The sequence below is a fragment of the Cyprinus carpio genome, chromosome B18 (genome assembly GCF_018340385.1).
Source record: "Cyprinus carpio isolate SPL01 chromosome B18, ASM1834038v1, whole genome shotgun sequence".
Taxonomy (NCBI): domain Eukaryota; kingdom Metazoa; phylum Chordata; class Actinopteri; order Cypriniformes; family Cyprinidae; genus Cyprinus; species Cyprinus carpio.
In genome coordinates this window covers 5507554-5579642 of record NC_056614.1, presented here as the reverse complement: position 1 = coordinate 5579642, position 72089 = coordinate 5507554, and the positions used below count along the sequence as shown (strand labels likewise).

Here is a 72089-nt window from a genome sequence, read left to right as displayed (position 1 = left end):
TTTTTAATATATTTTTAATTTAATTTATTTATGTGAGGGCAAGGCTGAATTTCTGAATCCTTCAGAAATTATTCTAATATGTTGACTGGTGCTCAGTTATTAATAATTATTCTCATTATTACCAGTGTTGAAAAGAATGTAACAATATAAATATATTTGATCAATTTTATTATTATTATTATTATTATTATTATTATTATTATTATTATTATTATTATTATTATTATTATTATTTACTTATGCCCAACTTTTGAATGGTAATGTATTTTGTTTCCCATAAAAATTATTTCCATGAAAAAGCACATCTGTTGAATGAACTTAAGACACTGAAGACTGAAGTAATGATGTTGAAAATTCATCCTTGCCATCACAGTATAGATACCATAGATACCATAGATGGAAGAAAGAAAAGTTTTTTTTTTTTTTTTTTTGAAGTTTTCCTTGAAATTAAGTTCCTTTAATTTTCATAGCACGCAACAGCACATTTCAAGCAACTCAACAAGCACTCATTAAAAGCGTGAACCTCTGATCTCATGTCTCACTCATGGACGCAAGCTCCAGCTTTCAGCTGTGTGAATTTCCTCTCGCTATATGGTTCAAGTGACAATCACAGTCTCAGTGCTGTCTAAGAGATGGTTCCCTTTCAGTCGGTCACTCTCGACGCCACGTCGGTGACCGACGAAAATGGGATATCGCTTCGATAGACCAATCTACTTCGAGTGTAAACTAAACGAGCCAATGCACATTGGCATGCAATTATTGCATCCAGCTGCTGCTGATCACAGCGTGAGTATAATAAGGCAGCAGGTGCAATGCATACCAGTTTTTCGCTTCGGAGCCGAGCGTTAGGATCGTTTCTGCTCAACTGTGTCTGCTGTGAACTACGAGTTCAGCACGCTCTCGTAAGCTTCGTGTGTTGGCGAGACGGCGCTTCAGCGGTGGTCGTTCCAGCGTCGAGTGGATTGCACACTTTAGGCTGCACTACCCCCTGTCGTGTTGCAAGCGGCCAATTACCCTGTGCGCCTCAGCACTAAAAGAGCATTTCCTAAAGAGCAAATTTCTCTAAAAGAGCTTCATGGGTGCGTCTTTGTAAAGACGACGGATCGTCCTTATAAGGATGCCGTTTCACCCGTGCGTTTCTGGGTGCGGTCGTTACCTGGCAACGGGTGATGGTCACGATTGCTGCCTCACGTGTCTGGGCAAACACGCTGAGTTAGCTTTCGTGGATGAGTCATCTTCTCTCTGCGGGAAGATGACCATCTCGGAGCTGTGAACCAGGCTCTGCTTCCTTCAAAAAAGGGGGGCGGAGTCCCGTTGCCGCTGCCGCGATTTGGGGCTCGTTCTGGCGGCCGACAGACGAAAACCATTTCCAGCAGTAGCACGGGCGGTTTGAGGATTATAGTGGTGGCAAACCCCGCAGGGAACCAACCCTCTGGGGACCATCACTCCTCTTGCATCTCTGATCCAGAGGAGTAACCCACGGAACGTGCTGGGCCCTCTTCAAAGAGCGTACCATTGGTATCCAGTGGGCCTCCCCCTGACCAAATGTCAATCTCAGCATCGGAGGGAGAGCTGTCAGATGAAGATTCAGCTGTGCTGCTGCCCTCTGGGACGGTGGCGGAGCATGAATTGGATCCAGAGATGACAGCTATGCTTTCCCGGGCTGCCGAGAGGGTAGGGCTCGAGTGGAAATCTCCACCGCGTCCCGAGCCCTCGAGGCAGGATGATTGGTTTCTCAAGGTGGCGCGCGCTGGTTTTCAGCGCCCCACCCTGGTGCCTTTTTTCCCGGAAGTGCATGACGAGCTCACCAGGTCGTGGATGACACCTTTTACTGCCAGAAACTGGCCAGTGGGCTCCTCCTCCCTCACCACCTTTGATGGCGGTGCAGCGAAGGGGTATTCAGTGATTTCCCCCAGTTGAGCGGGCGGTAGCGATGCAATTGTGTCCTAAATCTGCCTCCTGCAGGCGGGGAGACCCGGTGCTTCCTTCCCGGGCCTATAGGCATTCGTCTGGTCTAACCGGCGGTGCCTATATGGCTTGCGGGGAAGCTGCTTCTGCCTTACACGCTGTGGCGTTACTGCAGGTGCACCAGGCCAAGGCACTGAAGGACCTGCACGAGGGTGGTTATGATCCAGAAGTTCTGAAAACTCAGAACCCCCACTGGCCTTGCGCTCCGAGCGACGAAGGTCACCGTGCATTCTCTGGGTCGTGCGACGTCCACGCTTGTGGTCCAGGAGCGCCATCTCTGGCTGAGTCTGGTTGAAATGAGGGACGCCGACAAAGATCAGTTCATTAATGCCTGTGTCCCAGACCGGCCTCTTCAGTGACGTGGTCGAGAACCTGGCCCAGCAGTTCTTGGCTGCACGGGAGCAGACTGAGGCGGTCAAACCTTCTGCCCGGCGGGCAGCTGCTGCCTCCACCCGTCCGCCGGTTGCAACGCCCCAGCCTGCTCGTCACCGAGGGCGGCCCCCTGCGTCCACCCACTCCCGCGCCGCATCCGCAGCAGCCTCCAGCAAGTGGCGATGTAGAGCTGGGCATAGGCAGGCCGCCCCACCCATCCTGGCCCCCGTCAAACCTGGCGGTGAGCGGAAGAACAAGAGGCCCTGGGATGGGTGGCCCAGAGAGAGGTAGCCGCTTTCTGGGGGATGGTGAAAGCACCTCTCCCTCCCCTGGAGGAAGGCCAGGGGAGAATCTGGAAATCTCGACGAGAGAGCGGTTTTCTCTGTCTCTGGGTCCCAGGAGGGCACGGAGAGTTGCGGACGGCCAAACACCGGACCTCACTCATCCTCCTCCTTCGCCAGATGGCAGCAGCGAGGGAACTCTCGGCACGGACGCACTGGCACACAGCTGGCCGCGGGGCCTACGCAAGTATGCGTTTCCCCCAGTGAGCCTTCTTGCACAGACACTGTGCAAAGTCCGGGAGGACGAGGAGCAAGTCTAGCTAGTGGCGCCGTATTGGCCCACGCGGACCTGGTTCCCCGAACTAGCGCTCCTCGCGACAGCCCCTCCTTGGCCGATTCCTCTGAGGAAGGATCTACTGACTCAGAGACGGGGCACCATTTGGCTCCCGCGTCCAGACCTTTGGAAACTCCATGTCTGGTCCCTGGACGGGACGCGGAGGTTCTAGGTGACCTGCCCCAGGAGGTAGTGAACACCATCACTTCGGCAAGAGCACCGTCTACGAGACACGCTTACGCCTTGAAGTGGAACCTGTTCGTCGAGTGGTGTTCTTCTCACCGAGAAGACCCCCGAAGATGCCCGATTGCGGTTGTGCTTTCCTTTCTGTCTCCCTCCACCCTCAAAGTCCAGGTTGCCGCTATTGCTGCGTACCATGACCCCGTGAATGGGAAGTCTTTAGGTAAGCATGACCTCGTCATCAGGTTCCTTAGAGGGGCCAGGAGGTTAAATCCTTCCCGGCCCCCCTCCATACCCTCTTGGGACCTGACTCTGGTGCTGAAATCACTACAGCAGGGCCCATTCGAGCCTTTGCATTCAGTCGAGTCAAAGTTTCTTTCATTGAAAACTCTGCTCCTGCTTGCACTGGCCTCCATAAAGAGGGTAGGGGACCTGCACGCATTTTCGGTCGACGATTCGTGCCTAGAGTTTGGGCCGGCGGACTCCCAGGTAATCCTGAGGCCCCGGCCCAGCTACGTGCCCAAGGTTCCCACTACACCCTTCAAAGACCAAGTGGTGAACCTGCAAGCGCTGCCCCTGGAGGAGGCAGACCCAGCCCTAGCTTTGCTCTGTCCCGTCCGAGCCTTGAGATGCTACATAGACTGGACACAAATCTTCAGGACCTTAGACCAGCTCTTTGTCTGTTACGAAGGCTGGCAGAAGGGGAAGACCATCTCTAAGCAGAGGATGGCCCACTGGATTGTGGATGCCATTGCCCTGGCTTATCAGGCACAGGGTGTGCCCTGCCCGTTCAGGTTGCGAGCTCACTCAACTAGAAGTGTTGCATCCTCCTGGGCGCTGGCTCGTGGTGCCTCGCTGACAGATATTTGTAGAGCTGTGGGCTGGGTGACCCCTAACACGTTTGCTAGGTTCTATAGCCTTCGTGTAGAGCCGGTATCCTCCTGTGTTCTCACCTCAAACGGGTAGTGGCACCGAGAGGCCCCCGGTTAGTGTCGGCTTGCTAAAACTGCTCCAGAGTGTCCGTACTGTAGACCCTGTTGAGATCCTCCATCACCCTAGGCAGCTGGACGCGGCGGAACGTCCGGCGCCAGGCCTTCATGATGAATCCGTGAGAACCATGGAAGGCTGGGTTCCATATTGAGACCTAAGCGGTACTCGTATGCGTATAGTCCACGGTATAGCCTTAGAGCCCGTGTTTCCTCCGCAGCGTCCCTGTTCCAAGTGGAACGGGTACGTTTTCCCAATGTTATCCAGTCTCACCCAGTGAGGTAGTGCTTTGACAATGGTGAGTGGAACTACTTGTTCCGAGCCCCGGCCTACACCTAATAGGGGCACAGGTGGCTCGCACAGGGCACTGGAAGGGGCAGCACCCATGGCGCTTTGGTAGGGATCCCATTTTCGTCGGTCACCAACGTGGCGTCGAGAGTGACCGACTGAAAGGGAACGTCTCGGTTACGTATGGTAACCCTCGTTCCCTGAAGGAGGGAACGGAGACGCCACGTCCCGTCGCCATGGTTGCTGTACCACCACTGAGCCGCCGGGTCTCCGGCTCGGCTCCTCAGCGAAAACCTGGTATGCATTGCACCTGCTGCCTTATTATACTCACGCTGTGATCAGCGGCAGCTGGATGCAATAATTGCATGCCAATATGCATTGGCTCGTTTAGTTTACACTCGAAGTAGATTGGTCTGTCGAATCGATATCCCATTTTCGTCGGTCACCGACGTGGCATCTCCGTTCCCTCCTTCAGGGAACGAGGGTTACCATACGTAACTGAGACGATAGTGATTATAAATGTTTGCTGATTAGCATGGTCAGAGAACCTTTTTTTTGATATCTCTTCACAGAATAAAAACACCCTGGATCCTTCAGTGAGCTGTCATGGCCAGTTCAGTATTATAAGAGTACCAACTGAAAGCAACATCTCTGTTTGTGTGCTGTCCCTCAGTCTCCCCAGAGGCTGCTGGTCATTTTGAGTTCAGAGTTTTAAACATACACAAGCACTGTAAAATAATAGTGTTCTGAAAATTCTTTTATTAGAGGTGGAATGAGATTTTTCTCACTTTGAGGTAACATTTTTGCTCACTCTCTTCTGCCTAAGGAAGAGTGAAGATTGCTGCTAATAAGTCATTATGTTAATAGCTTGGATTTGATTCAGTACAAATTATCTTGCCTTGGTGTCAAAATTGTTGGTTCTTACCTCCATCCCATCAAGGCCATGTCATCTTGTCATTACTATTCAATAGTTAACAATACGACTTTTATAGAAGACAAAAGATGCTGTAAATATAAACTCTGTCAATTATTAAATTTTATTAATGGAGAAGTATTAAAGTTTTTTAGTGTGTGTGTGTGTGTGTGTGTGTGTGTGTGTGTGTGTGTGTGTGCGCATGACTGGGTGGATATTTTATGCTTTTTGAATTTTGCCAAGCGTGATAAATATAATATATAAATAGGATTGTTTTCCCATTCAACATAGACCAATACAAAGTTTTTCATGGCAAAGTTTTGTTGTTATTAACATTTACATTTAGTCATTTTGCAGACGCTTTTATCCAACGTGACTTACAATTGGGGGATACATAAAGCGATTCTTCTCAAAGAGGCAAACAGACAAAGGAAGTACAAGCTAGAAAAAGAAGGAATAAATATAGAGAAAGATATATAAGTCAAGTAGCTTCAAAAGATGATTTTTCATCTGTCGCTTGAAAATTGTCAGGGATTCAGCATTCCGGATAGGGGTGGGAATATCATTCCACCAGCCAGGAATGGGGAACGAGAATGTTCTGGAAAGTAATTTTGAGCCTCTCTGTGATGGTACCAAAAGACGTCGCTCACTAGCAGATCTCAGACTTCTGGAAAGGATGTAGATTCATAATAGTGAGTGGAAGTAGGCGGGTGCTGAGCCTGTGGCTGTTCTATATGCAAGCATCAACATCTTGGAACTTGATGCGAGCCGCAACCGGTAGCCAGTGCAAGGAGATAAAGAGAGGTGTAACATGGTCTCTTTTGGGCTCGTTGAAGACCAGTCGTGCCGCTGCATTCTGAATCATTTGTAGAGGTTTCATTGTGGTTGATGGAAGTCCAGCCAGATGAGCATTGCAGTAGTCCAGCCTAGAAATTATAAGGGCCTGGACAAGAAGTTGTGCAGCATGCTCCGTTAGGAAGGGCCTGATCTTTCTGATGTTGTACAATGCAGACCTGCAAGATTGAGCAGTCTTTGCAATGTGGTCTTTAAATGTCAGCTGGTCATCAAAGGTTACACCAAGATTTCTGATTGAAGTTGATGGGGTAATTGTAGAAGAACTTAGCTGGATGGAGAACTCATACTGAAGAGTTGGAGTGGCAGGGAAGACAAGAAGCTCAGTCTTTGCCAGGTTGAGCTGTAGGCGATATTCTTTCATCCATGACAAGATGTCCACCAGGCAGTCTGAGATCCATGCAGCTACCGTTGGATCATCTGGTTGAAATGAAAGATAGAGCTGTGTGTCATCAGCATAGAAATGGTAGGAGAAGTCATGTGCCTGTTTAATGGGACACAGTGATGTTGTGTATATGGAGAAGAGGAGGGGTCCAGTAACTGATCCCTGAGGAACCCCAGTGACAAGTTGATGTGCTTTGGATACCTCCCCTCCCCAAGCAACCCTGAAAGACCTACCAGTGAGATAGGATTCAAACCAGCGAAGGGGAATCTCTGTGATACCCAGTGATGAGAGGGCAGACAGGAGGATCTGATGATTGACAGTGTTAAAAGCAGAAGACAGATCCAGCAGAATAAGAACTGATGATTTGGAATCAGCTTTTGCAATCCGCAGGGTTTCTGTGACTGACAGTAGCGTAGTATCAGTTATTTGGCCACTCCTGAAACCTGACTGGTTAACGTCCAGTTTATTGTTCTGTGAAAGAAATGATATCTGGTTGAAAACAACTCTTTCGAGGGTTTTCGCTATGAATGGAAGGAGAGAGTGTTTAATGTAGGTTTTTTGAGCAGTGGGGTTACCCGAGCCTGCTTGAATGTAGTGGGGAAGGTGCCTGTGAGGAGAGATGTGTTGACGATGTGTGTGAGTGCTGATAAGGGTGTAGGAGAGATTGCTTGGAGGAGGTGTGAGGGTATTGGCTCCAGAGGGCATGTTGTAGGATGGCTGGAGAGGAGAAGTTTTGATACATCTGCCTCAGTAAGGGGACAGAAGGAGAAGATGGGAGTTTTAGCAGTGGGTGTGGTTGGTTTGAAGTCCTGTGCGTGTGGGGCTGAGAATTGACTGCTGACTGTTCTGGTTTTGTCTGTGAAGAATGTGGCAAAATCATCAGCTTTTATAAAAGTGGCAGGAGGTGGTGGAGGGGGACAGAGGAGATGATTTAATGTTTTGAAGAGATTATGTGTGTCTGGAGCGCTGTTGATCTTGTTGTGGAAGTATGAAGATTTGGCAGTATGCACTTCAGCAGAGAAAAATGAAAGCAAAGACTGATACATACTCAGGTCTGACGGATCTTTTGATTTGCACTATTTTCTCTCTGCTGCCCTGAGTTTGATCCATTTCTCACAAAGAACATTGGATTACCAGGGGTTAGAAAGGTCAGCCCATGTTGGCCTGGAGGAGAGAGGACAACTATTGTTTAGACAAGAGGTTAATGTAGATCATAACGTGTCAGTTGCTGCATTCACATCCAGAGATGAGAAATGGGTACGTAAGGGAAAAGAGGAGGATACTACAGAGGAAAGATGGGAGGGGGAAAGGGAGCGTAGGTTTCATCTTAAAGTAACTGGTATAGGGGTTGGTGGCACACAGGTAGAAAAGTGTAGTTTGAATGTAATGAAGAAATGTCAGAGATATGTAGGGGTTTTACCAGCATGTTGTCTGCAATACTTATATTTCACTGCTGGTCATGTGCTTTCCATATAACCATGTATGTGACGAATAAAAATCTTGAATTATGTGTGTAAATTAAGTCAAGTTGGTTGCCTGATTTATGCATGCTTGTAGTGGTAAGTTGTTTGAGATCAAATGAAGCAAGGAGTGAATGGAAGTCTGTAGAATAAGGCTTGTCCAGATGAATGTTGTCTAAAAGTGGACTGTCATCCTCCAGGAATGAGGACAGCAGCCCATTGAACTTCTCTAGGAAGGTGGATACAATTTGCGGTAAATTACCACAACCTGGAGTTTAATAGGAGCTGCTACAGTGATCACATGAGATTCAAATAAGTTATAATTGCATAGTGGAGAGTGGGTTGATAATTTCCAATTGTTAGAAATGAGCAGACCAGTGCCCCCATCCCAACCAACTTGACGGGGAATGTGAGTGAAAGAGAAATTGTTAGAGAGAGCAGCTGGGGTTGCTGAGTCTTCTGGACGAATCCAGGTCTCAGTCAAGCCCAAGATGCTGAGTGTGGAGTTTAAAGAAAAAGCAGAATTGAAGTCTGCTTTGTTGACAGCTGACTGACATTTCCAGACATCCACAGAGAAAGAAAGAGGTGTAGTAGAGGATGTTGAGATAGGATGCAGGTTAGCAGCATTGCGTTGCCATCTGCGTGTGACATTAGAGCATTGTTGAGAGAAAACCGGAATATTTTGGAAACACATGATAGACGTGGAAAGGAGAGGACAGAAAAGGAGAGTGTGTACAGGGAAGATAAAAATTATACTTAAGTGTGATGCCGGTTTCGTTGCTCGGTGAAGTTGCGCAGGTAAAATCACCAGTCTTTACACTCGTTGGTCTTCACACAAGGAGGGCTGACTGTTTCCGCTGATGCTTCCATGTCAGTGCACAGACATCAGATAAATACACAGTCTAAAACACTAAAGTGAAAACAGCTGTGATTGACTCCTAATTAGCACAGCCAATAGCCTATAGCAGGGCAAATCCTCAAATCGAAACTACAGTTTGCACTTAAACGCAGGAAGGGAGCAATGCAAATTACACAGGCTCCTTCTTATCTGAGGGCTATTATTATAATTACCAGTTAGTGCAATCAAAAATACAAATGCCAACGAAAATACAAAGTAGAAATAGGAGGAAAAACGAAATATTCCTTCCTAGCAGCAAGTAATAATTCAAACAGCAGATCTATAAACAAGTATTGCGCAAAACACTCATGCGCTGCCATCAGTCTCTTCTGATGATTAATTACTTGTCCAGATTAGTCAACATATTAAGCATATTATTATTATTATTATTATTATTATTATTATTATTATTATTATTATAAATATATTAAATATAATTTCTAGGTTAGTTGTTTAATATCAATACCAATGATTAAAATAATAATAATAATAAATTTTAATGTATTTGCTGCATTTTTCTTGCACTTCATGACATGTTGTGGACATAAATAATGCCCCTTTTGTGGAGTGACTTGTTAATAAATGTACATTAGTGAAACTACAGACTAAATGAACACAATTGATACCTATTAGTGATGAGTGACAGGCAGATAAAAATAAATAAATAAATAAATAAATAAATAAATAAATAAATAAATAAATAAAGTAGCTGCGAGTTTGAGTTCCAGTAGTTTGTAAGAGTGCAATTAACACAATGCAGCTGTAAAAGCAGACTGGTGATTAGATAAATGTTCCTATTCATTGTAATGACTTTAATGTGCCTGACAATCTTATGTAGTCACATTTAGCCACTTGTTAGCAACCAACTTTTTAAAAACAAGTAAAAGCATAAAAAAAAATGGATGCTACTGATGGATTTTACAAATAATAATTTCTAAAAACCCATTCTTCATCCTATTCCCATCTCAAATCAGAGAAATGGTTAGGTTTAGGGGTAGGGGTCAAGTTAGGTGCTAAAAAGTGCAATGTAAATATAATTATTATGGCTCTTCAAAAAAAAACACATACCTCAACTTATTTATCATAATGACAAATGTGGCCCCTAATATATAAATTTATGATGATAAATTCCTATGCTCTTTGCATCAATGGCACTCCTAATTCGTCACTATATAGCAGCACCTGCACCTACTGTAGTAGCATGCAAGGCTTCAGTTTTCAGTGTTTTTAATATAAGAAAGAGTGATGTTGTGATTCCTCTTATGAAACCAGACATCAACTTTGAACACAGCCTAGAAATAATTGGTGGGTGCTGTAATTGACATGTTAACTGGGAAAAATGATTGGCTGCCTGGCTTGCTCAACTGATGTTAAATAAGGAAGCTGCTACTTCAAAGGTTGATAATACTACCTGGATATACCCCATTTGTCACAATTATATTTACTTTAGGTGAAATAATACACTTTAGTATTCAGGCTTATTTTATATGTTCAAATAATTCATTTATGCAAATGACCTCGGGCAGCAATAGATCATCCAGGTGAACTGGAGGACAGTGTGTTGAATGTGAACTCAGGAAAAGTGGAATTTATTACTGGGTCACTTACAAAGCTTCATCACTGCCAATGAAAAGGGTTTGAATGCCCTCTAAAAACTAAATCTACTTGTCTCCATGTCATCTTACAGCAACATGATGACAATGCCAAAACAAGAACTTTTCTCAGTCAGAATAAATTAATTATTGCTTTTGGGTTATAAAGTTAAAATGTATTACAATGATATAACAATGTAATAACATTATAATAAAGTAATACAAACTTGCACCCATAATAGGAGAGTCAGTCTCTCTACTTTCCAAGTTAATTGCAATTCATGAGATGACAAGAGGTGCAACGGTCAGGAAACTACAGTGATGTAGTGCCATAGAAGGTGCCATAGAATGGAAAACTGTATTTACTTTGCATAGTTGAATAATAACAGTTCTATACATGGAAATGACATACAGTAAGCTTCAAACACCATTGTTTCCTCCTTCTTATGTAAATCTTGTGCATGCAAAAGACCACTGAAAAAATAGGCGAATCAGAACATAACACTGACTGTGATGGTACAGTATAATAGTTATGCCCCCAACATTTGCATATACCCGCCCATGTTCTATGCCAGCCGCCAGCCGAACCTGCAAAGCCGAATCTTCAGAAGTTCTGCAAGTATTTTGAAGAAACAAGCGAGGATAATATCGAAAATGGCAGATCATGGAAATAAATGTTATGTTCCAGACTGTGCAGGTGATGCGATGTGCAGGGATGGGTTGGTGTCTGTATTCAGAAAGGCATGGAAAACAAAGAACACGTGTTCTAATAAAATAACGTGAGCCACTAAAGGGATATGGTTAGCTACTTGCTAGCAGTAGCCTGTTACATTACAGTACATAAGATTTCACTTACCAAATAAACAGAGTAAGAAGAGATGACTGAGGATGACGGCGAATGATTTACAGATCCTGAGCACCACTGACAAGCATATGATCTTGTAAAATGTGTGTTAAGTACTGCCGCTGTAGTTTACACAAAACATGTGCGATTGCAAATCTCGAAATTGAAAGTAAAAAGTGATCGTGCATTCAAATATATTAATAGAGGCTCCATGATGGCCGCATTTCATATGCAGTGTAATTACCCAACAATATAACTGCGAGAGACAGTATTGAAATATATATTTTCCCTGTGTTTCCTTCATGCGGTTTGAGCTGAAATGAGCCGCACTGTGAAACAGCCAATCAGAGCAGAGCTCAACATTATTATTCATGACCCTTCCAAATAAGGAAAAAACAGGCCACTTCATCCTATGGTTGTAAATGGACACCTTCTATGTAGATATCAGAGAACAATTAAAAAAAATTATCAGTGCATTCTGTGGCACCTTTAAACAAGTTTGGCAACTTTTGTTAGAAGTGAAAATTGCATTAGGATTAGAGCTCTCACATTATCTGTAATTATAGAGATAAAATAAACTTTTCCATCACTCATCACAAGTCCTCACATTGTCCCTGTTTATAAAGAGATAACATAATTTGAGACCTTTTTGAGACCATAATTTGAGAAATATTTCACGTATCCTGATTTATACATTTGTATTAATATTATTGAGCTAACAGGTATCGACAGCTCTCTGCCAACTATTGTCTATTGCTCTACAACAAATGATTGTCTGACTAAACTATAACTTTACACATAGTGAGATGTATAAGCATTTAAAATTCTCTCTATATTTTATATTCTTGTGTGTTTTATATGTGGGCACCATCCTCTTATTAGCAAGTCTAGCTACTCATAACTAACAGGATCACAAAAATTAAGCAAACGATTATTCATATTGGAGAAACATTTAAAAATAACACTTTGGCAAAATGTCCAGTTTCACACATTTAGAATAAAATGTAAAACTTTAAAACCGCTTAAGAGTTTTTTCCATATTGATCCTGTTAAGACATTCTGAAAGCCACTTATGGATTCCGGTTTCTTTCAGAAAAGGCCTCTATTTTATCCTTCCAAATTTGCTCACTTCAAAAGACAACAAAAAAACAAAACAAGATGTGCTTTTATACATGGATGCCTTTGAAAAAGTCTATCAGACAGTCCTAAAATCTCCATATTAAACTTGCATACTGACTAGCCCAGCCTGTCGTTTACCTGCCCAGGGTGGAAAATAGGATTTTCATGCTGGGACACACATTACATTGAAGCCACAAAGTAGAATGAATAGCTTGGTCCCAGAGCTTATTTAACAGTTGATGTCATGCACCTAGATCATTTGTCCAGGCGGGGGAACTCATTCGGAAAATGTAAAGTTCTTTTCAGTGATGAAGGGTCTCTAATCGTCTAGCGGTGTGCAAGAGAGATAGATTATGTCTCTCAGCCAGTCAATGCAATGCAAGAGTGCACTGCAGTGTTTCTTGCTAGCATCTGTGACAGAACTAAATGAACGGTATGTCACAAGAGTCTGAATCCCAGTGTATGCAAAAAGATTTGGATACAAAGGCTAAATATATAGGAATTCCTCTATTGCACCCCAATAAAAGGAAATGTAAGGTAAATGTTGGCTTTAGGGCACTGAGCTCATTTGTTATAAGAGTTCAGTTTGTTTGGCTGGTGTAAAAGTGGTTTTCCAAACCCAAATGCGCACCAGTGAATTAGACCAGAGTCTGTTTCAAAAAGTGGTCTACGTGGTTTGCAGTTGGTATGAATGCATTCCATCCTAAATCATGGAAGGGAATCGCTATTGTTGACACATAATTTAAATAATTACACCATACAAACCACACATAATAAATTAAAAGTCTCTGCAGCTGTTCCATTACCTCAAAAAAAATTGCCTTTGCATATCTGGCAGTACACAAGCAATATGGAAATGCACGTTAAATTTGTCATGTAAAGTTTTGCTGGTAAATAATAATAATAAAGATTTAATTAAAAATATTTACTGGTTACATTTTATTTACTAGTACTTACAGCATACTTTAGAATATTGTATTGAGAATACTGATAAATAGATTTTAATCAATGACAATAATTTTAATTAATTGTCATCGATTCTCAAAACCCAATGCTATTTTCAGTTTATGCTGTTTTCAGTCGATGTGTGAACAGAATTTCTCTAAACAATATTTATAGCATGTCTTCCATCCAATAACTGCAATAAGCTTTGTGCTTTGTTACTTTTGATATCATGATACTTTTAATGTGACAGATCGCAGAACACAATAAGTGTTTGAACCATAACAAGACATCAGTAAAATAACTTGCATGTCACGTTACATTTACCTCAGGATAGCCATATAATGTCCATAGCATGTTATTAAGCTAGAAAGAAAGAAAGAAACTAACATTTTGCTATATGCACAAAATGTTCATTATCTTTTTTTTTTTTACTTAACTCCATACTCTACTGTTGTATGTTTAGGCAATCATTAAAACAAATTTTCTTAAGAAAGACTGCAGTTGTTTTCACTCAGTTCACATTTTGGTTTGAGTTTAGTTATGTTATTTAGCCTACATAATTATATTATGAGTTATATTTAAATAAAAAACTATGGCCAGAGGGCAAAAATTGTTTATTTCTCACCCTGGTAAAGTTTGAAAAGAGTTTGGTGGGGGAAGGGGAAGGTGGTGGGATCAAACACAGGTCTGAACCAAGCAATCAAACCAAGACAAACAGTCTCAGAGATCTCTGATGTTTATGCCCTGCCAACTTTGTGTGCCGATAAACAGAGTGGGGTTATTCAAAGGATCATTCAAGGGTAAACGCAGGAAAATACATGCATAGATGCGTTGCACTTCAAATGCCCCTCATTTCACATGAACAACAGACAGTAGAAAACTGTGGTTAAAATACAGGTTGAAGCAGACACATGTGCATTCTTGTTTAAATCCAGTCCTCAGTGGTTATTAGTGCAGTTGTACACAAGCACCAAATGAGGGTGCCCAAACACAAGGATAAGTCACTGGAAACACTGTAGTTCTAAAGCAAAAGTTTAATGTACTTGAAAGCCATATCCAAAATGTACCTAAACTATGTGTGTTAATGTGTAACACACCACAGATAGCCAGATCTCTGAATAAATGTATAAGAATGTTTGATCTTGGGATTTCTCATGCTATCATTTTGGCATCATTTTGATGATTTCAGTCTGCTCTTGGCATTTTTGTATGTATCAGACAATCAGCGAACTTACTGTAAGCGATCTGAGGCTAAGACTATAAGTAAGCCATACTAATCTCAATAAACACATCACCTGTAGCAACACTGAATGGACCTCCTGTGACGGGAAATCAAGCAGCAACACAACAACACACAAATATATCCAACTCAAAGCCAAATACAACTTTTTTCCACCATTCCCGTTGATCACATGATTCACCCCCCCATATGTATTGTCAGAGCATCATTAACCAGATCTAGCTGTTTGACTCACCAGAATCTACGCACCTTCCCTGCATCATCAACGCTGAGAGCTAGATGATCGTGGCATTTTAATTGTTGGGACAGCTCAAAGCAAACCACTTACACCAACAACAAAACCCTATAATTACATCAACTCACACATTAGCGAGTATTAAATAGTATGTTTTTAAATGCATCAATGGCTTTACAGTGATTAGTGAAAGCAGACATTTGAAAGGAAAGTCTTTTTAAAATTATTATATGGCGAACATGATAAAGTGTAGTCTATCACACCTGTGTTGTCATCTAAGCACCACTGCTTCCCACGGGAATCTGAGTTTTCTCTGGAGGCTTTTTTTTTTTTTAATGTTTCTTCTTGGCACAAATCTGGAAAATCACTCTCGTCTTCTATTACACAAACATGCAATGGTGAGCAATTATCTAATATCTGATACATTTTTATAATTTTAGCATTTTTATCTGAACTGCCTTACAGTACAGTCATTTCAGAGACAGTCCAGATGGAGCAACCCGGAATGTTCAGATCATAAGTCACACAGTCTTGCATAGCTGTCATTTTGACAATCTGCATAAAGTCTGGTCAACTTCTCAGTTTACTCTGGCCAAGAACCTCCCACTTAGACAGGCAGAGAACATGATAATGGTAAAGTCAGCAACCATAGTTTTTTAAGATGTTCAAGTTTAGATCAAATTAGGGCTTTTCACACTTGAAATAGTTAACCTTGGGTCATTCTAACCTCGGGTGAAAGTAATCTTGGTACATAATTCACACTGGTCATACTTTACATGGGTTAAACAATTATCCTTGGTATTCATAAGCTGACATTTCACAGTGTACATTCCTAAACCCTTGGTTAATGTTTTTAGTTTACGATGTAAGTGTCATTGATTGGACAAACAAAGCATGTAACCTGTTAACATGAAGGCTCTATTATTGATCATCCATTTTTATTTTCTTCCCTGAATGGACTTTGTGGACTATAAAGGAATGAAACAGTCTCTTCTTTAGTTACCAATTTATTTTCTGTCACCGTTTGACATTTTTCCCTTCAATAGCTGAAACTCCTGTTTATACAATACACAGTGTTTCTGTGAGGACTTCTATTGTCAAAGATAATTGACAATTAGTATACAGTTTGTATTGGCAATATGCTTTTGCTCTGGGGAAAAGAACCCTTGCCCATCCATGTATTCTTGTATGAATAAGATAGCATGGAGCAGTGATAACCCCCTTAAGGATGACAGAACCAACATAAATGTAGCAAAAAAATAAAATAAAAAATACAATTCTTAATGACAATTCAGTGTAATAACATAATTCAAGATAAGGGAGTTTGATTCAACTAGGAATATCAGAAGGTCAAGTGCTGGCTGTGGATGGAATGAAGAAATGGGGATGGAGGCGGGTAATTAGCTCCTGAGAAAAGTGATAAAGCTGCTGAATAATACTGAATGGACCTTATATAAAGATGCTGTTATAGGCATCATATTCCTTTAGGTAGATTGCAAGCTTGACTGTCGTGACCTGTCGAAACTAACGCTGAGGAACGTGATTGGGTGTCTGTTGCTAAGAATCTAGCTTTAACACTGCATTGTTTCACACTGTACAAGTTTGGCACCCAAATGCAGGGTTTCCCAACCGAGGGTACTAACCCGCTTTTAAATTACAAGCGTGAAATGCCTGAAATTCCTCTACCTGGGGTTAAAAGTGGGGTTTAGAATGACGATAACCCATTGACAATAACCTCTTAATTTTGAGGTGAACTATTTATTTAAACACTGTGTGGAAATTGTGTCAACAACTGTCCATTCAAAAAGTAAGTAATGATTATTAAATATACAGAAACTAAGCTATTTATGTGTCTGTATACTTGGCACTAAATGGCCCAAACAAAACTCTGAAGATTTGAAGAAGTTTTGAAGCCACATGAATCTAGTCATTCTTCCTTAAGCTATAAGCTACCTTTTAAACATTTTTTTTTTTTTTCTTTTAATGCACCCTGACTTTGGCACTCTAATTGGAACTTGGAAGTGCTTTCCAGCTCTGTGTGCAAAATGCATCAGGTAATCAGTGAACAGACTGTGGGTGGTCTGTGGGCATGCCCAACAAATTCTACTGCATATACCTGGAGAAAGTTAACCATCAACATTCCAATTAATCTTAATGGCAGTCGCTCAACTGGTGTTAAGATGTTGTGGATACATATACATATACTGTGCATCTACCAGGGATTAACTGAGTCATGCTAACCAGTGAAACCATGCTAAGACTTATAACTTGAGGTCTTAGCAAGGTCTACAGTAACTTGAGATGAAAACATATATAAACATTATAAACCTAAATTGAAAATCAAATTCATAGCAGCTCCACTGCTATTATCAAGATACATCACTCACAAGTATTTATCCCTCTGTGTTTGCATACAGGAGCAGTAACCCATCATCGGTTTAGACTGCACCACCATATAAAAAATAGTCTGCTCTACATTGCCCTAATTTGCATGATGATAAGAACATGTATTACGCTGACTCTGAGCTTCAGCGTTATCAGTGACATGGCCTGGATTACCTGCATGTAGCAAATTCCTGGATGGGCTGCGATTAGAGCACCAGATGCAGATAAGTCTCAACTGAATTTAGGGTTATCAGTCATCAAACGTCATTTACTACACAATCAGAGCACTAATGAATTTTGGTACTACTTAGGAAGAAGTTTGACTTCAAACTACATGAATCAGCGAGAATCTTAACTAACTTTTCTGTGTCTAACAGTCCCTTTGCTTTATCTCAAAGAGGGAATTTACTTGATATGAGGTCTCTAACAGTGCTATTTGCACATGCTGCCAGTGGCATTTTTGTTTCAAGTTCACTAAAAGATTCATGTAAATCAGGTGATGGTGCAAATAAGAGCTAAATATAGTGCTAAAGGCTATTTGCATGCCGAAATTCACCATCTTACAGGCCAGATATGAGTGGTAGGTTGTGGAAGATGTAAGAGACTACCTAAATATGGCTAACTTTATTAAAACTACTGTATGCATAATCACTCTGCTACTTCAGTCAAGACACTGGAATTGGATATTTAAAATTCAGACAGAACGATTTATAATAATTAATTTCTGCCATGGCTCTCAAATCAAATGTAGACAGGTTTTACATTGTATGGGCAAGCTGTGTAAAGACTATTTAAACATTCTTGTTTTGTTCTTTACAGACAAAATAACCACATACAGTAGTTTTGGGAACAACATTGACAGAATGAAAGATTTTGACATTTAATAGTCTTTTCATTTGCATGGCACCGAAACCTTGAGAGCCTGATTAATCTCGATTACGGATAGTTAGTGAATAAGTGAATAAGGTTTTGCTTCTGTCCCTCTCTTTCCCTTCATATTTTTTTTTTATTTTTTATTTTTTTTTTGTTTGTTACATGGCATGCACACCCACATGCACAAATGTGAATATGGCTGTTTGTAATGGCTGCAATTGTAAACCAAATGTGGAAAGCAGTGACCTCACCTCAGCAGCAATTAATCACACAAGCAACACTGCGTCTGCCATCATTAAACTCCTGCCGTTGAGGAGTTCATTAATTACATGGGCTCTAAAGGAGAGAAACGGGGCAGTGATTTTGAAAAGCATTTCCTTCCACTACATTGCAATTTTAAATGTATCTCTTCCTGCTTTCAACTGATCATCAGCTACTTTTTTTTTTTTTAACATTCTTCTGCCTTTGATTGTCCTTAGCAGTCTACATGTTTAGAAAAAAAGAAAAAGAAAAAACAAAAAACAAACAAACAAACAACAAAAAAAATCAAATATGATGAAGCTTCTCTCTATTGCGATAAACAAAGAGCTCTTCTAAACACAGCACACACAAAAGCAGTGCTCGAGGCCATAATGACTGGCTATTATTCAGAGTGAATGTTGTAACGGAATATATTTAGTGTAGTCTGAAGAAAAAAAAAAGAAAAAAAACATGCATCTTGTATTCATGTATTCATACGCTGCCATTATGCATGGATTCTAATCTGTGAGTCGCCTTGCCACTGATTGGCGTTGGCCTCATCAATTGCTATAATAATTTTTCTTCTCATATGATGTGAGAACTATAAAACTAGTCTTGCCAAACTCTCAACCATTTTTAGCCAGTACCACACAGTATAAATGATTCAATCAAATCTCACCAGAGGGCACCTCAGGATATCACAGTTGATGCTTTCTAGGTTAATTTACTGAATTTTTATGAGGATTGATTTTCCCAATCCTCATCACATCATTCTTGATTTGTTGGCCATAAGGAACTGTAATGCTCAATAAAATCCTAGACTGGTTTTGAGAGACAGCTATGGACTCAAGGCCCTGCTCAAGGCACCCTTGATTATATATATATATATATATATATATATATATATATATATATATATATATATATATATATATATATATATATATATATATATATATATATATATACACACAGCAGTGACTAAATCTGGACAGAATACACTTTTGGTCCATACAATGACTGTGGACCACAACTTTCACCAAATGGGCAAAAGTGATTGAAACATTCTATAAAATACCTTCAAGAGACAAAAGAAGAGTCATACAGGCTTGGAATACTGTTACAAATGGATAGTAAACTAACATTTTAATCCTTTTAAAGTTAAACTTGAGTAAAGCATCCTCTTAAACTGGATTTGCATGCCTATTTATCCCCTGCTGGTACATCCTACTGTATATTTACATCATTATGGGGCATGAGGCATCTTTCTCCATTGATGGCCTTTAAAAAGTTGCCATTGGCTGACTTTTAATGGCTAACATTATATTATAGTAGATGATTTACCAGTGATAGTATTCTTTAAAAGCATCTTGTTTGCTTGAATATGTCATGAGCTTCAAAACACAGTGTCCATTTGTACAAGAAGAAAGTTCAAGATAAGCCTATATTATATAAATACCACTGAAGTAGGGTCTAATGTATGTATTTTATCAGTTTTATTTTGACAAACCTGACATATTGTAACATCAGGATTGCATCAAAAGAGTTGTTATTGTTGTAAAAACAGATATCTTAGTATTAGTGTAATTGAAGGTTTCAAAACAAATATGAAACACACATTATTGTTGTCGCTGAGTCTGGTCAATTGCGAAATAGCTGTGTTTTAATCAGAGCTTATGCAGCCACTCTGCTGTGGCAATGGTTAGAGATTTGGACTTGTAACCCAAAGGTCGCAGGTTCGAGTCTCGGTGCTGGCAGGAGTTATAGGTGGGGGGGAATGAATGAACAGCACTCTCTTCCACCTTCAATTCACCCTTGAGTACCCTTGAGCAAGGCACTGAACCCCCAGTTGCTCCCCGGGCGCTGGATATATAGCTGCCCACTGCTCCAGGGGTGTGTTCACTGCTCACTGCTGTGTGTGTGCACTTGGATGGGTTAAATGCAGAGCACCAATTCCGAGTATAAGTCACCACACCTCAGAGAAAACATCCCCCACAACTGTTTCACTCTCATTCCAAGTGATGTAAAGCTACATTTCTTGAAATCTGTTCCAACAAAGAAACAAACTTATCTACATCTTGCATGGCCTTAGTATGAGTACATTTTCAGCAAGGTTTTAATTTTGGGTGCACTATTTTTAGCAGGTTTAGGTGATTGGCCAATAAAAAAAGATGTATCTGGAATTGAGAGTCCATCGAAGATGACAGATTTCAAGTCTTCAAGTACTTCTAGGAGGTCTGAATTTTCAACTCTAATTTCACCACCCTAATTACAGATAACTCATGGTAATTCAAAATTATTTTACATTTTGGTATATTGGTAGCTAATTCATAAAAAACCATATTATGATTTTCATACAAAGTGTTTTATGCTCCAATGATGGTTATGTTTAGTGTTAGGGGTGGACCTTCATGTTTATTTATTTCACCCAAAAGGACAACTTTACAGTTTCGAGTAACTGTTTTTGACTTGAATTTACATAACAGCTTTCAATATCCAACTCTGAAAACGTGAAAATCAAAATTATTGTCTATGGTAACCGAAAGCAATGAACAAAAGCTGTCCTTAGGCAAGTTGCAAATACAAACACTCCTTTAACAAGTTTTGATGTAGTAGTAGTGTTAAGGTAAAACAAGGCTCCAGTGGGTCCAATCTAGTTATCTGTCAGTGCTGTAAGACATAATGCAAAATGTCACAGAAACAAAGCATAATGATATTACAGACGTCTCTTTTTTTCACCACAGACCCCCTCCTCTTTCTCATCATGTCCGTCTTTGCGTGTGAGGTGTGCTTCCACCTTGATTTAACCAGACAGGCAGGAGCGACGTTAGGATGAAATAATCACCAGCGGCTTTACCAGGCATCCGTGAGTGACAGGGTTCATCTGCAAGTGGGATCAACGTGCATGTGACAGCTGCCGACAACCTGGAACTAATTTATTCAGCTCTTAAAGGAAATTCCATCCCTGTCTGTCGAACACACACTAACACACATCACACAGTTAGCAAATCATGCAGCCAAGTATTCAGGCAAACTGACATGAAAAATGAACTGCAGCCCCCCTCTCCCCACGTTGTGTCAACCTTGCCTTGTCAGTTTGCTACAATTATTTTATTGTAATGAAATTCTTTGTCTGACTTTGCTAATGGAGTGTGTGGTTAGTCAGCACTTGGGGCCTCATCTCTGGAGAACTGCAACCGGGGCCTGATTGAGAAAACAAGTAAGCAAATGCATAAATGGGTGTCACTTTAATAAATGTATTGGACTATGAAATCAATTACAATTGATCCTTCATTTATGAAACTTGGCAGCATCATTTATTATGTCTCTAAGGGATTGAGGCCTGATTAAATAGGCAGTCTATGAGAATGAATTCCCTGTCAGCTAACACTTTGCTTTTAAAAGTTCTTAAACAGCATGTCAGGTGCCATTTATGTGTTTGGGTTATGTCTTGTCACTTGTCCAGCGGATGTCTCACAGACAGATAAACAGCTGGCACTCGTCCAAACTACAGGAAATGGTATTGTCCCATCACGTTGTTGTTTGGAATTACAACTTGTGTTGTTTATGACTGAAATATGAAGTAATTGCAGAAATTGTTCTTTTTCCCCCCCCCCCGTAAATATTATTAATACACTGAACTAGATAAGCACCTTTTTACTTGCTTAAGCATAAATCTAATAAAGCTGTATCCATGGGCTAAGTCTTATTATCTGATGAAATTTTGCTTCTCAGTACAAAAATACTGACCCTGATGATAAGAAAATTATTATTTAAGTTACATTTTTGTGCTTTCTCCCTTTATGCGTACTTAGAGGACCAACCTTGGGTTTTTATTAATGGATTTCAATACATTTTCATGTGATGCCAGTTATCAAATATGTATAATTCTGATTGGCAACCCGTTAGGGCATGATATCACTGACACAGATCAACAATTTAATAATGAATCTAGGCCATTCATTGCTACATATTAATATTATTACAATGCGTTTCGCTTTCAACATTTGGATAGATAATTGTTTTCCATGCCAAATAGTAACAACAACAACAAAGTTATAATAATTATGAATGATCATTCACTGATTGAATTATGCATGACAAAAGAAAAACATGCTCATCAGCTAATGACTAGCTTCCTTCTTTAACACAAACCCTACACCAGGAACAATGCAACAAGTTTCCAGCAAGTAATTTGTGCGCCCACACTAAACTAGAAAATGTAGCACAATATCACACAATCATAGGGAATCAGAACTATTTTAATTGTAATACACACCCATGTGGAGCAAGATTTATGACCAATGAGCTTTAAATGTGTGCAGGGATCAATGTCATGTTGCTCATTTAAAATCTAATGGTAATACCATGGTACAGTATTGAATGATTACCATATTCATGTACTGCACAATGGTATTTACTTGGTGCTCCAAGGTACTTCAAAGAATAGCATAGTATTACCATGGTACTTTTTTGTAAGTGAAACCAGAGCAGCTTAACTGCAGGACTGTGAGAACACATATACAGTACGTACAGTATTTAACATAATACATTTTTACAAATCTAGCTCCTGCAAATGTTTGCTATTCATAAGCATAAAGGCTGTCAAGCTTGCAGATGCAATTTATAAAGTCCAGTTTTAGATTTTAAAGCGTTAATCCACTGCAAAATGAGAATTTTGTCATTAATCACTTACCCACATGTTGTTCCAAATCCGTAAAAGCTTTGTTCGTCTTCGGAACACAATTTAAGATATTTTGGATGAAAACCAGTAGGCTTGAGACTGTCCCATAGACTGCCAAATAAATAACAGTGTCAAGGTCCAGAAAAGGTATGAAAAGCATCGTCAGAATAGTGCCATCAGTGATTCAACCGTAACGTTATGAAGCAACGAGAATACTTTTTGTACACGAAGAAAACAAAAATAATGACTTTAGTCAACAATTCCTCTCCTCTGTGTCTCTCCAAATAAGCGTAGCCCCATTTTGGCAATTCTGAGCAGTACACAGGCGACAAACTCTCTTCTGTGTCAGCCACGCTGTGCCGATGCACTGATGTCTTTCAAACCAAAGCGTAAATACACTTAAAAAACGTATCCTTATAGCGCAGCTGATACAGAAGAGTGTACGCCGCCTGCGTACTGCTCAGATTTGCCAAAATGGCATACGCTGGCACTATACTTTCCTGGACCTTGACACTGTTATTTATTTGGCAGTCTATGGGACAGTCTCAAGCCTCCCTGTTTTCATCCAAAATATCTTAAATAGTGTTCCGAAGACGAAAAAAGCTTTTACGGGTTTGGAACAACATGGGGGTAAGTGAATAATGACAAAATTTTCATTTTGGGATGGAGTATCCTTTTAAATTTAGACATATTACATTTTGTTTTAGGCACCACAACCTGTCAAAATAATAATCATTATTGCAATATTGTACTGATTCAGCTTTGTGGCAAAGTAGCACTGCAGTACAAAACTACAGAGATTTATTAAAAATGGAAAAAATGGGGTTTTCAAAGCTGTACTTGCAAAGCCTCAGGTCAAGAGATTAACTGCAGGGTTTCTAGGGTGCAATGACTATGGACAGAAGACTCAATGCTGGGAATTAAACACATTACCCTTAAAGCAGTGAACTATTTCACCATCCATTACACATGCAGATGGATAAACATTGTTAAATTAATGTTGCATTTGAAATATTCAACATTTAAGGAATTCCACATGAGAATGTTGTTCCAAATATCTGAATCATATTACCTGCAGCCTCATAGCTGGAGGAGTGCGATACTGCTTTTATATACCAGTTCAGTAGACAAGAAGCTGAGTAAATTACAATTGTTTCTGTCATCAATACAATTTAATTATTATTACTATATATATATATATATATATATATATATATATATATATATATATATAGATATATATATATATATATATATATAGTAATAATAATTAAATAACACCTGAACACCTTCATCTCCAAATATGTACTGCAAATATGTAAAACAATAGTGGCGAAGAGCAAACATGATTCATGCTGTAAGTTTAGATGAGATCATTTCAAGTTTCTCCAAAATAAAACTTTTTACCTGCTTAGTCTGGCTCAGTAAAAATGTGCCATGACCTTTCGCAGGCAATAAATTTCTCATTATCAAACATAAATTCTGTAAGAGTGGAGCTGCAAGAGAATAGAAATAATGGGAATTGAGAATGTATTTCCTTTGTCTGTCAGTTTTATGCGCAAGGAGTGGGATTATGAAATCTCAGAAATTGGTCCATTACTGAGGAGGTATTGCAGAGAATCCTAAATCATTCAGTATGGTGACTTTGGAGAGCTCCTTTGACTGAGTGAATTTTCCTCTGCCTGGCAGTCAAATATAGTGACCTATGAAACATGACTGCATTCTGGCACTGTAAGTATTTGGAGACAGAGTGGTGTTTAGCAGTTTATCTCACCATATTGCATCACTATCTTAAGATTGTGTTAGCTTTTACCCTTGTGGTAATAGTTTGAGGACTTCTATTCTTTGTTGAAAATAGATACTGTCTTCAGTAAAGTTAATACACAGAGACAACTATATGTCATACATTTAAGCTGATTATCTGTAGAAAAAAAAAAAAAAAAAAAAAAAAAAAAAAAAAAACCTGCATGCATTGTTGCTTTATGATGCTTTCTATACATAGCTCTTCTTTGAGTATCCCAGCATAGCAACCAATAACTTTTTGTTTATTGACCAATGGCAGGCAGTGGGAGAATCTTTATGAAAACATAAAAATAAATATTTGCAGTTGCATTTGGTGACACCAATTTGACACTAAATTGCACATTTACAGATGTAAAGATTTATATAAAAATGTAATTTATACTTGTAAAATATATAATGTGTTTATATTTTAAACTGGAACAAAACAAAAAGTGTTTAGCTTAAAAAATAGCTCCTACCACACTGACAGCACAATGGACCAAAATCCTACTTCTCATGATTATTAAACATTAGACTTGGATGAAGATTAATTTGAACATTAAAAAAAAAAAAAAAAAAAAAAAAATTATGACAAACCCCAGATGTTTCAAAAGGAATGCACAAAAAAGATGCCATCTGGACTGGAGAAACATCATGGAAGTAAACACATAAGGTATGTGTTGTGTTCTTAGCTTTATACTATTCAGCTGTGCAGTGCATTTTCAGAGAAGCCACCCACATAGTTTTTGATTGGTTGTGATTTGTGGTGAACAGAATATGTGTGACACGTCACATTTAGTTTAGTGATAATTTCAGTACATATTTTCCCTGTATGTTCATTTGGTGACCCTTATAAATCACAACTCCTGTTTCTCACTCATAAAGTATTTCTGATCCCTCTATTCTATAGTAGTCCTCAAAAGAGAGTCTTTCAATTACAGCATCTAAAGCAGTAGTTTTCTCTCTCCTGTTGGAGGGCTGTGTGAACACACCATGCAATGCACTGATGGAAATCAATAGGAAGGTAATTCCACATTTGCACAACTGATTATTTGAGCTTTAAACTCATTTTGACATTTTATAGGTATTTTCTTTCTTCTAGGGTAGACACAACGATTTTCAATAAAGTCAAATGTTCAGCACACTGAAAGACATATTTTCTTTTAGAGAAAGAGATGAACTATTAAATTATATTGTAGTCTAAGAGCCAGTGGGTGTTTTTTAGTAATAAAATATTGTTTGCCTAGGTACAATGTCAATTTTATGTGACACAACTACTCATTCAGTGAACCTGCACAATTTTTACTTGATTGAGAAAAGTCATTTTGAGTACAGGAAGCAACAATTTTCAAACGGGATCCCTTTAATATCGCAACTGTTTCTCAAAGACAGGTGAAAAGTTGAAATATGGCACTGATTAGGGAGGGTCGGAAAATGTTGTGGCATTTTGGGGGTCCTTGATTCATCATTTTCAGTAAATCCGAGTCAAATCATGCTGGTCAAAAGTTATTAAAAGCACAACTATGTAACTCCATGTACTTGCAAGAAACCCCCCACCCCCAGAAAAAAAAAATATAGCTATACATACAATGGATTCAAGTTATACATTTTATCAGTTCATGTATTCCCTGGGAATTGAACCCATGACATTGGCGTTGCTAGCACTGTGCTCTTCTGTTTGATACAGCTACCAAAAAAACAAAATAACAAAACACTAGGTCTCATTTATTAATACTTTCATAGATTATTTCATATTTGTACACACAGGAGAACTTCTCATGAAAACACATGCATATGCACACAAATTCGTTCTTAACCTCGTTCTAAAGTTAATGAATTTGGAATATTCTAAGTCAGCGATCGCATGACCAAGGTTAGTTATTTCCATAAAATTTGCCCAAAACTATCTCAATATTAGAGATTTACACCTTTGTTGATCTTTCTTACAATTTTATCACTCAGCAAATAAATATGACACTTTCTAAAAATATTAATACATGTGGCCAGATCCTTGAGCAATGCAAAGTGTGTCATCCTTAAAGCCAGCTCACCTAGAGTAAGTGATTGTTTTTTGTTTGTTTGTTTGTTTTTTGGGATGTGTGGTTTTGTGTCACTCCTACATTTTTTATAAAATACATTTTAGTATGAAAGTTATTTGTGAATCATGATTTGTTTGTGAAAATACCCATACAGGGATTTCACACAGTTTTCACAGTGGATGTTTTTGAATAGACCATGGTCATATTTTTATTGCTAGTTGTAACATCAAACTTTCAGCTTCATGCCATAAAATGTTTTTCTTTTCTTTTTTTTTTTTTTCTTTTTTTTTCTTTTTTTTTTTCTTTTTTTTTAGTTGTTGAAACATGAAGAAAATTAACACTCGATTGCAACTGTATATGGTTTATCTGTGTTCTTCAAGCCATCTCAGGTGTTTTAGGAAGGATATGTATTAATAAGGTAATGCTTATCAACATAGCCTTTATTTCTGTATAGAATACTAGAAAATAAGATCATGCCTGTCTCGTTCTGTGATAAGAATCAGTGAACAGAATGAAGTTATTTAAAACACTCGTTTGGAGTAAAAATATGTTGTTATTCTCATAGATTGTCATACTTTGATGCTGTACTCAAAGGAAGTGCAAAAGAGGCCAGCTGGTAAGGGCTGTGCAGTAAACCTCATTCTTCTGACCCCAAGAGGCACATTGGCAGTTGACACTGCAGGCTGCAGTCTTTAGCGCCCTTGTTAGTGTGTGCACCTCCCATGCCGTCTGTCACTGGTTTGAGCCACTTTCGCTGCAGGGTGATAGGAAACAAGTTGCAATGACAAGAAGGAAGAGAGGCTCTATCTTTATATTATTTTGGCCTATTGAAAAGAAATTTGCTCCTCACTTGCAGTAAAAGTGCTTGAGTGGTTTGACAACAATGCCACCTGTGTCTTTTAAAACTCATAAGCTGTGTCTCAAATGATGCACTATACACTATGTACAGAAGAAGCAGTCGAGCAACAGAAAATGACAAAAGTTTGTAAGTGTTTTGCCTTTTTTTTCTCATTAGATTTCAGCACGGTTGTCGTTGCTAGGAAACTTTGCTTCTCTTATTGTGTTTTACCATGGTAAATATGCGCTCAAGTCGCGTTTGTTCTCGTGTTTGCCTATAGCGGGACTCTCCAGTTTTGCTTTGCTAAATAGTAAGGTGTGACCAGCTGACTTCAATAAGAAGTACTCAGCCAAATATTGAATTGGTTAGTGTCAACCCGGCAGCGGTCAGGGCAGCCCTTGTGTGAAGCTTCCTCGTGTGAAGACCGACAAGTGTAAAGACGGTAGCTGCTCGCATTGCAGCCTGTCTGAGAGACATTTCTAGCTGGACCATCACCTTCAGATCAACCTTACTATGACTGAACTGCTGGTGGTTCCATCTAACCCATCGTTTCATCACAACTACTCTACACAGCTGGGTTCGTCAACCATAACTCCTTCAAGGACCTAGGAGTTGTGATCGATCATCAGTTAAGCTTCACAGACTATATTGCTACAACAACCCGGTCCTGCAGATTTTTGCCTTATACAACATTAGGACGATTAGACTCTTCCTGTCAGAGCAAGCCACACAACTTCTTATCTAAGCTCTTGTTCTCTCCAGACTGGACTATTGTAATGCACTCTTGGCGGGCCTTCCTGCATGTTCTATCAAGCCTCTGCAACTGATCCAGAATTCAGCAGCGAGAGTTGTCTTAATTGAGCCAAAAAAAGCTCACGTTACTCCTCTCCTCATCAGGTTACACTGGCTACCAGTAACCGCTCACATCAAGTTCAAGGTACTGATGCTTGCCTACAAGACGACCACTGGCCAATATACCTAAACTCACTAGTTCAAATTATGTGCCCTCCAGAAGCTTGCCTTCTGCAAGTGAACGGCGCCTTGTGGTGCCATTCCAAAGAGGTTCAAAATCACTCTCACTGACCTCTTCCTGGACTGTGCCCAGCTGGTGGAATGACCTCCTAATCTCAAATTCGAACAGTTGAGTCTTTACTCATTTTCAAAAAAACATCTTAAGACACTTCTTTTTCGCCAGCACTTGACCAACTAATACTAGCACTTTTCTATTCTATTCTATTCTATTCTATTCTATTCTATTCTATTCTTTAAAAAATAGCTATGTGTACTGCGCTAGACTAACTGAGACTTGTCATGGCACTTTTATACTATTGTTGTTCTCTCGTTGGTCTGATTGCTTCTATTGTTCTCATTTGTAAGTCGCTTTGGATAAAAGTGTCTGCTAAATGATTAAATGTAAATGTACTTACATTTATGCATTTAGCAGACGCTTTTATCCAAAGCGACTTACAGTGAATTCAGGCTAACATATTTTCCCTAACATGTGTTCCCTGGGAACTCATACACTATGTACTGTACGGTGAGCGTGATTTTACCAAGTATAACATTTTCCTGGATCATCATCCTTGTTGATCCTGGAACAACATTCCAATCAACCAATCAGAATAGAGATATAACTTTTTAGGAAATATCTTTTTTAGGCTTACAATCAGGGTTAGGTGCTACTCTTGTTAATTAGCTATCATTTCCCACTGATTTTAGGAATAAATTATTGCCTGGGGTACTGTAGGTTTAGGGGTAGGAATTAGGTTAATTCTATATTTTTGGACACAATTTTTGATCCAGGATCATCAAAAGATGTTGATCCAGGAACATGTCTTACTTGGCAAAATCACGTGACCCACTATGTACTTATGCACTATGTACTCAACCATGTAGTGTATGAATTATATAAGGTTATTTTGTCATTTATAATCAGAGTCTGATGAACACTACTCACACTATTTATCCTACAAAACGTCATAGAATAGTGCATAAGTACGCGATTTTGGACGCACCTATACAGTATGTAATTGTACTATTTTATTAGTAATTCTATTAAACCACTCTTTGTAAACTGCCATTGGTGTTCTTGGCCCCTTAAATGTTGCTTGCAGCCACATTTTGTTCTACCCTTTTTATTTCTTCTAAGAAATTTTAGGAGAAACATTGTGACGGAGAAATTCATTAATTTGCTTGAGCTAAAAGTGAATAAGACATACAGTTTCACTCCAGGTGATTCTTTTAGATCAAACTTTCTTTGTTATCGCGTCATAATAATTAAATCATTATTTTTGATCTGAAAGTTATTCATCTTGTAAGCTGACATCATATGTCACACTGCGTAGGTTTTCTGCGTGAGTGAGGGTGCTGAACATCTGGAAAGATAATGACATGTCTCTCACAATGAATCACCATCTAGGGACCGTACACTGTAGACATGTTTCTCTACAAGCTATGATTAGTTCTTCTCACCAGCCTGAAGAGAATTTGACCCACCACATTGCTTGTACAATACCAACAGACTATATCATTAGATACTTCATGTGCTGTGAGTCATCTGCAGACTGATTAAATTGATTAAAATCATGTTATACTGATATATTTTTCAAATTAGTCGCATTTATCAATATTTGAGTAAAGCCATTGCAGTTGATTAAATCATTGAATAGATAAAAAGTGACTCTAGAGGTCAATGTATTGTTTTATGTCAGTAATTACATATATTTTCATTGTGTTATTATTATTTTTTTTTTTATAATTAAATCACACTAAATTAGCTTGTTTAATTGGCAGGCTTGTCTGAAACATTTAAAAGTTGCTGGTATCGCTGGTAGTGACCTTGTACCTCTGTGACTGAACGTGTACATTTTAAATAAATTGAAAGGATTTTTTCTCCTTCATGTGCATCTTTTGAAAAGATCAGAAATATCCATGCTAAACAGCTTGGAATTACTTAGTCTACTAGGAACTTTTTTCATTGTAGGGTTACAGAATTTCTTTTTAAAAATGAAGGTAAGTTTAAGGGGCAGGGTTAGCGGCACATTATCTGGATTTAAATATCTTTTCAATCTCCTGACTGTGAAGCGAAAATCAGGCAAGGGCAGTTTAGCAAAGGTCATTCTCATCAGCCCAGAGTTGTTTTAATGAAACTAAAGCCATGGTGTCATAATATATATGTATAAATCTAATTTTAACACTGAGCTGATATTAAATTTTTAATCATAATTATTGTCTATAAATATGCTGAGCTTCTATCAATATAGCACTTTAAAATAAATTCATGGTTAAATTCCACAGCAAAGTTGCATGTACAAGGGATGTACTTAAAGCCCAACTTATTCACAAATCATGAATAATGACTTTAAAAATAAAAACACATTCTACTGGAAGAAAGGAAAATTAAGATTTGATTATTTAAATACTGAGCAAGAACATATGAACAAAATTAAATCACATTAACAAAATTAAAGCACAGTGGTGAAGCTATGAAGCCAGCATGACAGAAGAGTTAATGTTAAGAATAAAAATGAGCACAGCGTGATTCCAAGTCCAAATCACGTGGCCACACTGCAGTGTCAGAAATCTAAACTTCTGGATGGCCAACTAACTCTTAGTATATCTCTAAATTAATCAGAATTATTAATTTATTTATGAGAATGCTTGTTCAGCATTTAAATAGTCTGGTTTGCAGTAAGCTTGTCCTTTCAGAATTCTTCTGACACACTCCTGAGTTTTTGTCTTCATCTCAACAGCTTTGGAGAAATTTTGCATTATATCACTTGCTTGCACTGAAGTGAATGGGTGCCGTCAGAATGAAAGTTTAAACAGCTGATAAAAACATTCCAGTAATCAACAATACATCCACACAACTCCAGTCCATCAATTAACATCTTGTTAAGAGAAATGCTGTGTGTTTGTATTAAACAAATCTATCATTAAGATGTTACATTTCTCTAAATCTATTTTGATGAAGACACAAACTCAGCTACATTTTGGATGGTCTGAGGGGTGAGTAAATGGTCAACACATTTTCATTTTTGGGTGATGAACTATCTTGTGGTGATAAACTATTCCTTCAAGGACCAAAACAACCATGCTGAAATTATCAATGACAACCATGACCTCTGTTTAACAGCCAGGTCAAATATAATCTACAGAAGCATTTCCTTATGAGTGATGCTCTCTGCACAGTAATGCTGTGGGGAAACTCAGCCCAAAATAAATATATAAATGGATGCTGTTGCCTTCACCTGTGAAATGAAAAGGGCTCTACTCTTTACATTTACCCATGAGGTAGCTCGAGGATCAAAACAGCAGTATTGTAGCTTATATCAACATACTGTATGCCAAATTGTAAACAACAGAGGGAATAAACAAATAAATCATAAGTCGTTTTCTCTTTACCTTGTTCCCTTCTGTCTGGAAGCAGTGTTATACAGCTGAATGCCTTTGCAGATACATTTGACAAACCTGCCTTACTTTGCTTTTTATGCCTCCTCAGCACTTATGCCATGTTTAAAACTTCTTAACTCTTTTTTTTAAGAATTATTTCTTAGACTATTTGAAGACAGAACCATTTTTCTGAATTTTATTGTGTGTGTGTGTGTGTGTGTGTGTGTGTGTGTGTGTACAATATCCTGCAAAAATCTTGTTAAATATGCAGCCAGTCACCTTAGTTGAGACTCTTATTATAGTTTATCTACTGCATCAAATGCATGTAGAAACTGTTTGTTCAAGCATCTTGGAGCTACTGTGTTCTGAAAAATGGGTTATCACTGTCAAATAGCAACATATGCCCGCAGAATATTGATTTCATAGTTCATAATTACTTTGTCATACACAGTCTGTCAATAATTACATCAAAACAAAAACAAAGTTTAACTGAATTATAATTCAGAGTAATTCAGACATGTTTTCATAAGCCCCTGTATTCCTCTCATTTGTGAGTCATTTGTTTTTCTTTTCTGCCTTCTGGATCAGAAAATGTCTCTCTCTCTCTCTTTTTTGAGTTTTCTTTTATAGATTTCCATCAGATCGTCCAATTATACTTGTTATTGCTGCTGGAAGGTGGGAAAAGTACATCACAGACACTTGAAAAAAATAAAAAAATAAAAACTGCTTTAGTATTGCACAGATGCTTCCAAATTCACTCATAATGGGCAAAATCAACAATGCTCAATAGTCTACAAAAAAAAACAAAAAATATATATATATATATAGTTCAACACAAACTCTGTTTACTGTCCATTTCCTCTGGGAAGCCAGGCATGGAGTGAGAATCTGTGGTGGGCAAGCAATGTGTGTTTAGACTCCATATCATTGTCAGGAGTGGAGAGAGGGTCAAGAGATCTCAGAGTCACCAGTTTCTCATTAACAGCAGTATAATGGGTGTCAACAGGAGGGTGATGTTGACAGGGAATGTGCATGGTGCTAACCTCCCTCAGTATGCTAGTGCTTCCACCTCAGCATGGACTGAAGTTTCATGGATGTCATCTGCTACATTCAGCCCTAGTATTTATACTTATTCAGATCTTGGTTATTGGACTAAGGTTGTGAAAATGGTCACTGTCATGAATCATCTTGTGTTGCCCATATTTACTGACTGAATGGTTAATTCCCATCAATGTGATATTACCATACACTGCATTAGCATAAATTTGCAAACACATTACTGTTTATTCTCAAATTCCATTTGCTGTGTTTAGACCAACATCAATACTACTAATTTTCATTCTTCAGGCACTGAAGGAAAGTAAAAACCAATTCAAGATCTTAATCAGTAAATGTTCACTTGTAGTGTACTTCTTAAAAATCGTAAAAGTGTATACTTTTAGAAAACTGTACTTTCAGGTAATATAATATTAAGTTGAGGGCCACTTGAGGTGCGTAATATTGCCAACTACCGGCAACACATGCATAATATAGCATGTTTAGCATTTTTATTTTTTTTTGCATGGGGATTGTTTTAACAATAGCTGCATTTCTATTAAAGATTTGCACAAAACTTTTGCAATATTTATAAATGTGAGCCGCAGAGGTGTGCAGTGTAAATAAGGGGTTATCCGAGCATTACTGGCAAGGAATGCCCCTTATGCGCCCACATATGAGTTTTTTCTTGGAGGATATAGTACATCAAAGAATGATTATGTGACTTTCATATATGCCAAGTGACCTGTAAATGTGAAAAAGCAACCTGAAAAACCACCTCATGCGAACGTAAAAAAAAAATACAAATAATAACAAAAAAAGTAATATATGGGAGTTTTTTTTTTTTTTTTTTTTTTTATTGTTGTGTTTCAATTGGCCATACCGTATTTTCAATTTGCAATTTCAGTTTGTGCAATTTGAAAGATAAGTCCCGTCTGTAAGTGAATCTTTTTAAAAACAAAAAAGAAAAACTTTTTAATTTTGTGTGCATTATTGCTGTGTAAATGTACCCTTTTTGTCTAAAGCATCTGTGTTTAGTTTTGTGTATTTTTGCAACTTTGCAGCCCCCTACAGTTGAAGTAAAAGGAATTCACTGTCAGAAATATATTCCTGTTGTAATTACAGTGAAGAACTGTACATTACAGTGGATTTGCTGCTGTCGTAAACCAATCTTCCCGCTGAATTGCATACCTGCTCACCAAACTTACACTCTAAAAAATAAAACATTGGGTCAACAAAAAAAAATATGTTAACGTTTTCCACTAGAATTTTTATGTTAAGACTACTGGCAGAATTACATTAATTCAAAGCGATGTTTTGAGTATGGTGAATTAACCTTTTAGGCCACAATAAAAACGCATTTTTAAGTAACATGAACTTAATAATTTTCAACATGAATGCTAGTAATTAAGTTGATCCAACATAATGTTTTAAGTTAGGTGAAGAAGTTTTTAGGCCACAATAAAACACATTTTTAAGTAACATGAACGCTAGTAATTAAGTTGATCCAACATAATGTTTTAAGTTATGTGAAGAAGTTTTTTGGCCACAATAAAACACATTTCTAAGTAACATGAGCTTAATAATTAAGTTGAGCCCTGTCCTATAATAAAGACATTTTCCTGTGTTTTCCAGGAGGCAATTTTTTTAAATATAGACAGACACCATTTTTTTTTTCCCCAAATGATATTCAAGCTTACCATGTGCTGTTTCTGCTCTTCTGTCATGACCGTGAGAAAAATTCTTTAGCCAACCTTTAGGAATCCCCCAGAAATTAGGTGTAGCTACAGAGCCTTGCTGTCTTTAAGAAGCAAAAAGCAGTTCAAATCAAATGATTACAACACAATCTGAGGAAGGTAAGAATGGTTTGTGTGTTTGTTTGTTTGAGGGTGCCTGATGGAAAACAGCAAGAATATGACAAACACATTCTGAAAGGTTGATAGATTTATTTAGAGGCATGAGGGGGGTATCAAAACCTGGCAACCGGACAGCAGCTAAGGGTGCTCAAAAAGAACAGAAATTCAGACAGTAATATTCATATTAATTCGAACCATTTTTTAACATTAACAGTAGCACTAAATCCTTAAAAGTGCAAACAGCAGCATTTGTAGGCTACATTCTCCTAAGACACAAAACATGTACCCAGAAGCTTTATGAGGAGAAACGGTTTTATAAAATTAAGTAAAACCCTGCGCATGAATCACCATCCTTTGACTTGTACACATGGAAATGATAAAAAAAAAAATTACAGGTGGCTGTACATTCAAGGCACTAATTTCAACAACAAATGAGCAAAGCTTCTTTCAATTAACTTTGGCAGCACTTACATCATCATCTCTTCTCTCATCAATATCAGACTGCTCAAACTCCTTACTAACTCCAGGAGAAATATCCAACAAAAGAAGGCACTGCATATAAAGTTCAAAATACACTAACACCCTCAGAGAACAGAGGTCATCCTTTTCTATACTGATAACTTTTACTGATTTGGACTTCACTCAGTAGGTATTCATACTATGACAGAAACAAAAGAACACGTGTGTTTACATGTGTGTGTGTGCGTGTGTGTGATGTGAGCTTCTCCCTCATGCAAGGTCAATCAAGTCCGCTCTAGAAAATACCATACTTGAGATTCATTACTTTAGAGCTGGCTTTTTGTCCATCGAGCTCAAGGCAGAGCTTCTGGAATGCCTCAAAGGTAAATTTCAACTGCTTGGGATAGCTAAGGTTAAGAGCATAGATCACCCCCATCAGCAAAGCACAGGATCTGGCAACATCAATCCCCTGCAGGATCTTGGTTCCCTCTACTACGATGGTTGCACGCCCATCACCGATGATGGCAATCTTCATCACTTGCATCGCAAGGTCTGCGTCGAGCTCCTCCACATCCTTGCAGAAGAAATTAAAAGATGTTAGGATGTATAAAATACATGGCTCAAGCTCTTCAGGGTGACGTGCATAAGGGAATGCAGGGTGACCATGTACTTTAAAGCCTAGCCCACAGGAGGCTGGTGCACGGGATTGAAACGGCCATATCTTCACATGGGAAGGCTACAGAGACATGCAGTTAACAAAAAAAATTACAAATTAAAAGTATACTCAATTACTTGCGCGATACTGTTTGAAAAGGTCCTCCTCCTTCTCTCCAAGATAGACTATGAGGCAGCGAATGGCAATTTCTCTCCGCCTTTCAACTGTGTTGTCCTGATTCATGGAAAAAAGAGATAAGGTGTTCAACAAAAATCAGATGCAAGTGTAACCCAAATCATGACAATTTGAAAAAAAAAAAAAATGTGTTAGTTAGGGACCGAGCTGAAAGGTAAAAGAGGGCGAGGACTCCAGCCCTTGCCTGGAGGCAAGGACCCTATTGTTACTGTATCATTTCTTATTGTTTCTTTTTTTATTATACAATTTTTCGGGCTTTTCAAAATATATACATTATTTATGCATACTTTTAGCTACAGACTCCATTCAAACGTCAAAATGTAGCCACAAGTCTCGTCTATAGATGTTTGTAATTTGGTTGGGCTATGTTTTATACATTTTGATCTGCGCACCCACATCTGCACCCTATTCCTCTCCCAGTCAATCCTGAATCTGCCTGCAATTGTGCAAATATGCAATTGACCTTGTTCATAGCAGCCATTTTGACAATTGACATGAAACAGTGTGGCAGAAACATATGTAAAATAAAGGTCTATTCATAATAAAGTTAGTCATTATACCTCAAGAAGCATGTCCTTAATGTGCCTTATCTTCAGGCCTGCAGCTCCTCCTTTTGATTGAGTCAAGGCCATCAATTTTGGGGTGCATTGGTCAAGCTTGGCCAGAAAGGTTGATTCAAGGCTAACTGTTGTTATCCTCTTGAATTCTTCACTTATCTACAGGGCACACCAGTATGAAGGACCAAACATGACATAAGTATAAATAAATAAGAGTATAAATATAAGTAAATTTTGGAAATGAAAAAGGCTATTTCTATATTTTTACATTTATTTATTTTATTTCAAATTGTGAACATGTAGCCACACTGTATCAATCCACAGTAAAAAAAATAATGGTTTAATAAACATTTTATAATCTCACCTGTGCTTCAGTAAAAAGTGCAGGCCAGCGCTTCATGCAGTCACTGATGGCAGGGACCTCTTTTACTATTTCCTCCCGACGAAGGCTGAACGTCTTGGCCATTTTCTGAGCTACCACCTTTGAGTTGTCCCTTTTCATCATTTCACTTAGGAGCTCCACTCTCTCTTTTTCCAAACTTGCAGTAGATTCACCTTGAACATGAGGGGGTAGGTAGTTCACCTCAGCCTTCTTTGTTTTTTTCAGATTCTTTGCCGGATACTGGTCATGTGTTTGTTTTCTCTTGAGTGAGTTCACCTTAACTTCGGGGCAGCCGAGACCTCGAAGTTTGCTTCTGAAATTGTTCATCTTATATTTCAGGAGCTGCGCCCATCCATAGGACCCATTAAAGGAACCTGGTTCTTTGAGGCAGGGATGCTTCTGAGTGAGGGCCTCTGCAACCTCACCGATCTGCAGACTAGATGGATAAGCAGTGTACTCATAAATAGCCTCCGCTAGTTTTCCAAGGATGTCTGGGAGTAGTGGAATTAAATCTTTTGTAGTGAGAAGAGTCCCATATTTTATGAAGCGCTCATTGGCCGACTGAATTTGGATCTCTGTGAGGCCAGAAAAGCTGGGAATTGAAAACTGAGCGGGCCAGCGCTTGGAACGGTGGCCTGGACTATCTTCAGATGAGAGAATCAGTGTGTCATCGGTTGACACAGATGCGGTGTCATCAACATAGTGCTCCTCACAAGGCTGATCAGTCATGTTGGTCACATCAGTGTTGGTCACATCAGTTAAGTTTAAAGTTATTGCAGGCTCCTGGTCCTGGAGAAACACAACCTTGATTGTGTCCTTATCCTTGAGGTCAGTTGTAGAATAAAGGGTGAAAAACTCATCAAAATCAACATCTTTATAGTGAAGACTGAAGTCTCTGGCAATGTAAAATGTGTCACGAATGACTGAGTGAAGGTCATCCACTGTCTCAGGGATTCCAGATGGTAGTAGAACTTTACGGACATCATGATCTGCAAGGATCACTCGGAGTTGAGCCGGTTTTGACATTATGCATCCTGTACACAGAATGTTTTACATGTTTCATTAATTTTTTGTCACAGGTAAATGGTTAATAATGTTAAGAGCATATTATATTTGACCTCTAGGTATGGAAATCAGGAACACATGTACTGTATATGCCAAGTCTGAACAAAGTAGGAAGACTGTGATATGCGAATTTGTATCATTTCATCTGAAAATCTCCAAAAAGTATGGGCACCATCTATGGAACATAAATGCTGCACTTAATGTTTGTTCCACCACAGAAGTAAGATATTAAGGGGAACATGTCTGATAGCTCAGCTGGCTCTATGACTTTCACAGGACCATTTTTCTCAAGCACATAGCTCCTCAAATACTCAACTGACCAAGCAGTCAGACCTTTCACAATGAATCCAATGCTGCCCTTCACAACCACAATTTGGATCAACTCAATCAAAATCTGGCAGACCACCAGTGGAACCATAAGCCAAGATCATTCCACTGGTGTACTTGGTGCTCCTGTAACACACACTTTTGGCTATCTGGACACATGTCTCACCAGGAAACTTATCCTGCAGTGCTTCTTGAATATCCTCTCTCAGCACACTAACATCCACTGTAGACAGTGTTGTAGCCTGTAGTAGAGGTCTGACAGCTCTGGAATCATGTTGGTTATTATAAGCAAGCAACAACTGATGCTTCATGGCAAGTGACAGCAGAATATTTCTAAAGCTACGAGTATGTCTGACAACATGCTTAAAAAAGCTGTGCTTTGCCTCAAACCGCATTGTCCAGAGTGACACCAGAGGACCATAAGCCCTGATCAGTTCTGGATAATGTTCCAGGAAATGGTGTTTTGGGATGAGGTGTTGCTCTGGGAAAACCATGAGAAACCTGTGTTTATGCTCAGATATCTTACTATCCAGGAAGCAAATGGTCTTCTATGTGTAGACTTGGCTAACAACAAGCTCAACAATGTCTCTGAGCACAAGAAGCACTTCCCATGCTGGGTCACCTTCAGGGATTTTCGATCCAACCATGAGTTGCAGGAGTCGCAGCAAAGTCCAGTTCTCGTGGGCATTGCCGCCCACACTTTTCCGTGTGGCAAAGTTCACAGAGACAGGCTGTGGTGCATCGGTTTTGTCTGACCATTTATAGGGGAACTCTTTGATGCATTTGTTCAGCTCTTCAAGAGTGAAGTATTTATTCTGAATGAACACTCTGAGGCACAGTGCTATTTCTAGGGGCACTATACCTTCAAAGAGATCATGCAACACATCCGGCGGATAACCAGACAAAACATTAAAATATTTCAGTTTTGCTGTCAGTGCACACTGTCTCTTCACGCCATACAAATGCACCAAACTATCATTCTCCTGTACAGCCTGAATATGCAGTGCGTGTCGATCTTTCGTTCTGGGTGGGAATGCCCCTGTTCTCACTTCTCCATCTTGAAACTGTGACTTTTCACCTAGACAAAATCTGCACACGTATGAACTGGAAAAGCTCTCAACAAATCCCCCCAAAGAATGGGCACCTAGATTGTCTGCGACCACACTAAACACTGTGCCTTTGACTCTTCTGCCCAATGCTGGAACATACAGTCCTTCCTCCTCTAAGTACACAAGATCTTTGAGCAGTGGCTCCAACACAGCACTGTAACCAAATCTCTTCACATCCTCAGCCTTGCACAGGACTGCTAAGAAAATTGAGTTTAGTTCAGATCTGAGCAATGAGGGGACATCAGCTAACACCCAATACACAGCTGTGATTTTGTGTTTTTTCCTGGATGTACCAAGAGGATTGCATATCTCAAAGTCATCCACATAGAGATTGAGAGCAATGGTACAGTCACTTCCTGAGAACAGCTCATTGGTTTTGTAAAAGGTGCCGTCATGAAATGACTTGTACACAGTTCTCTGAGCTTCTGCCTCACTCAAGATCAGGTCCTGTATATCTTTCTTGCTAAAAACCTGAAGCAATGACTTTAGAATGGGGACATACTGGAAGCTGCTCTCTCTACTAAGAACATACTCAATCGGTTCAACGACAGAAAAGTGTTCGTTAAAATACTTTCTTCTTTTAAAGGCAGAGGACAGAGGACCACCATCATGGAGGGCAGAACTAATAGGGTTAGCACCACAAATGTCGTTCACTATTTCAGATCCAATGACTTCATCAATTTCACAGTTGTGCCTCTTCAGGCAAGACTGTAAAATGTCTTTCATGATGGGAGCAGAGGCTGAATGAGAAATAAAATGCAACTCCTCTACAAGCTCATCAATGCATTGGTTGGGTACATGAAAGGAACTCTCTAATTTCAACATTAAATGAGCCAAGCTTCTTTCAATCAACTTTGGCAGTACTCTTACATCATCATCTCTAATCTCATCAATATCAGACTGCTCACCCTCCTGATTAACTCCATCACTGCACTGATCTGCTTGTGAAGGGTTTTCATACCTCTTTATCACCTCGTCTTTGAACTCATCTAATGAGTGGGGAGTATGCTTGCGATTTCTATGCGAAGCAAAGGTTCCATAGATATTAGTTTTGAAATTGCAATTTTTGAAAACACAGGTGACAGTTTCTTGCTTTTTCAAATGTTGACGAAGGTGTTCAAAATACTCTTTTTCGGTGGAGAATGTGCCTACATTACAGAACTGGCAACAGAAACTGAGTATTTCAGAGGTTCTCACTCTTGTTGAGTGAGTTGAGTGTTTCCTTGATATATGTGATTTCAGGCTACCCCATGATTTAAATGAACAAAAACAATCCAGATAAGGACATGGCAGAGGTTGCCCACCGCGGATATGACGTAACCTATAATGTTTCAACAACTCGTCTTTAGTAGGGGTCGCATATTTACAGATTTTACAAGGCCAGTGCATATTTCATGTTTCTGTCTCACTCCATGCTTCTTCACACTGACCACGTCTAAACTTGAACCCCTTGGTCCACGAAACCAGGAGAAGATGAAGGCAAGTTTTTTGTCCTTGCAAGGCACACGGCAAAGTGACTGAAGACCTAAGTAGGGAGATAAATTAAGTAAAATAATTCAAGGAGGTGTGTGTGTGAACACAACTGATTTATTTGCTGTGGATCTGAATTACAAAAGTTAAGTGTTAATGTTTCTGTCTCACCCCGTACTTCTTCACAATTTTCTTTTGGAGGCTGATCACGTCTCAACTTGAAATCCTTGATCCACAACACCAGGATACTGGATCAAGGCAGAAAGCCACACCTACACACACACACAACAGTATTTTCAATTTCACTTGTGAGTCTTCAATACAGTAACTAAATAGGTTTCACTGGTGTCATCGTCACTAACTGTAGATGGACTCTGACCGCTACTCACCTCAGGGGAAGGAGAAGGTGATGTCTAGTTTGTCCTGAGAGGCTGACCAAGTCTCAACTTGAACCCCTTGGTCCACTCTTGGTCCAATCTTAAAGCAAGCCTTGTAATGCTGGTATGATAAATTATAACACGAAAATGTCAGGGAAATTTTAAAGGTTGCTCATGGAGGATGGATATTTAAGTGCAAACAAAACAATTATTCATCATGAATTCACAATCTGTATTTTAAATAGCACAAATTAAATTACTGACTTTTATAAGGAATGATGTATATTTTAAACAGCTTTCCAATCACTATTTATCTTTTTAGCACCATAAAATTGTAATATATTTCTCTTTTAAACATACATGTAAAATTCATCTTATTTCCCTTTCAAAACATTTAAATGAACTGTATAACCATTACTGTCCTTTCTAATACAACGTAAAGCATTCATTTTCTTAGAAATTAACCTGTGTACTTATCACTTCAGATCAGACATTCAATTGAAATCTATGGTCACTACACTGTCATTGGTCAGGCGCACTCACGCTGTTAACGATACCATTGGCTGTAGAGTGTGACAATCTGTCAATAAAAATCAGCCAACCCTTTTTTGTAAATTGCCTCTGTGAAGTTTGAATGACGGAAATCCGTGGTAGCGACGGAGAACTTGAATCTAGGGTGGGCGATATGGCTGAAAACTTTATCACGATACAAGTGTTTCATATCGGTCGATATCGATAATTATTGATCTTTTTTATGACCTATTTAAAATAAGGACCAGGAGAAAAATATATTACACTTAAACATTTTTATTTTTAACTAGGGCTGGACAATATATCGAACGATATGATAATGCGCATCTCGTCAGTAAAGCCGGTTCCATGATTAGCGGTAAATCCCCATCACCTGCTTTCAAATGGAGCTGCAGTTAATATACAGAACCGTAGTTTACTGACAGCCCTATTTTTAACTTAACCTTCCTCTAATTCATAGGTGTGATTGGCAAAGGACAAAAAAAGCAGGAAAATATAAGGCGCACCTCATCTATCATGACGCGGCGACAGCACGTGTGATTATCCCGGTATTTAAAACATCGCGCAAGATTTGTGTCAACACGGAAAACACTTCTTCACTGAATAGGTTTTGTTACGTTTATTTAAAGTGTGGTTTATGTCAGCTGAATGTGCGGCACGCTTTTCAGAGAAGATAAGGCAACGTTATTTTAGTACAATTCACACCCAAAGGTAACGTTAACTCAGGGGAAAGAAAAATCTCCTTGATTTTGATGGTAATATCATTTTGATTAATATGCGGGAGGGAGGGAGAGAAAGACAGTTTGAAGACTGTGAGAGCGCGCGCGCGGCCGGAGGAGTGTCTCTCTCTCTCTCTGCTCGTTCTCGCCTGTCAGAATTGGCGCAGCAGTCAGTAATCTTATCTCACTCACCAATCAAATTACGCTTTCCACTTATCACTCCACGCTGGTTGTGTAATGAATCCAGCATGAGACAACGATATGGCGCAACCAAACTGTTAACGTTACATTATTGGCTGGTAGCGTGTCACTCCCTACGTTGCTAGGTTACCAGAGAGCGAATGGCTTTGTTCATGCAAACAAACTTGCTTCGCAACCTGGTTTCTTCCGACGAAAAAAAAAAAAAAAAAAAAAACATATATATATATATATATATATATATATATCGAACGTTTTATCGAGCGCATTTTTTATTCATATTGATTACGTCTATCTCGAGACATATCGTTTTATCGCGCAGCCCCACATTAATCCATGTGTTTAACTAATTATCACTCACGGTCTTAACGTGAATTAACCCTTATAAATGAAATATGGTTCTTCAAAATAAATTCTTAACATACAATGAGAGCAGGTTGTAAAACACACTCTTTTTTGGTAAAATACGAGCAGAAGGTAAAAAAAAAAATAAACGGAAAAAAACGAAATTTGGAGAAATAAATAAAACGAAATTTAGGGGAAAAAAACGGAATTCATAGGGCCCTACATAACTCCGACTGGTTTTGAGCAAAATATCTGAACAAATAGTGTAGCTACTCAATCAGTGACAGGCTACAGCTAACGTTATAGCTAACTTTACCTCGGCACACAGACTATAACGTTACTATCAACACTGCTCAAATTTCAGAGTAAGAACTTGCAGATTTCGGTATTCGGTTACAGTAGGCTATCACCAACTGAATCCTGAGCGAATGCGAATATGTGTAATTAAGCATAAAATTACTTACCATTCACCACATGCTCCTCTCGTCGTCTGGCCTTGAACATGCGCGCGGAAACTGTGGCCCATTAACACGTCATCAAATTGTTTTTTACATTAACAGAACTTAAAATTAAATTGTTTTTTGATTAACTGAAAATGTTAAACTCTGACAAGTCATGATAGTATATTTCATCAATAGGCATAATTTGTGTGTCACCCCAGCTCAATAAAATAACAATTACAATTAAAAAGTCTAACAGTATCTCAGAACTTGATTTTTTATTTCACAACAATGTATATATTTAAGTAATGACTAAAGGTCCTCTGAATTAGTTTTTAGAGTTTACATAATACCAGAACGAATTTCTGAGGAGGAGCCTGAGCAACAGATACCATTTGCCTTAATATACTTTATCCATATTTCATCTAAGACAATAGAAGGAATTATGAAATTACATATAGTGATGTACTTAAATTTAGTGTTGCTTTCGTCAACGAAAATTATGACGAAATATCTTCATCAACGAACCTTTATCATGTGACGAAAACGAGACGAGATGCAGTGTAAATGCTGGTCATGTGACGATGACTATAATTAAATGTATAATGCAATATTGTTGAAGAAAAAAACGAGACTAAATGTGGTTTACAAAATAAAAACTATGCTAAAATGTCTCTTAATTTTTGTTGACCAAAACGAGACGAAACAAAATGTTTTAACATTATTTTGTCTTGTTTAGTCGTTATTATTATTATTTTGCAGTATTTCTGTTTCCTGTGTCTCACTGCGCAGATGTGACCGACGTCACTTCCTCAAGTCCCACTTGCGGCATTATTTAGAAGACGACAACAAACAAAGTTTAGCGGAGTGTAGGAGATTGAGAAGAAGAGAGTAGACCTATTATCAGGTCCACATTCCGGAACAGAGGGGGCGGTAATGCTCCATTAAGTTGGATGCCAACCGCCGGTAAAAAAGAAAGAAGAAGAAGAAGAAAAAGTTTAGCGGGATTTATACTTTCGCCTGGCTCCGCTGACTGCGAGCGCACCTTCCCAAACGGACAAGGTTTTTATACTTCCCGCGTTCGCCGTTGTACTATTCTTTGAAACGACAGGGGAGCGATGAGCAGTAATTGTCTTATTTCTTTATGTACAAACTTAAAACAATCTTAAACTATTGGCTGTATTACGCGTCAAACACAAGACAACTTTAAGCAAATAGTGTATAATTAATATCTAAATGAATTCTAATTCTATTTTATACAATAAAAATAAAATGTACTTCAAATAAGAAGCCTTGGACAAACGATGCAAAAATTTCCGTCAAAAAGCACCTGATGGAGTTTGAACTTCACATTAAACTGCTTCTGTCAGGCCGGCACATATGTGCATGTTCGGCTAGAATTGCCCTGAACTCGTGCATGTTCGGATGCGGAACTATGCGGAAAGTTAAAAAAAATGCCGTGCACTCCGCCACACGAATAGTTCGCGTGCACTCGAAGCGAACTTCCAGCAACACCGCGATGACATCATATTTTCCACGCTCACCCAAGCGAAATTGCAGACGCGTCGAGTATAAATCAGCCTTGACACAGAGAAAGGGACTGATGGCTGGCCAGCCGGGGTTCATCTTTGGGAGAAAAATGTGCAGATTATTATTATTATTATTATTTTTATTTATTTTTTAATTAAAATTTATGTGTGTGTACTTCTAACATGTTTGGTTAGTAAAATAAATGTTGTAAATTCAAATCAGAGAGTCTTCCGTGTCTGGAATGGATGTATTATTGAGTCTATAAGGTAACAATAATATAATAAGATAACCTTGTTTGAAATGGGTTTGGCTAAAAGAAAATGTTGGTTTCGTCTATACTTCTAGGTACTTGTACTTTATTGACTGGGTTAAATAGAATTCCATTACTAAAAAGAGACTAAAATACCATTTTCATTGACTAACACTAGACTACATGTCATCAGTTTTCGTTGACTAAAACTAGACTAAAATGTCATCAGTTTTTCTTCGACTAAAACTAGACTAGACTAAAAAGAGTATGAACGTGACTAAAACTAATAAAACTAAAATGACAGCTAAAATGTAGCCAATCAGCAGTAAGGGGCATGTCTAGAAAGTATAGGGAGAAGTGAGCATTCAATTTGAGTGCACAGGATGGATCTTAGCAGATTGACTATACATAGAGAGAGGTGACAGATAAAAAAGGGAAAAAAAAAAACAGAGGAACAAAACATTAAAAAGTTATTACAATCATGCAAGAGGTAAGACCCACATAAATATCGGAGCAGCTTTCCAGTGGTGGAGAGAAGTTAAGGAGCGGGAAGGCCTGGAATCTGATGCCAAAGTTGTGTTGTTTCTTCTTGATAGGTGAGTAACATCGATTTTATATTGTTTCACACAACTTATCTGTGTTGGCTTTTGCTTGAATATGCTTGTGTCATCTTGGCTTGTTTCTGCGAATGTTGCTGCCATGGTTTTGTACGTACGTGTTGGCCGATATCAAAATAGAGGCAAAGTCCTGTTGGGGTTTTGGGCATGTTTGTTTTGGTGCTTATAATTATCAACACCGTTTGGCAAAATTTGCTTAAGGCACCTTTAAGATGTACACAATTTTTAAAGTATGCTGACATATACATTTACATTTCACAGGGGAATACTATCCTCCTTCCTCTCAGGTGACTAAAACAAGCCTTATGGAGGGTCATTGACCCAGTATGCCACACTAAAGTCCAGTCAATAACAGAAGCAGTGAGGGACAGACAGTATGTCCCGGCAACACTAACCAACTCTACATTAGCACTCAATGAAAACAGAGCAACAAAGAAAAGAATCTGGTTTTATATGTGACTATGTTTTATACGTGACTGTGACTTTTATACGATTCTCCAGAGAAAACATTGAAGAGTCAAAGTGAGTATTCAGCAAAACCAACCCATGAAAATTCGAACCCAGTCTCATAAAAATACGTACCTCTGGGTATGTTTCTGCAAGACTGTTTTTACGTACCTCACTGCATGCTTCGCAACAGTTTCAAAGTGAAATGTCCACTGAGTGGCGCTACCCTGGCACATTTTGATTACGTTAATGTAGTTACGTATTGCTATGTTTTTATTATGTTGCTTCTGGTACGTATTTGTTGACGGTTCAGAATTCAAATATCTGGGGACCGTCGCTAAAAGTTATGTCCTACACCAAACCCAACGCTAAACCTACTTGATAGTGTTAACAAATGCAAAACTGATATAAAAACACATTTGTTGATGTCGTTTCAACTAACTTATATGCAGATTTGAACTGCTTTGTCAAACCGTGGTTACATGGGATTCAAACCAGAGCTCTTCACCTCTGAACTCCGTGAGCTACCGAACAAACCTTCCACCTCTGAAAACCCATAGATATGAAGCTGGATATGTGCGATGTTAATGTTCAAAAGCATCAGTTTTCAAATCTCCCAGCATATTAATATTGTTTTGAAGTCACAACATGATATTCATGACAAGTAATTCTGTGAAAATTACGCTATATTAATTGAAACTCTGTAAATTTGTGTAAAAAGGAATAAAAGGTGTCGGAGTTTTACTGCCTCTAATGTTCATTTCTTTTGGAAACTGCAGTGATATGTACTTATTGGCACGTATTTCGCATCTAGCTAAAATGTGCACCCAGGTATGTTTATGCCATGAGACCGGGTAGGAAAATTCTTATAAAACCCCCTAACTTCCATGAGCCATGATATATTATATATCACATTTGATGCTGATATGTATGTTGTGTGAATTTAAGTGGAAAATACACCAGCTGCAAGGAATGAAAAGGTAATGGATAGCTTTCTCTAAGTATTATAGATCTCCTTGGTATGACCCTGTTTACGTATGCATATGTTGGAAATTGCATAACCAGATATATTATAATATAGACTGACATTGCAGTATGAGGTCTTTATAAGTATAGCTATTGCAGTGCCTCCTCTGCTAGTGGTTATATGTCTTTCTGCATAACATGACTTGTCCTGAATCCCCTCCAAGACACTCTGTTGACTTAGACTGACTTTATTTTCTGCTTTGCCATTGTAACATGAGTGCTGCAAAAATGCCTCCATTTTTACCACAGTTTCGTCTCTGAGTGAGAGGATGCAACCCAAGTCTCTGCGTGCAAAAGGAGCTGATAAGACCCTCTTTATCAGCACCCGATGGTCTGTAATGGAATCACAAACCATTAGGAGGCAGATGCTGAAAGTGGAAGAAAATCTGGTGTAAATTGGCCACCCGAGAAAATATTTACAGACTGCCACATACAGAAGAGAAATCTTTTTTTTTGGTGTGAAAACCAATTAAAGTTCTCGATAATAATAACACCATTCACAGCTCTGAGATGTGGCGGTACTGATTTTGTCTTAATTGCGTGGGTTAATGTACACAATGGAAACATATGCAAAGAGCTCCACATCTACTAAGCAAGCCATCACTTTAAATTAAGCAATCAAATCCTCATTTGCAACACACTCTTAACATGACTGCTAAGTAACCGACACATTCGTAGGCATGTAATTGAATTGGAAGGAAGTGCTGAAGTGATAGACTGCTTTGCTACATTTAAAAAGCTCAGTGGTCTTCATTGGGATTCTAACAGCTTCCCGTCAAAACGACAGCTGTATTCCCTGCAGCCATTAAACCTCATCGCGAGGCCAACACAAGATAAATGTGTGAACTTCCCTTGTCACTGGGCATGTCAGAGTCAGACGGACTCTGAATGTAAGGCTGTCTGAAATAAAACCCATGAATAATACAATATTCGCTTTTACTGAGGCCAGGCTAATTGCAGGAGGCCCTGCATGCAGTGATACATGAAGCCAAGGCAACACGTATTAACTGCTGAATTAATCCAGCTGAATACAGCATTACATTCAGCCCTTCCAGTCTCCTCTCATTCCCTTAACAGCATGATGAAATCAATCAGACCTCACTGGCACACCAGATCAGACACGGAGTGCAGGGAATTCGATTTTTCTATCAAATTGTGGGAGCTACGGAAGTTATTGAGAGATCTTCGCTTGAAGACAGGAAAATATCTTTATTTTTATTTCACTCAATGCGAGGTCTAGGTTAGAATGCTTGGTTGAGTGTATTAGACAAGCCAACGACAATGAAGAAGTGCTGCATGCAGAGTTAGCGCATCAGAGAAAACGAAGAAGAAGAATAGCTGCTGTAGTGTGAAGTTTTCACCATGTCAAAGAAATGCCGTTTTTTTTTTTTTTTCACCCTCATGTCCAAACGTCTTTGTTTGGCCTTCCTAAAGCAGACGACGTCAGGCAATAGTGCTTGCAATTTATTTTTAACTCTGTTCCTGAGCATTATAACCCCAATTTGGTACTGTGTTCTGTGCATTTTACTGAGGACAGCTTCCACAACATGAGGGAGTACAGTTTCGCCAAAAAAAGACGGAGCAGTTCCCACTTTGTCGGGACAATCTGCTGTATCTGCATCACAGCCTATAAGTATGCTGCTTTATTTGTTGTTGTGTGTTATTTTCGTTTCATTTATTTTTAAGTGGTTGTTGACATCATATCTAAAACATGATTTAGGCAAAAAAAAAAACAATACCGTTACCACTCTAATAGATATTGTCTTGCAATATCCGTGCGTGCAAAGGTTCTCTGCAATTCTCTTGTTCAATACTCCCAGGGTCTGAATCTGGCTCAAACTGATATGGCAATATTGTAGACATCCTTAACTATACCGGAGCAGACAGAACTTGCTGCTTTGGCAAGGGGCGTGTCAGTACTGAAACATGTCTAAGCTTTTGCCAATCACAACGCACCGGGACAGCTAACTAATCACAACACATTTCATTTTTTGTAAGGTGGGCCTTCATCAAATCTAGAACTAATCGAGCCATTTGTGCCAGGCTGGGGAGAAAGTTATTTTAATAATGTAAATTATGTGAAAAATAATGCGTTTTTCGAACCTCCAAGAATGAGAGCCTGTTCTAGTACAGTCATGGCCAAAAGTTTTGGCAGTGACATAAATTTTGTGTTTGTAATAAGCGTATCATACGTTTTAAAGGCATTTATTGGCAAAAAAAATACAATACGTCAATATTTATGGTGTTGACCCTTATTCTTCATAACCTCTGCAATTCGCTCTGGCATGCTGGATATTAGCTTCTGGGCCAAATCCTGATTGATGGCGATCCATTCTTGCGTTATTAGTTCTCAGAGTTGATCACAGTCTGTGGGCTTGTACTTGTCCACTTGCCTTTTGAGGACTGACCCAAGGTTCTCTATGGGATTGAGATCCGGGGAGTTTCCTGGCCATGTATCCAAAATTTCAGTGCAATGATCTTTAAGCCACTTCTTTAACACTCTTGCTTTGTGACATGGTGCTCCATAATGCTGGAAAATGCACGGATCATCAACAAATTGCTCATGGATCCTTGGAAGAAGTTGGTCTTGCAGGACATTGTGATACCATTCTTTATTCATGGCAGTGTTTTTGGGCAGAATTATGAGTGAACCCAATCCCTTGGTTGAAAATCCAACCCACACATGGATAGTCTCAGGATGCTTCACTGTTGGTACAACACAGGACTCATGGTAGTGTTCTCCTTCTTCTCCAAACAATCGGTTTTTGCAAATGTCCCAAACAGTCAGAAGGGAGCTTCATCAGAGAAAATAACTTTGCACTAGTCTTCTGCTGTCCAATCCTTGTACTTCCTGCAGAATTTCAGTCTGTCCTTGATGTTTTTCTTGGAGAGAAGAACTTTGCAAAACACAAAACTTATGTCACCGCCAAACAACCATGTGCCTAAAACAAAATCAATACTTTGTAAAAGAGCATAATATGACCCCTTTAAATAATAATAATAACAATAATAATAATAATAATAAATAAATACAATTGGTAATGATTTATTTTGATGGTCCCTTTTGAACATTCTGTTGACAATAAGTAACCTTGCACTTGCATGACAACTAACTCTCATTAGAGTTTTAGTAGACTGTCTGCTTAATATCTTCTAACTCTTTATCGGGATGAACAGACATTTTGTCCCTTTGACTAATAAATAATTGAATGCTTTAAATAGTTATTTCAACAAACCCACTAAGTTTAAAATCCAACAAACAGTAGCCCAGCTAACAGGGAACATTCCCATAACTTTCACTAACATTATGTAAAAGTTATGTAAATGTTAGAAAAAACGTTCCTGACATAATGTTTCTGGAACAGTCTTATAATGTTTTCATATTTAAAATACATTGTAGTAATGTTGAGGGAAAACGTTCTCATAACAACGTTCTTGTAACGTCTTTATGATGTTTTTTTTTACTTGATTGATGTTCTCATAATGTTGAGCGAGCGAAAACGTTCTCATAACAACGTTCTTGTAACGTCTTTATGATGTTATTTTTACTTGACTGATGTTCTCATAATGTTGAGCGAAAACGTTCCCATAACAACGTTCTTGTAACGTCTTTATGATGTTATTTTTAATTGACTGATGTTCTCATAATGTTGAAGGAAAATTATCTCATAACAATGTTCTTGTAACATCTTTATGGTGTTTTTTTGTACTTGACTGATGTTCTCATAACAACGTTCTTGTAACGTGTTTATAGTGTTATTTCATAATGTTGAACAAATACATTTTTAAAACACCATTATTGGAATGCCTTCATTTTAGAAGTGATGGGAACAGAAATTACGAGTGTGACCAGTCCCAGACAGCATGTAGTAATCGGCCCGAGCTCGACTGGCCCTCGGCTCAGACTCGGCATCGGCGAGTGTTATCCGGGCCGAGTGTGGCCCACAGCTCACTCTCGCGCATGTGTTTGTGATGCGCCTGTAAAGCACTGACCCGATTCCTGTTCACCGTAACCAACCTGAGTCTGGCTGTAGAGTCCAGCCCACTTCTGGCAATGACTCGGCTCGGTTCAGTCATAGATAGTTACATTAATATAGCAATAAATAACATAAAACTATTTTAAACTTGGCTTAAGATCTTTACAGTATCTTATAATGTTAATTATACGTCTAATGTCATGAATTTGTCAAAAACAAATTATCTGCGATGTTTGGGCAGTTTGGATGCAAACAAAACAACAGATTATTTACCAAGAGATATGGATGTATGAACTCATTTCAATAAAACACTTCTGGTAAGCATCGTTGAGCATTTCTTTTTAGTATTTTACTAGCGCAGGTGCTCATAAGCTCATAAATGAACTCGCAAACCTCCTCCTCACGTGTGAGACTGCAGCGAACGCGGCTTTGTGCGAAACCTAAGTAAAAAAAAATAAAATAAAATAAACGATAGTTTTCATTTTTGATCGAATTGTTGTGTGGGTCTACTCTAGAGTTTTTACTCTGCAGAAAACTGTCGAGCAACCCAACCCACCAACAGACGAAGAAGATGAGGATGATAACGTTAATCAAAGTGGTCCAGCATATACAAAGAGAAAGGTTTGTTTGTATTTTTACCTTCCACGTTCTTATTTTTGTTAATGCAGTTGCAATAAGAAAACATATTTTTTCCCCATATTTCTTAAGGTATGTAAGAGTGAAGATTTGTTGAAGTGGGATATTGTTTTCAAATAACCTCAACTAAATGCATTAGCTAGTTTCAGCTATTTTTATGATGAGAATGTACTGTAGTCATATATACATCAGTTTGTCTGAGATCATCTGCAATATCTCTGTCCTGCTTTTACAGATGCTAAATATAAGCAGATGCTCATCTCTGCCAAAACTCACGTGACTACAACACAAACACAGCATCACAGTTCATCACTTTACTTTAATTGCTTCTTCACTCAGGATGTAAAGACACACGGGAGTAACTGATTATTTCTCTTAACATGCTACAGATTTCTTTTAATATTTCTATGTTTTGTAGTAACCAACAGAAGCTGAAGGAATGGCAGACATTACTCAGACACCTGTGAACACGGAGCAGTGGTTAGAGTCCAAGACAGTGAAATCATCGTCATTATACTTCTGACTGAACTAGCAAGGAGCATTAGAGACAATGAGAAAGTAAGTTCAAGTAAAATGTTTGCATTGACCATTTCACCGTGTTATTTTTTGCAGTAACTGCAGGGAATATTAATTGAAGATACCTGATCAACAGCAAGCTTTGGATCTACTGAATGTGTATTTTTCAAGCATTTTATTGCAGGTTTCACTGTTATTTTTCTGCATAGCGATGACTGGTGAAAAGTGTTTATTAATTTACTTCAATGTATAGTTAACCAGAATCCTGTCTTTTACATTTTACCAAACCTCTTACTTTTGTTTCTCTGCAGAACTCAAAAGAAGATACTTTGAAGAATGCTGGTAATCAAACCCAACAAGTTTGTCAGGTACGGACAGTACGAAGGGGACAAAATGATTTTCATATTTTGGGTGAACTCTCTTTAATTAGCATGCTACACACTAAATATTAATCATGCTGCACAGCCACTTATTGTGCTGTCACTGCAGTTGGTGCTGTAAATAGTCTGTCAAATAACAGGTACATTGCTACAACATACATTTAATGTAGTTCACAATGATGCATTACGTTAGACCTTTACTAATAGATACTTGTATATTATTTGCTCTTTACAGGTGCAGAAATAAAAGCTCCCAAACAAAGATGTCACCGGATTAAGAAATGGAAAGACATTTTACACCACAACAACCATAAATCCTGAGTAATTTGAATATGGGCAACAACCGAGGAAAAGTACCCATTGTTTTAGTCAGAAATGATTCATGGTAAAAGTAATAGTAAATAATTAGATAAATAAATAAAAAGCACAAAATGGTTTTAATTTTAAACTCTGCCATTTACTAATGGGTTATTTAAAACACTAAGTTTTGGTGTATCTTTACAATAAGGTATCATTAGTTAACATTAGTAAATGCTGAAATTAACATTAAATAATGAGCAATACATTTGTTACAATTTGCATTAATCTTTGATACGGTTAAAAAACAACTGTTCTTTGTTAGTTCATGTTGGCTCTGATCCATTAAATAATGTCAACAGGCACAACTTTTGTTCTCAATGTATTAGTAAATTTTGAAATTAACTAGGTTAATATATTAACTACAGTTAACTAAGGTTAATGTTAAGTTAATGTTAAGTATTTGTCATGTTAGTTCATGTTGGGTAGGTAACTAATGTTACAAATGAAACCTTATTGTAAATTGTGAAGTATCACCTGTGTTTATTGTTTATACGTGTTAAATTATTTATACGTAAGTATAAATAAATGTAAGGGTAATTTAGTTAAATGTTACGTTTTTTATATTTATATAAACTTTCTGTATAACTTTTTTTTTTTGTCTTCTTTTTTGCTGTAATTGCATAGTTTTGTAAATAAATTGTTCTCATGCCAACTTAATCCAGTGAGTTCTTTACTTTTCAAATGCATTTATCATAATGAGATGAGTTAGGGTTAGCGGTAAGTAAACATTTTGGCAGCTATCAATTTTAAATGAAAGATTAGTGAACAGTAAAGAAGATATTAAAAATGAATCCGGGCCACGCCCGGGGCGCTGTACACTTCAATGTCATGCCGATTCCGGCACGGATGTGGCAGTGTCGGTTTTCAAGATGATAGAATGGAATGTTTCTATAATGGTCACATAAACCAAGAAAAAAACGTTCCTAATACATTTAAAAAAATGCAAATTTCAAACATTTAAGGAACATTCACTAATAACATTTTCATAACGTTTTCAAGATGATAGCATGGAATGTTTCTATAACGTTCACATAGACCAAGAAAAAAACGTTCCTAATGCATTAAAAAAATGCACATTTCAAACATTTAAGGAACATTCACTAATAACATTTTCATAACGTTTTCAAGATGATAGAATGGAATGTTTCTATAACGTTCACATAATCCTAGAAAAAATGTTTCTAATGCATTAAAAAAATGCTAATTTTAAACATTTAAAGAACATTCAGTAATGAAGTTTTCGTTACGTTTTTAAAATGGTAGGATGGAATGTTCCTGTAACGTTCGCAGAAACCCCACAAAAAATGTTCTCAATACATTAAAAAAAGTGCCGTTCTCAATGTGTACAAAACATTCTGAAATAACGTTTTCATAACTTAAGGGAAATGTTAGTAAAACGTTCTGACAGCTGGGTAGGTCCCCTTAACCAAAAGTTGGTATGTAGTTTTATGCTTGTAAGATAACCATCTTGTTAGCTTATCATGCTAATATCAAACTATGTTGGAAACATCACGTCTCTTACAAGTCTCTCATGCAAATAACTCCCTTGGTCACATGTGGTCACATGTGGTTTTATTATGGTTAAAATACTGCATTAGAAGATACTGTAGCTGGTAATGTAAACAGGAAACAACAAGACAGCTCACTAGGTTTTGGTACATCAGTAACTTCCTTGCTTACATGGAGCTGAGCAGACAGTCTGCCAGAATGTTGTCTTTAATCAGCAGAAATACAAACTCATCTCCTCACTGTGGTCTGTTTAGGTTCATAATGTCTGACAACACAAACTATCCAGAAAGACTTTAAACCATGCTGACATCTTGACAACAGGTGTGTGACTACAAGCCTCTGTTGATGCACTACAATAACTAGAAGTTCTCCCACCAAAAGAGTAGTCCCAGTGAACACACAAAAATGTCATTTTTAACTTCACACATCAAATTATGTACATTTTTTATAGAAATATGAGCTTAAGATCCTTACTTGGAACTGTTTCTGTGGCTGTCAAGCAAATGTTGAAAACTGAAGTTAAGTACTGAATCAAGAACATTGTGTTTAAGACTTCAGAATCCAGATGCTAGTATGCTAAAATAACATTATACGATATACATTACTAATTGCAGTAGTTGAGAAACAGGATATAAGATGTAGTTAAGAGGCCTAAATGATCCATTTTCTATTTGGTTGTTAGATTCAGAGCTCTGGAGTGCCACTTCAATCCCCTGCCATTGTGATGGTTACATAATACAAACACACTGGCAGCCAGTGAGACAGAAAATGTCTTGCTGTTTACTGAAGCATGAATGGACAACCAAAGCACTCTCTCTCTCTCTCTCTCTCTCTCTCTCTCTCTCTCTCTCTCTCTCTCTCTCTCCCTAGTGTCTCTCTCATGCGAAGGATTCACACACAGAATTCTGCATATATATTTTTCATATTAATTTCACATGCGTGCTCTCACATGGCTTTACAATGTATTGACCCTGCTGTAGTACTGTATGGCAGTATTCACCTTTTATACAGTTATCTGCCGGATGCAGGGCAGGCCTGTAATGGCTTGTTTTCCATCCTTGTACGCACATCACTCAAGCAACTGCCTTTTGAGACCTTTTTAACACCATGTCACTAAAGAGAACAAATTACAGTTTGTGCAAAGAAAGAGCACCCACAAGAAGCATACAACACAGGCCTTTTTAAGCTCAAGTGTTCAAATGGGATTCTATTTGAGGTTGCCGATGAGGGAAGTGCATTAAGAAAAGAGCTTTCAAAGCACTTTCTCTTTTGTTTTTGCTCTTGAATGCAGTGTGATTTTAGATATTCTTTTAAATAGCGGATGTGTTGATTGTTTTAAATGGCTTACAATCTACATGTCACGATGATGTGCAAAATCTCTATAATGGAGTTCATATATATATATATATATATATATATATATATATATATATACACACACAACTAAAAAAAGCTGTTAATTTTCTCACCCTCAGGTCATCCAAGATAGAATACCATAAATTAATTTAAGGTAAATCCATGTTACTTGGTGATTCATAATATACAAATCAGCTGCCACTTTAAAATTCACAAAAAGCAGGTAGCAACCTCCCTCTCTGTTGTAAACAATAATGGTGTGAATACCTGATTTTGCTAAACGCAGACAGGAAGCTTAAGCTCCAAGATCATTTACAGAGGCTATGGATTGCTTGTAATCATTTTGTAAGAAAAAAACAAAAACAAAGAAAAAGAAAGAATGCCAAAAAATTCAAGAGATATATGGAGTATTAATTTTGTGTTTCATGGTTTTTGAATCTCAAATTAATGACGATAACTTGCATTTTATGAATCACCAAGGGTTCAGCTAAAAATCATCTTCAGTGTTCCACTGCAGAAGAAAAAATCTCTTATGGCCTGAGAGAGAGTAAATTTACAGGATTTTTTTTTTTTTTTTTTTTCTGGAACCACATTTCTATCAACCAATCCCACTTTAGTGTTTTAGAAGAAGTGTGAAGCTTCATGAAAGGAACAGTTTACCATGAAATGCAAACACTTTCATCATTTAGATACAAACTTCTTTCATACATAGAACACACAAGGAAATATAAGCAGAATGCACATGCTTCTCTTTACCATATAGTGAAAGTGAATAGTTACAAAAGGTATACTGAACATATTCAGCATTTTTTTTTTAAATGCACGTTAAAATGTGATATTTTGCTGATATGGTTATCACTGTCAATCATTTCAAATTTCATGAGTGACAATTTAGCTCATTAACTCCTGCATTTAAATACGGCTGCATTAAAAATAAAAAGTATTACTCAAGTAGTAAATGGATTGTATGAAACCAAGTAAAGAAGGCTCCTTTTAAAAATCACTGAAGTTGTCAGTTACTTAAGTAAAAATAATGAAGCTAACTGCACAGTGATTCTCTTATTTACATTGTGTGTGCACTTTGTTTATTATAATAAGAGAATTTCTCAGGTTACGTATGGAACCATGGTTCCTCAATGGAAGGAAACGCTTTGTGGAATGCCCTCAGTGTGAACCGCTCTGAATCACGTGTGTAATCAGTCCAATGGATGGGTGAGACGTCATAGGCGAGTGACGTCAGAGACCAGAAAGCTTAAAAGCACGTGTGGCGAAGCCAGCATTAGCCTCAAGGGATGAAGCAAGCGCTGGCAGAGATGCTGAAAGTGTTGCACTGCGACGCAGTGTCTCGTTCCCTCGAGGAACCATGGTTACATATGTAACCTGAGACTTTCCTCTTCAGGAACTTGAGCTGCATCGGAAACGCTTCGGGGAACGAGAATGCCCACGTCGCCAGACTTACAAATCTCTGCCTAGTGTGGGAGGCTGCACAGCTAGGGCGAGAGTACAGAACAGCCTGGAGTGGCTCACATATCCAGTCCATAAAACCTCACAAAGGATAAGGGAGTGGACCAACCAGCAGCATCGCAGATGTCCCGCATAGAGACACCTGCTAGGAAGGCCTTAGAGGCCGCCACACCTCTAGTGGAGTGAGCCTTGACCCCCAGGGGAGAGGAGAGGCCAGAGGACTCATAAGCTAAGACAATGGCATCTACTATCCACCGACTGAGGGTCTGTGTCATAGCTGGAAGACCTCTCTACGGGGGACCATAGCAAATGAACAACTGGTCCGCCCCTCTCCACAGGGAAGCTCTGTGGACGTATGTGTCCAGTGCGAACTGAAGCTTCTTCTGGTCTGGCTCCCTGAAGGGAGGAGGACTGAAAGCCTGGAGTACGACAGGCCGTGGTGTAGAAGAGGGGACCTTAGGGACATACCCCACTCGAGGGTAGAGAAAAGCTTTGGCCAGACCGGGTGCAAAATAAATGTAGGACGGGGCCACGGAAAGGGCCTGTAGGTCCCCAACTCTCTTGAGCAAAGATATTGCCAACAGGAAAACAGTCTTTATAGTGAGAAGGCGATTGGAGATCTCCTCGATAGGCTCAAAAGGAGGCCTACAGAGAGCCTCTAACACCACAGCCAGGTCCCACGTGGGGACACGAGAACTGGCCTGCAGGAACTCCAGCACTGTACCAATCGGCCAGTTAACTGGGTAGAGCTGGCGGTCTCCACACCAAGAAGTGAAAAGCTTCCACTTCAAGATGTACAGTTTCCTCGTTGAGGAAGCTCTGGATTAGAGGATGGTCTCAACAACTCCTCAGAGGCCACACCCATAACTTCCACAGCTCCGGGCGGGGATGGACTATAGTGCCCTCCGCCTGTGAGAGGAGATCCCTCCCGACGGGAATCTCCAATGGAGCACCATCAAGGAGGGAAATCAGGTCCGAGAACCATACTCGGCCCGGCCAGAATGGGGCTACCAGCAGCAGCTGGACCTCATCCCAGCGCACTCTCTCCAGAACTCCCGGGAGCAGAGCAATCGGGGGAAAAGCGTATAGACGAGGCCTCGGCAACGTCTGTACCATGGCGTCCAGCCCCAGTGGGGCTGGACGAGTCAGAGAGAACCAGAGGGGACAGTGCGATGTCTCTTGAGTCGCAAACAGGTCCAACTGAGCCTGGCCAAAAACTCTCCAAATCTGCTTCACCACCTCGGTGTGAAGCTGCCATTCCCCGGGCCTCGGCCCCTGCCTCAACAGGATGTCTGTTCCTAAATTGAGATGCCCAGGAATGTGAACTGCTCTCAGTGAGAGGAGTTCGTCCTGGGACCACACAAGGATCTGGTACGCTAGTTTGTACAAACGGCCTGAGCGCAGACCTCCTTGGTGGTTGACATGACATGGTGACCTCTTAGGTCTGGGAGAAAATATTGTAGTGCTCGAAGCAGTTTATATGCCATGTCAGATGGCGACCACTCCACAGACCGTGGGCAGGGTGACCACTCATGACTGCACCCCAGCCAGTGAGGGACACGTCCTTGGACCTGATCTGAGACATGACCTGTTTGAGAGTGAGCATCTTGAACTTCAGTCGCTTGAATGAGCAGTTCAATAGACGCAGATCTAAAATGGGACGCAACCTCCATCCTTCTTTGGAACTATGAAATACCGGCTGTAAAACCCGGACTCTCTGTCGTGAGGAGGGACCACCTCGATGGCCTCCTTCCTCAGGAGAGTGTGCACTTCCTGCTTGGACCCACCAGGGTGGGAGTAACCCCGCTGAACTGAGGTGGAGGAGAACCAAACTGGATTCTGTAGGATTCTTTCTACAGTGTGCAGGACCCATTAAGACACATTTGGCTGTAGTTTCCACACTGCTAAATGGTCTACTAAGGGAATCAGTCTCTCGAGACTGACCTCTGGTGTAATCAGAACAGCTAGTTCGGTGCCCTGTTATAGTGGACTGGCAGGAGACAACCGAACTAACCATTCTAGAGACCTCTGCGGAGGTGGCGAGCCTCTCTGCACCGCTACATTTCCGGGCGGTAACTGAGAGTGGTGCTCGCGGGAGACCGCTGCGCCCTGTAACACAAGCGAGGCTTCCATGAGGCAGACCCTGTCTTTGTTGCTCATATCAGACAGGGTCAGCCACAAATGTCTCTCTGCCGCCACCATGGCTGCCATAGACCGCCCAATGGCACGGGCGTTCTCCTTGGGAGCACGGAGAGACAAATCAGCGGTCCTCCTGAGCACCGTAATACCCTCAGATCTCACATGCTCTTGCTCGTCTAATTCCTTCAGCAGGTCAGCTTGGTACACCTGTAACACCGCCATGGTGTGCAGACACGCACCAGCTCCACACGAGGCATCGCCTTATAACCGTGCTCACTCATCCCCGCTACGATTCCTTAGCCAACAAAATACACAACTACGAGGCGGGCTGAGAATTGTTTCGCCCACGATTTACACACCTCGGTGTGCAAATCGGGGAAAAACGGCAGGTGTGGAGGTGTTGGCTTAGTTCGCAGAAAGCGATCCTCGAATTTGCTCTAATTCGTGAGTAACCACCTCCAAGAGCTCCTCATACTGGAGCGACTGAGGGGGTGAGTCCTCATGGACGCCCACCATGTCAATCTCCTCGGTGGAAGAGAGGTAAAGCATCGAGTTCGCTCCCCAGGGGGAAGTAGCGCCGGAGCGCAGTTCAGATCCCTGAGAATGGGCACTGGATCTGGCAGGTGAGGAAGAAGATAGGGACTCGCCCGTCTCCATTCCCTCTGCCAGATCCAACTGCGAAGATCGCTGCCCCGCCTCGGCGGAAGAGGAACTTGTGTTTAATCATGAAGATGTTTTATTAATCTGTCCTTTATTCTCAGTTGCATTGGTTTAGCTAATCGTGGCCAGATTTTATTTATTTGTTTCTTATTTTACTTAAATAAGCACTGTATTATTTTGTTCCCATTATGTTTCACTAAAATGAGGGAAGGAATTAATAAAAATATGCAATGATAAGACCACTGGCTAAAAGAGCACAAAAAAGAAACAACTTTAAATGCTTAAGGATGGAGTAGACACAAACTTGCAGAAGGAGTGTATTTAGATTACACTAGAAGGAAAACGTTGCATTCTAGAAGATTGACAGAAGCTGAAAGTGTGCATGAAAGATAAATGATTTTGAAAATGGAGCTCAGCAGGGTTCTGTCGTGGGCATTTATGCAATGGACTAGGTGAGCGAGAGAGAGAGAGAGAAGTGTGGGGGGGGGATGAAATCTATCCAAAAAATAGCTTGGAATGCTCCTCTGAGTGAACTGAAAAATGGTGCATTTAAAAAAATTGCAATAATGTGCTGAGGAGTGGATACTAAATTGCCCTGCTACTGGAAATATTTCACCCTTTATTAAGCAATACATGAAAGTGTGTATAATCTTTATATCATAACATTACAGGACTCTTATATGTATATTTTCCATGATGTTTACAATTTCAGGTGAGGGACAAGTACCTATATAAATATAGTTTAGGGATTGAAATAGCATAGGAAATGCTTAGCTCCTCTGCCAATTTTAGTATTTGAGTATTTGGAGTCTTCATCGGTTTATCAACTCCATAATCTGTCAAAGGGGAGCCACAGCTAAACTGTTGTCTGCACCGCCTGACAGATCTGAGGGACTGAGGGAATTTTGTGGATAAGACTGGTTGGAGTGCAACGTTGTTTTCAAGGAAATATCAAATGTCACAGAAATGTTTCTTACCATAGCACAAAAATATCTCTTAGGTCACAGAATTTCAAATTATTAAGTTACATGATAAATACTGCAAGAAGCACTTTGTCCGTCTAGCAAGGAATAAATCAATACATAGTGTAAACAAGATGTATCTGACCATACTATATGCACATTTCTAAAAATAAATACATTTTAATAGACACTCAGCCCATTCAGTTTTCTAATTAAAAATAAAATCTTTAATACATTTTGTGAGAGAGTTAATTAATTGCAATGCTTCTAAACAATGCATTATATATCACTATATCATGTGATATTATATTATCGATACTTGTCACTCTGAATACATAATATCAGATTGAATTATTGTTCACTGTGCATCACTCTGATATGATAGCACTCTCCATCACTATATAACTGTAAAATCACTTTAAATAGATCTCTCTGAATCTACAGACATCGCAGTTTATTACCACCTCAAAGCACTATGAGTTATGCCTTAAAAATGTAAAATTAGATGCACAACAGCTTGTCACTGGAACAGTCAGAGATGGGTAGAGTAGCCAAAAAAGTGTGTGTGTGTGTGTGTGTGTGTGTGTGTGTGTGTGTGTGTGTACACATATTGTACATACATACGCACACACACAGTGGTGGCCAAAATTATTAGAACACTAGTATTTTCATCAGCAAAAAAATAAATCAAATAAAATCAGATAAATAAATAAAAATGGTTTTAAAGTCAGTTATTTGTATCTTTTGTTGTAGTGTGCCAGTAGGAAATGTCAGTTTACATTTCCAAACATTCATTTTGCCATTAATCGTAATAATGCAGTGAGATTTTTGTTTGCACAAGCAGTCTGCCTACATGCAAAGCTACAGTAGCTAAAGGCACATGTGTGAAAATGCTGTAAAATAAGGATGTAATAAAATCTGTGATCGCGTGCAGATGCCACAAATGCAGAAACAATGTAGAGCTATGTAGAACAATCTTTTGTGTGTAAATTTAATTTTTTTTGGGGGGTGGGTATTTTTATAAACAGGACACAATGCGCTATAGCATTAATATAACATGGAAAAAGTTTGTCATCATCAAAGCTGGTGCAGCCAGACGCGCTGGAGAAACTGCGATGACCGTAACCCGCGTCTGCTCGAAAATCGCTCTTGCGGTAGCCTACTGATAGGCTAGCTACACTGCTTCATGTCAGATGCTGATTGATCTGCTCAAATCGAGCAAAACTTTATGCACTCTGCAGACGGTGCGCCCATGCTCCTCCAATTAGTTATCAATTAACAGTTTAAATAAATAAATTCTTTAAGAAATCTGAGGGGGCACAAATTATTTCTGAGGGGGTAATCCGAGTTCATCTGCACCATCTGAAGTCCTCTTATGCTGATGATATACAGGGAAGCTTTTTTAGCAATGTTGCCGGGCAACTTTTGAAAATGTTGCCTCAATGACACAGAGCCCATGACTGATCTAAAATATCCAGATATAAATTTGTTACCAATTCTTAATGGGAAAGTGCCCAAGAAACACTGCTCAGAAAAAGTTCCCTGACAAAATTGCTCAAAAAGTTGCCCCATGTATTATCTGCCTTATTCTTGATGCACAAAGTTTAAAATGTCAGTGTAGAGCCATTAATACCTAGCCAAGCTGACAGGCAAAGGTACTGTACGTTTTGGTAGGTGGATTTGTTTATTGCTTTTGAATATGACTGGATCCTTTTAGTCATTCTGTGTTTGATCTAGAGAGTCCTTTAATCATTTTACCAGCTTTTGTATTTTACATTTCTATTTCCTGAAATGAATACCTTCAAAAGATAGGAGCACAGGGCTGGAGGCACTTGCCAAAAAAAAAAAAAAAAAAAAAAACATGTAGACTTGCAAAAACATGCAGATAAAGAGGAACCTTCATCATGAAGATTAAGATGGCCAGCATAAGGCGGCAGATACTAAGCAAAACCAGTTTGAATTTGTTCCACATTGTGTTAGCCACCATCTTTTACTGTAGATCACAATGTGTCTTAGATCTGTGAGGTTATAAAACACCAGAGAACAGTTGTAAATGACATTAAGTGTCAACATGACAAGCATACTGCATCTCTCTGCCGTGCATTTTGGATCTATAATGGTGTGCTCATTAGAACCCTTGAGGAAACTGTTTCAGATTGCTTGTGTTGAGTTTTGACCTTCAGTAAAGGAACAATGGGCTATTAATTATGCACTACTCTAAGCAGTTTGCTGCAGTGTTGTTCTTTTTCCCTGGGATTGTATTTCATTTGGTCTAATTATGATGTAAATCAAGCTCTCACTGGAATTTGTTAATGCAGTGTCTGAGCTATTCTTGTGTATAACCAATGGAGTTACAGGACCACCGAGAGTCACATGAAGTACATTGATAAATGGAAGTTCAACAGAAGAGCTGGGAGGTACAATATGTCACTTGGATGCCATCTGATTTGTTCTAAATTAAGCAACACACTCTCTTATAAAGAAAAAAAAAAACTTGTATTGCATCAATTTTAATCTTCGTCGTGCACCACCACAACATTGCTTCATATTTGAAACTTCATTCTACTGATTAATAGATTTTTTTCAGTAAAACTATAATGAAGTACTTTTGATGTGCTTTAGTATGTTAGTCAACACCAAATTTATGAATATGCTGTGCAACCAAGTGTGCTGCATACATCCTGAAAAGTAAATACAAAACATTTTGATTGCCATCTGAAACCCCGCCCTCTGCATGTACATAAGCATATGAGATGTAAGCCAAACTAAAATTCACAGTGCACTTTAAAGGTTTTTTTTTTTTCTTTCCCAAGGATGGTTTCCATCAATTTAGCTAGTTATTGTCATGCAGATGTATGTCCATGTGTTTGTTTTACTAATAAGTTTGTTTTTAATTAGTTATTTGAGGCTATAAAAACAGGGTGTCGTGACATGATTGTGAACCTGCGATTGGGTCTGCAGGAGTACCTTTAGAAAGCTAGACCTTTGTACCTTACTTATGCTGACTTAGGAGTGCATATCCAAACCTTAAAAGTACATAGTACCTAAAGAGTAAATATTAGTATTGGTAATGGTAATTTTAGTTCCTTTTGGAAAGGTACCACCCCTGTGACGTATTTTGTACCTTTTTCTGAGAGTGTATAATTGCAATGGCTTTGACCAAATCCGACAATTTGGTACTGCAAGATAGTATTCACTTACAACATTTTCCTTATATTCCCTGGAATTAACAGAGAAATGAAAATGTGTGTGGCTGACACGTGCTCTTTTTTCTGTTACATTTCTCATTCCAAGGTGCAATAATCAATTAGCAGCTAGCTGAAGTTGTCACATTGAGTCAAACAGAAATCAACCTCCCAAAACAAACCTTCACTCCTCAACACTGTTTGCCCAATTATGTTATCTGATAAATATACTCCAAATTCTGTCTTGCCTGACATCTATAATCCTTATTTGCATAATCACAGGGCAATGATGATTTTTCTTTGTGTTTTCCATTTTCTACTCCACTGACTTCTTATTAGTAAATTGGTCCAATATGCTGTTTGGGGGGCGTTCCATCCATCCATCCATCCATAGATTTCATTCATATGTTGTTCCATCAATTCATGTTGTTCCATCCATTCATCTATCCACAGATTTCATCCATATGTTGTTCCATCCATCCATCCATCTATCCATCCACTGATTTCATCCATATGTTCTTCGATTCATCCACCCATCCATCTGTCATTCCATCACCCATCCATCTGTCATTCCATCACCCATCCATCCATCCATCATTCCATTCACCCATGTCATTCCATTCATCCATCCATAGATTGCATCCATATGTTGTTCCATCCATCCACTCATTCATCCATGTCATTCCATCCATCCATACATACGTTGACCATCCATTCAACTATCCATTGATTTCATCCATATGTCATTCCATCCATCCATCCATCCATCCATCCATCCATCAATGTCATACATATGTTGTTCCATCCATTCATTCACTCATCCATCCATTCATCCATCCATAGATTTCATCCAAAAGTGTTATTTTTGTCTGTCTGTCCATCCAGCTTTTAGTATGCTTCTTGTTGTGATTTATTTAATTATTTTTTTAAATGTAATGCAAAAAAAAAAAAAAAAAAAATCAGTTGTTTAATGCAATTGTTTAATGCAAAGACATTCATGCATTTTGGACCATTTCTACACCAGATGTGATCAGTGTGACGCTACGAAAACCAGTAGAACCCATTATAATCACAGACTATATAAAGATATAGCACTTCATGTTGCAATGAGTCCCAACAGTAAACTGATGTCCCCTTCTATTTATGATGTACTTGCTCTACTTCTGACATTAAGGACAAATGATTTACAATAGTTGCTTTGAAACATTGTGTTTAGACAGTTTCAAGCTGTTCAATGTAGACATGGCCCAAGAGTCCAAATAGTTGGGGCACACTATATGGGTGTCTCTACCGATAAAAAAAAACAAAGCCTGCAGTCTCAAATTGAAGAACACTAAGCCTTTGACACCAAAGACCTCATTACCTCTGCAGTACAGCTAAAAAACCCAGTGAGGTCAGAGACTCAAGTGTGGACCCCATTATGATGAGCAAACCTGAGGTAATTAGTGTCCAACAGCTGAGGTTATGGCCTTCGTAATTACAGAAAACCTAATGTCTTTAGTCTGAAATTGGAGTCTTATTTCTGGCTATTAGTCTCTTTCATTATGTTGCAATGATTTTGACCTCTAGACTTTAACCGATGTTCATGAGTGGGAATAGTGTGTTTGTTAAAAAGTATTGATTATATACACCCACGAGGGTGACAATATTTGAATTTTTTTTTTTTTTTTTTTTTTGTACAGACTCTTTTTTTTTTGAGTAGTCCTCATTAAGAAACATGAACAGCCGTATTGTCTTATTTTAAATGTCATAGGAATGATCCTTACCAAGACATGGGTAGGAAATAAAACAGCCCACTCATACTGCAAGAAACCATTAAAAAAAAACAAAAAAATTTTCATTTACAGTATTTTCTTGAGTACTTGTATTACTTTCCCTGTGTTTTTTTTTTTTTTTACAATAGTATAAATCAGGAATAGTGAACAAGAACCATCATGTCAGTGCCATTTTGAGTCATTCTGACCCAGAAACAGTGAGTTTTATGCACTGAATAAAAAAAAACCGAAAGTCTCTGTCTTCTTATTATTCAATTTCTGTTAGCTGCTTATTTATATCTGGCTATCAGTCACTTAATTTACACTATATTGTAAATTTGACATCTTGACTTGAGCCAGTATTTATTTGATGTTAATTCATAAAGTATGTTTGTCATGACTCATGCTGTCATATTGAATGGGAGCATAAATGCATTCAAATATATGCAATTTATTAAATACAAAATACCAAATTTAATAAAATACAATATCATATTTAATTTATTTTGTATATTATTGACAAAATGCATAATGTTCTTAATATATTTAATATATTAATTATATATGTTTATAATATAATGAATATTTAACTATGTTGTAATATGAACAGTCAGTATATCAGTCAGTAACAACACTGATTTAAATCTCAGAGTTGTAAGTGGTAAGATTTTAATTCACTGAATAGAATTGACGTATTTGTTCAATAATCTGATATACTCATAATTAGTTTTTTGTTTCAAATGTAGATTCAGTTGCATTTGTTGTTGAATAAGTATTGCATTCACAAGCACCAATAAAAAAATAAATGAGCTGGATCAGGATTGCATTAATTGCACAGTAAAAATCTGGAAAAAAAAAAGAACAAAAAATATATACATATATGTATGTATGTGTGTGTGTGTGTGTGTGTCATGTGTGTGTATATATATATGTATATATATATATATATCTATATCTATAGATATAGATATAGATATATATATATATATATATATATATGATATGTATGTATAATGTTCAATCTCGTGCCTTTTTTGTATTTTTACAGTTGCTCTGACGGGTTGATGAAAGGCTTTTTTTTTTTTTTTTTTTTCTCGGATAGAAAAGGAATCTGTATAAATGGAGATTTGCACAGGCCGAGCATATGAGGAAACATGGGCAAGTGGCTTGGATTGCAGCTGATTTCATTAAAGTTATTTTAATGAATATTACCTGAAGGTGGAGGAACAAATTTATTTCAATTCAGTGATGGTTTTAAACCAGCAAGAGAGTAAATGGATTTCAGGATAGGGGTGTTCATTTTAATATTGCAGCCCATTTGTAAAAGTGAAGGGGAATGTAGTACATCAGCATATTGAAAACATTGAGGCTCTCTGGAGAAATTGGATAGGGAGCGGCTGCAGCCTCCCTGAGAATCTTCAAAACCAGACACAGACAAAGAAACATAAAATGCGTATGGCGAAAACAAAGAGATAGAAAATGCGACTTCCCTGGGGGAGAAGAAAGCTTTGGTCTGCCACTTTTGTGAGCGCAATAAATGCTCATCTGGGGCTGTCAGACTGTATTGTGCTGTCAGTAACTGATCATGCAAAGACTTGCAGATGAAAAAAAGGTTGATCACCTATGATGAGTGTCTGTCTCTGATGATTCGATAGACATTTAATTCCCATACTGCAATCAGAATGTGCCTTTGGAGCTGAAAGTCTTTTTTAATATGGCATGGTGTGGATTGTTACACAACTTGCCAGTGAATTTAACTTTAATGTTCATGCTACTGAATACTAGAAGTTTGGAAAATGCTTGTGCTTTTGCATAAGTCAGATCTGATTGGATATATTGGATACTGGAATTGGCTGTCAACTACATGCAGTGACAGATAATTTGCTTTGGATAAAAGTGTCTGCTTCATGAATAAATGTAGATTGTGTAAAGCACACACATTTGAAGTTCATTTAATACATATGTTAAATGAAATGGCAATGAGCAATTCTGACTTCATGATGTATGTAGTCATGAATTCCGAGAACCTCACATTAAAATCCAATTACAAGTGGTCATAGGCATTTGGATATGAGTTGGCTGTAATAAATGTGCTGACCACTTGTAATAGTTTGTGTTGAAAGAGAATACAACACACTTAAATGTGCAAAATGTATCCAATAAAATAGTGTACTTCAGAACATGCATTGACTTTTTATGGAAAGGCATAGAATAGGGCCTGAAACTTTTTAAAAAATGAATTTGCTCACCAATGGATCCTCTGCAGTGAATGGGTGCCATATGAATGAGAGCCCAAACAGCTGATTAAAATAATAAGAATGATCCACAAGTAATGTCTCATATTTTCGTTGATGTAAACCAGCTAAAATATGAATCTTCTGTTATATTGCTTTTTACAGTAAAAAGCCATCTCATCTGAATCAAGAGAAAAATATGCACAATTTACAAGTGAAAACAGTCCAAAACTGTTGTAAACAAATATGTTGGTTGCTTTTGATGTGAAAGGACAACAGATGATGGACTTTTTCACTGGAGGAAGTTTTATTATGGATTATGTACTTGTGTTTTGTCTGAAAGTGATGGCTTAAAGTTACAACATCTTAATGATGAATTTGCTTGTATATAAACATACAGCTTTTCAATTGCAAGATGTTAATTGGTGGACTGGCACCATGTGGATTACTTGTGGAATATTATGATGTTTTTATTAACTGTTTGGACTCTCATTGTGACGGCACCCATTCACTGCAGAGGATCCATTGGTGAGCAAGTGATGCGATGATAAATCTCTCAAAATCTGTTCCAATGAGGAAATAAATGTCCCATGGTCATTTTGGGTAAACCTTTTTTTTTTTTCTTTTTTTTGCCCTTTGATGCACAGCATGTGTCTAAAGTGACCCGAATGAGTTTATTTATTTTATTTTTTCTATATCTTTGCAAACAATTAATTTCATCATTCAGAATTCTAGGAATTCCTCAATTAACTTGTTTAAGATCATCACACACTCTTATTTATTTTTTTATTTATTTATTCATTCATTTATTTATTTATTCATTCATTCATTCATTTATTAATTTTGTGTCACTACCCCTCTAATGCACAACATGAGTCTAAAATGACCCATATTTGTTTCCTGTATTATTTCAGTTATGGATGAGTGTTTCTTTGCTGAATCTCTGAAATAAATGTTTTTCTATCATTTATTATTCAAGATAGTCTATAAATATGTTGTTTTTAAACTTCCACAAATCATTTTGTTTATTTTTCCTACAATTTTGGTATTTACACTTCAATTTTTCAAACATGGATCTAAAATGACCCATATGCATATCCATTTTCATTTCAGGTATACATTAAATACCTTGTTTTTGACTTCCACAAATCATTATTTTTATTTTTCCTTTCTTCACTTAATAATAAAAATAAAATAAAATAAAAATAAAAAACACTGTTTTTATATTTGTACATCAATTTTACACACATGGGTCACACATGACCCATATAGAAACCTTTGATTTTTTTTTTTTTTTTTGTTTTTTTTTTTTTTTTTTTTTTTTGCAAGTAGGAACGTATTTACAGCAGAAAACTATTCACCTGCCCCACATTTCACAACTTAACAAAACTGCTTTATGTAATTTAAGACCAATACAAAGAAAGGATTTTTAGAAATCTTGGCCAACTAAAAACTATAAAAATGAAAAGTATGAGCATGTACAGCACTCAATACTTAGTTGGGGCTCCTTTTGCCTGAATTACTGTAACAATACGGCGTGGCATGGAGTCGATCAGTCTGTGGCACTGCTCAGGTGTTATGAGAGCCCAGGTTGCTCTGATAGTGGCCATCAGCTCTTCTGCATTGTTGGGTCTGGCATATCACATCTTCCTCTTCCCAATATCCCATAGATTTTCTATGGGGTTAAGGTCAGGCGAGTTTGCTGGCCAATTAAGAACAGGGATACCATGGTCCTTAAACCAGGTACTGGAAGCTTTGGCACTGTGTGCAGGTGCCAAGTCCTGTTGGAAAATGAAATCTGCATCTCCATAAAGTTGGTCAGCAGCAGGAAGCATCAAGTGCTCTAAAACTTCCTGGTATACGGCTGTGTTGACCTTGGACCTCAGAAAACACAGTGGACCAACACCGGATGACATGGCACCGCAAACCATCACTGACTGTGGAAACTATAACACTGGACCTCAAGAAATGTGGATTGTGTGCCTCTCCTCTCTTCCTCCAGACTCTGGGACCCTGATATCCAAAGGAAATGCAAAATTTACTTTCATCAGAGCACATAACTTTGGACTACTCAGCAGCAGTCCAGTCCTTTTTTCAAACGAGACGCTTCTGACGCTGTCTGTTGTTCAAGAGTGGCTTGACACAAGGAATGCGACAGCTGAAACCCATGTCTTGCATACGTCTTTGTGTAGTGGTTCTTGAAGCACTGACTCCAGCTGAAGTCCACCTTTGTGAATCTCCCCCACATTTTTGAATGGGTTATGTTTCACAATCCTCTCCAGGGTGCAGTTATCCCTATTGCTTGTACACTTTTTTCTATCACATCTTTTCCTTCCCTTTACCTCTCTATTAATGTGATTGGACACAGAGCTCTGTGAACAGCCAGCCTCTTTTGCAATGACCTTTTGTGTCTTGCCCTCCTTGTGCAAGGTGTCAATGGTCCTCTTTTGGACAACTGTCAAGTCAGCAGTCTTCCCTGTGATTGTGTAGCCTACAGAACTAGACTGAGAGACCATTTAAAGGCTTTGCAGGTGTTTTGAGTTAATTAACTGATTATAGTGTGGCACCAGGTGTCTTCAATATTGAACCTTTTCACAATATTCTAATTTTCTGAGATACTGAATTCGGGATTTTCCTTAGTTGTCAGTTATAATCATCAAAATTAAAAGAAATAAACATTTGAAATATATCAGTCTGTGTGTAATGAATAAATATAATATACAAGTTTCACTTTTTAATTGGAATTAGTGAAATAAATCAACTTTTTGATGATATTCTAATTATATGACCAGCACCTGTATGTGCCACAGGGTCAGTCTGGAGTTCTGGTTGTAAATCCAGCTCTCCTAGATGAAAAAGACTTGAAAAGATTTGATGACATTGAATACTTGACTGATGTGTCTTCTGAAGAGTAAAGTCAGATCCAGTCCAACAGATTGAGTAAAAATGGTTTGTATTTACTCATGTAAGTGGAGAACATGAAGGTGGTCCATGTTGCTGTGGTGCAATGTGCAGGATGTTGCCACCCTCAGTGCCCACACCAGGGGTGGCCAACATTGGTCCTGGACAGCCGCAGTCCTGCAGAGTTCAGCTCCAATCCCAATTAAACACACCTGAACAACTTAATCAAGGTCTAAGGGTTACTAGAAAGCTAAAGGCAGGTGAGGTTTTATCAAGGTTGAAGCCAAACTCTGCAGGGATGCGTCACTCCAGGACAGACGTTGGGCACCCCTGGCCTATA

The 72089-nt window shown here is 38.6% G+C and overlaps 1 protein-coding gene across 1 annotated transcript; it reads right to left on the bottom strand.

Moving 5' to 3' along the window:
* Positions 1–35087: 35087 nt before the first annotated feature.
* Positions 35088–39289, bottom strand: LOC122140380 (sterile alpha motif domain-containing protein 3-like). Its single transcript, XM_042743766.1, has 4 exons — positions 37248–39289; positions 36887–37042; positions 36273–36365; positions 35088–36050 (listed from the first exon to the last, which is right to left on the bottom strand). The coding sequence occupies exons 1-4, from the start codon at positions 38289–38291 to the stop codon at positions 35772–35774; spliced, it is 1572 nt and encodes a 523-aa protein (XP_042599700.1). The 5' UTR covers positions 38292–39289; the 3' UTR covers positions 35088–35771.
* Positions 39290–72089: the final 32800 nt, after the last annotated feature.

Coding starts and splice junctions, on each gene's coding strand:
- LOC122140380 (XM_042743766.1), bottom strand. CDS start 38,291: ATGTCAAAACCGGCTCAACTCCGAGTGATCCTTGCAGATCATGATGTC. Junction 36,366..36,886: donor TTAAGGACATGCTTCTTGAG/GTATAATGACTA, acceptor TCCATGAATCAG/GACAACACAGTTGAAAGGCG. Junction 36,051..36,272: donor ACCTTTTCAAACAGTATCGC/GCAAGTAATTGA, acceptor TTCTTCTGCAAG/GATGTGGAGGAGCTCGACGC.